The 70,738-nt window shown below is 45.3% G+C and overlaps 3 protein-coding genes across 6 annotated transcripts; all 3 read left to right on the plus strand.

Annotated features, from left to right (window-relative positions):
- Positions 1-312: 312 nt before the first annotated feature.
- Positions 313-46,805, plus strand: SMARCAL1 (SNF2 related chromatin remodeling annealing helicase 1). 4 transcript variants are annotated; one of them, XM_070422089.1, is made up of 18 exons: positions 313-534; positions 1,857-1,893; positions 2,292-3,163; positions 3,915-3,965; positions 7,077-7,283; positions 8,205-8,255; positions 12,742-12,928; positions 16,218-16,368; positions 17,906-18,064; positions 21,226-21,291; positions 27,868-28,008; positions 31,180-31,398; positions 37,916-37,986; positions 41,775-41,877; positions 42,663-42,845; positions 43,961-44,061; positions 45,029-45,125; positions 46,481-46,805. In XM_070422089.1, the coding sequence occupies exons 3-18, from the start codon at positions 2,350-2,352 to the stop codon at positions 46,739-46,741; spliced, it is 2,862 nt and encodes a 953-aa protein (XP_070278190.1). In that variant the 5' UTR covers positions 313-534; positions 1,857-1,893; positions 2,292-2,349; the 3' UTR covers positions 46,742-46,805. The 4 variants fall into 4 exon arrangements, with proteins under 4 accessions (XP_070278190.1, XP_070278188.1, XP_070278191.1 ...); XM_070422087.1 differs by lacking the exon at positions 313-534 and adding an exon at positions 572-748; XM_070422090.1 differs by lacking the exon at positions 313-534 and adding an exon at positions 760-811.
- A 5,491-nt stretch (positions 46,806-52,296) lies between these two features.
- Positions 52,297-54,879, plus strand: RPL37A (ribosomal protein L37a). Its single transcript, XM_070423307.1, has 4 exons — positions 52,297-52,372; positions 52,747-52,875; positions 53,406-53,488; positions 54,756-54,879. Exons 1-4 carry the CDS (start codon positions 52,370-52,372, stop codon positions 54,817-54,819), a joined length of 279 nt encoding a protein of 92 aa, XP_070279408.1. The 5' UTR covers positions 52,297-52,369; the 3' UTR covers positions 54,820-54,879.
- Positions 54,880-62,669: 7,790 nt separating this feature from the next.
- On the plus strand, positions 62,670-64,846 carry LOC139015541 (TOX high mobility group box family member 4-like). The gene is given in 2 exon segments (XM_070423308.1): positions 62,670-63,586; positions 63,589-64,846. Coding segments are annotated over 2 exon segments (1,851 nt in total). The 5' UTR covers positions 62,670-62,712; the 3' UTR covers positions 64,566-64,846.
- Positions 64,847-70,738: the final 5,892 nt, after the last annotated feature.

The raw sequence follows: 70,738 nt of genomic DNA on the forward strand, positions 1-70,738 counted from the left end.
GTTTTCCCATCTGTAAAATGGGAATACACATAATATAATGCTACATAAGGGTAGGATGAGGATTAAATAATTCACATTAAATTTTCAGCACAATGCCTCATGATGACGACAATGATGACGATGATGATAATGATGGTGATGCTAATTCTCCAGCGGAGATGGAATAGTGATTGGGGCTTAAGTTATAAGGTTATCAATGCCAGGAAGAATGCCCCCGGGGATACTTTTTATTAAGAGCTTCTGAACAGTTCCGACTGGGGTGCCCTCTGGAGACCACTCTGACAACCTTCAGGAGACCGTTCTCACAGCGAGACTCCAGATTTGTAAACCTCGACATCCCAGGTTTTCATGATCTAGTAGTGCTTGACTTAACCTTTGGGGGAAACCGAGGACTACAGTTCCCAGGGTGCACCACTTCAGCCCCGCTTCGTCCACGAGCTGGCGTCTCTCCAGATCCCCTGCCCAAACTACAAATCCCAGAAGACCCTGCATCACGGCTCCGGTCTCCGGGTTCGCCACGCCCACTTTTGAAGCGTAAGTGTGCCCGTGTTGCCCGCTGGGAAATGTGCCAAACACCCTTCCCTTTTCAGGCCCAGGCACGGCAATCTGGCGCGCGAACGGGCAGCGCTCGGATGCCGGCTCCTAATCGCCCGCTCGGAAGCGCAGTCTGGCTCGGGAGGACTCGAGGCGCGGCCCGGCTCGGTCCGCCGGGAAGGTGGCCGTGCTCCAGGCCTTGCCGGACTAGGAGGTAGACGGGGAGGCGGACGAGACCAAGTGCCAGCCTGGAGCGGGGAGGGGGCTGCGGGGCAGGGTGAGTCCAAGCGGAGATAGTAGGGGTGTAAATAGGGCGTGGCTCTTCACTAACCGGCCGGCATGAAGCGCACCCCTAAAATTAGAATTTTAGCTGTCCCATCAGGGAGAAGAGGAGGGGCGTCCATATAGTGCGATGGCTTATGATTTGGGGCTGATGAGTGGAGCTTCACCCCATGGCCTGGCCGTCCCCGGCCCGCGGAGGCAGTGGGCACCCCGGGCCGCGGGCGCGGAGAGCGCAGGTGCTGGCGGGCCCGGTTGGAAAGTTAGGCAGGAGTGTGGTTGGGACGTTACCCAGGGCACCTGAGGCTTCGGCTCTGTCCCCGGAAGAAAGCCGTTCCCAGCCCCTTCCTGACTCTTGGCGATTGAGGTGGAAGGTCTCTGGGGATGTTTGGGGATCTGAGCAAAGGGAATCCCAGCGGGAAGGAAACCTTTGAGCCTCGGAGGCCTGAGCAGTGCTGCCGGGGTGCCCCCTGAGTCATTAAACGCATTGCATCCCATTACATGGGGTGGGGGCTGTTGAGTCTGAACCGATCCGGAGAGAGCGGTGTCCAGCTCCCCGGTTGTAGAATATTGTAAAAGTGGCTCTGCTCATAGAAAAATGACTTGGGTAAATTAATTTTTAAAAAATGATGAAGGCACAAAACAATGTATATATTGTCCCTCTAAGAATATTTCCCAAATATGGGACATGTGTCTATGGCTATGGATAGAAAAAGAATCAGAACTATGCTGTACTTTAAACTCTGAAGAGTGGTTATTGATGGGTGGTGAAATTACAGACTAATTTTACCCTCTGCATCTTTATGTAGCATCTGGATCTGTACAATGAGCATGCGTTACTTTTTATTCCCCCTTATTTTTCCAAAAGAGTCACTGGACTGCTCTGAGGGGGTGCATGTTGGAAGGCAGGCACTGCTCTGGGGCTTGCATCTGTCAGGCCCCCTGCAGGCTGATTGGCCAAGAATGCTAAGAGGATTGAATTGGAGGGGTGAATTTAGTGTGCGGTCTATGTGAGGCTAACGCTTTTTTTTCTCTTCTTCTAGGTTGGAAAGAGTCTGTGTTAGCAAGTCTCACACCATGGTATGTGGTTGTTTTGATCTCTGTCTGTCTAATCCATTATCCTTTCTAGTTTGAAATGTTCTTCTCATTATCTGGTGGATTTGGTTTGCATTGTATAACTTCCATGGGATCTGATAACTCAGCTAGGGGATGAGAGGGAGAAAAATATTGTAGCTGGAATGCCTCTTCAGCTTTGGATTTGATCCTTCTTTTTCCTCTTTTGTCAGGGTGTCGTTCTAGCCTATGCTACCTAGTGTTCCTGTGGGGGGGGGGGGGGGGATGGGGGAGTGTTGATTATAAAAGAAACTTTAATATATCCACTGTTGTGCATTTCCTGGGACAAAAGTTTGTTAAAGTCAAGGTAGGCACATGATAAATACATACATCTCATGTTTATTTCAAACGTTTTTCTTTCCCAGCTTTTACCACGTTTCTGATTAAAGATCGACATTCCTGCATAAGCATTTTCCTGTTACAATGTCCTTGCCCCTTACAGAGGAGCAGAGGAAAAAGATTGAAGAGAATCGACAAAAGGCTCTGGCTCGTAGAGCCGAGAAACTAGCAGGACAGCATCAGAGTGCAGGATCGGGCTCCTCCATTGCTGCCCTTTCTTCCCAGTCCAAGCAGGGTCCTTCTCACAGTCTCCCCAAGGATTCTTCTAAGCCAGTGAGCCATGGTGTCGTTTTCAAGCAACAGAAAACCAGTGGTTCATCTCATGGTGACCAAAGACCTCACAACCCCCACAGTTTTCATCCCAGCACTCTGGAGCAGGCAACGGGGACCTGGAAGAGGCCAGAAGAGATGCCTACAGCCTGCCCACACCACAGCCCACCAAGTCAAGTGACTCTCGCTGGGATCTCCCCTCCCTTGGCACAAAGTCCTCCAGAGGTTTCCAGCCAGCAGCTCGTGGGTCAAGGTCATTCTCAGGTTTCCCACAGGGCCAAATCGACACCCTTTGCTAACTCAACTCATGAGCCTTTGGCCAAAGCAAAGAGTTCCCAGGATACACCAGCTTCCTCCTCGGGACAGCTCCCCAGGGAAGCTCAGTTAGAGGCCAAGGCAGCCAGACCCTCCACCTCGGGGCAGAACATTTCTGACGTCCATTGTGGCTCTGGGAGTGTGATGCCCAGGACCGAAGGCAGACTCCCACAGAAATTGGTGGCCTCACCTCGCAAAGCAGTAAGCTCCCAGGAGGGAACATGTGTAAGGGATGGAGACCGTTTCCAGGTGAAGATTGGGTACAACGCAGAGCTCATTGCCGTGTTCAAGAGTCTGCCCAGCAGAAATTTTGGTAATGCGTCTTCATTCAGTCTAATTTTTCAGATTTTTTTTTCCTATTTCTAGAATCCCTTTTAATCTACCAGTTTCTCATAAATATGAAGAGGGTGCATTGGCACATTCTGTCTAACCAGTTATTAAAATTTTTCTATTTTAGTCCATGTTTTCTTTTGTCATAGACGTTCCTTCAAACAGCTGCCAAAATTAGGGGCTGCCACACGGCCATATGGAGAATGGATGAGTTTTTACTGAGATGCCAGCTCCTCTGCCAGGTGCTTCATATGCCCTGTAGCACTTAAGCCTAACAATTTTTTGAGATAACAAGATGTTATTTTAAAGGCGATGGGACTGGCTCAGCCAGGTAAAGTTACATGCTCAGGTTGGTTTGTCTGAAGGGCAGAACTGGAATGTGGCTAGCTCTGCCTTGCCTCAGTGCACGTTCCTTCTCATACCTGAGCTTTGCCGGACTACACAGGGTCCCACCTCTGCCCTCAGCCCTCTGAGATGAGGCCCATAACATGTCAGAGCCTGACTTAAATTTCTTGATATGGAATAAAAAGCATTATTCTTATTTATATTTCCTATTTGTCCTGTACAAGGATTTTGTAAATCAGTGGGGGCTTGTTCAGCCAACTTTTTTGAATTTAGCATTCATTCATTCATTCATTCATTCATTAAACAAGCTTTTATTGAGTGTCCAAGTACAGATTACAACAGTCATCAACCTCATTGTGGACAGACCAAGTATTTGTGTTTCATTTTAGATCCTGACACCAAGATGTGGAACTTCAGCATGTCCGACTACAGTGCCCTGAGTAAGTAGGTGTGTCGTCACCCCTCATGCAGGAAACACTGGTATTGAGAAGTTTCTCTGGAGTAGCAGATGTGGTCTGGCTGGTGGTTCGGATGGCTTTCAGGCCACCGTCCCAGTGCTCTTCTTCCTTCTCACTATGGCCAATCTAGTGAGGCAGCTCATTGGGTGATAGTCACTGGTAATATTAACAAAAGCTGGCATTAAATGGAGCCTGGTATGTTCCAGGCTGTTCTAAGCCCTGTACATGTGCTATAACTCTTTTATTCCTTCTGACAACCATTTTACAGATGGGAAAACTGAGGCCCAGAGAGGGTATGTTACTAACATAGGGTCACACAGCCAATAAGTTGCGCAAATAGCATTCAAACCCTAACAGTCTGACTTCAGGGTGCATGTTCCCACTGGGTTGCTGGCTCCAGCCATGGCAGGCAGCTATGCCAGCCACTGATCTCAGGAAGGTTTACAGTTCATCAAACCACCCAAATCCTCACAGCACTCTTTATACAGCTAGTTAACTAGGGCTTGCAGGGAGGGGCATTGCCCAGGCAGGCTCCAGCCAACGCCAGGTCTGGGGAGTCCAGGTCAGGTTGTTGTCAGGGCCCGTGGGTGCATGCACCACTTCTGAGATTTTGTTGACTGTCCCTACTCCAAGGTGTTTGTCACCTCCTGGTGCCTGAAGTCTGCTCCTCTGCCCTGGGTGTTCTCACATCTCCCAGCAGCCATTTCTATCCCCTCTCTTCCCTCCCAGTTCAAAGAGGGAAAAGATGAGGATACATGGTGAGGTCACTCCCCCGATTTGGGGCACCAGTACAGTTTCTGGAGGGTGATGGTCAGCTCCCAGCAGAAGTTCCTGTTTCTCTCCTTCACCTCGCCATCTTGAAATGTGTGACACTTGGTGATATCCTTTTCTTTAGTAGCTGCCAGTGAACTTTTTTTGGGGGGTGAGGGGGATCATTTTTACTATTAATCCATTTGTTAGGTGTTGGGAAGGGGAGACCAGTGCCCTAAGTTAAGAATGCAGGTTTTGACACACTGTGTTCTCATGGTTCCTCAGATTAAACCATTGTTTTCCACTGTCATGATTTTGTTTGTTTTATTATCTTTTTACTCCTGTTCTCTGACCACACTGCATGGTGACCTAAATGACTTTTGTGTTTGCAGATTCATTTATGTTTTCTGTGTGATATGCTTGCCTTCAGTAATGCTTCACATATTTTTTTTGAAAACTATTTAACAGGCACAAAAGTCTGTTCATACCTTTTAGAAGAATTTTACTGATTATTTGTTTAGCTCCTCTGTGTCCTTACCAGTGTTTTGCACACTTAATCTGCTGTCTCCCAAGATATATTAACATTCTCACAATGATCATGGATTTGTGCATTTATCCTTCTTTTTAAATTTTCAGATAGGTTCATGATTGTTGTGTCTTCTTAGTAGATTATAGTTTTTCATCGCTCTAACATGTAAAGGCTGGGTCTACCAGTCTTTCTGTCATTTTGCTTCGGGTGTACCTCTGGATTTTGCCTTTTCAATCCTATCACACACTCATCTTATGGAAAGTATATCAAAGTGCAAAGAAGAAACACTATCCCCAAAAACTCCCCACTCAGTTAACCACTATTCACATTTTAGTTTTGTACCTTCCAGCCTTTTATCTGTGCATTAAAACATACAAATTTTTACATATGTAATGTAATTGTTATCTTGCATAATTCATTAGTGTTCCAGCATAGCATTTTTATTTTCATGCTGAATGTTAACAGTTAATGCTGAGTGATAAAAATGCCCATTATCAGACCACTTTGACTTCCAAAAAAATGATTTCATACTATTGAACTCAATTTTTTTGTGTATTTGTCTTTTCCAAAATTTCTTCCAAAAAATCATTATTGATTATATGATATTTCATTGTATAAATATGTCCTAGACTGCTTAAATCATTTTCTCTTTATCTGTTTTAATTTGCTCCCAGTTTATTTTTCAGTGTTAAATCTGTAAGGAATATCTTTATCCATAAATTTTTGTATTTTCAATTGTTAGTTGGGGGAGATTCCTAGAAGTTGGATCATTTGATCACTTTTTAGGGCTCTTGCTGTATATCACCGCATTATTTTTCAAAAGAATTTATTTCCAACTGGCAATGCAGATATCTATTTTTTATAAGTTAAAAAAGGGCTTTTTTTTCTCTGATTATTTGTGCAGTTGAACATTTTTTTCAAATGCTTATTAGTCATTTCCCCCCTCTTTTCAATTGGTTACATCTCTGTGTTTTGTGGTCTTGGGTTTTGTGTGTGTGTGTGTATGTGTGTGTGTGTGTGTGTTTTAATATATATTTATTGATTTCAGAGAGGAAGGGAGAGGGGGAGAGAGATAGAAACATCAATGATGAGGGAGAATCATTAATTGGCTGCCTCCTGCATGCCCCCACTGGGGCTCGAGCCCGCAACCCAGGTATGAGCCCTTGACTGGAATCGAACTCGGGACCCTTCAGTCCACAGGCTGACACTGTCCACTGAGCCAAACCAGCTAGGGCATGGTCTTGATTTTTTAAAAGTATGGGCTCTGCTTGCCTTTCTTACAAGTATCTTTACTCAGTAGTTTTGCCTTTTAATTTAGTTTGTGTCTTTTGACAATTTAGTTTTATGTAGTCAAATCTATTAACCTATAAAGTACATCAGTAATAGATGAAATAAGGTTCAAAACTGTGCTTCTGTGGCCTGGTGGGCCTTTGTCTCTCTCCCTTGTTCTCTAAGCAGAGTTAGGGGCCTGGAAGTAGGGTTAAGTGGGCGATTCTGGTCTGTTGACTTCAGCAACAGAAATGATCTAATAAACTTGTTCATTCTGGTGAAATCCTTCTTCCCCTTGTTATTTTTTGACTTCTAAGTGTTTTAATTTGAAAACTTAAGGAACAGAAGAGTAATGTTCAATAAATCGTGAATTTTCCAAAGCCTCAATGAAAGCATGCTTGCAAAGCTTCCCAGTCCAACAGTACCTGCCATGTGTAATTCCCTATGACCCTGTCCCTGCCCTCCTCCTTTGCCTGCCTGAGCATCCAAGGGCCATGTGAAAGTCATCCACCTTGTCACAGCTGTCCTCCTCTTCTCCTTCGCAGTGAAAGCAGCCCAGCGCCTCCGCACGGTCACCCTGCAGCCTTTGGAAGGGGCCAGCAGTGTGGCACAGACCAGCCTGCCTTCGGCTCCCTCTCTTACCTTTGTTAAAGGGCAGTGCATGCTCATCTCCCGGGCCCGCTTTGAGGCAGACATCGGCTATTCACAAGAGTTGATTGCACTGTTTAAACAGATGGATTCTAGAAATTACGGCAAGTAATTGGCCCCCGCCTGCTTCCCAGGGTGGGTAGTGGTCTGTGGTCTCAGAGTAGGTGTTTTTCTCTCGATTTGAACACTCAAAAATGGCTTTCTTGGTAGAGCCTTTCTGATCTGCTACTCTTGTAGAGAGGTGATGCCTAAATTGTTTAGATAGTGAACAATTGGCCTGTTTTGTCCTCAGAGGCCTCCCAAAGAGAAGGACCCTCCCTACACTAACAATTTTTCCCAGTCACCTGGTCAGTGTTTTCTTGGTAGAAGCAGATAAATTCCTGCTTTGGCCATTTAAACCTATCTGTTTAGATTTTGTAGCAGAGCTAGAAGAACAGATGGTTGTCATAAAAATAAATGCCTTTCTGTTGACTAAGACCATAATTCTCAAACTTGAGCATCATCAGAATCACCTGGAGGGCCTGGTAAACCCAGATTGCTGGGCCCGGTCAGTGTTGATGCCTCCTTCCCACCCAGAGATACTGAATTCATTGGTTTGAGGTGGAGAACTGGTAGTTTTAAAAATCTTCAGGGGAGTCTAATAATCAGCCAGGATTGACAACCACTGGCCAAAACCAACAATTTTGCTTTATTTTTTGTGAGGTTCTTCGAAAGCTGCCCCATCCAAATAAAGGGCAGAAATCAGCTTCAGAATTCTGAACTCCTGGAGTTCATTCTTAGCATGGGCCATGTTGTTTTACAAAATGCTGTGGCTTTTATGGGTTAATATTCACATTCTTGAAATGGTTTTAGCCTTTCCCTGGGCAGGTAGAAAGCAAGGTCTTAAAACCTCTTGCCTTTGAGACATCACAGTCACCACACCATGCGAGCTCCCTGGAGGTTTAGAAAACCAGGGACTGAGTAAGTGTGAGGACACAGCAGAGGCAGGCTGGCACGTTTGCTTATTTTGTTTCTTCTCATTGCAGATGTCAAGACCAGGAAGTGGAGTTTTCTCTTGGAAGAGCACAATAAACTAAGTGAGATGCCCACCTTGCTTGTTTTATATCATGCTGTTGTTAAGCTTTAATGATCTGCCTTAAATTCAGTGTTTTAAATGGTTTTCCTCCTCCTTCCCCCTCAATGACTGTGCATGCTGTGTACAGGACAAGGAAAGGCAGAGATGTTCTCAGGCAGCCCCGGCCCCATCCGCTGAGACGGTGGCTTTACAACAGCCCAACGAACCAGGGGCCTCTGCTTCCATCAGCGTGAGGCAGTACTGGTCAGATTCCAAGGCCGGGAAACCTCCCTCCCGCCCATCGTAGAAGTGTGGGGGTCAGAGGTGAGCGAGGATTGCCTCGCTTAGATGGAAGCTGCTTTGGACGCCCTCTGAGGACAGGCTCTCAGATTACTTCTGGAACCACATGATCGGTGAAGGTGGGAGGGTCTCAGCCATACTGAGCTCCAGGTGGGCTGAGGTCTGCCAGAGGCGCGGCCTAGGCCAGGACGCACAGCTTTAATGAGCACTTTGCAGATGGACCAAAGGAAGGGATGTGTGTACAGATGTAACTACAAGAAGGAGAAGCCAGTTTGGACTTAACATTTTTCTTCTCTGCCTGCTTGGGTGCGATATGCCTGAGAAAAGGGACATGGTTTTATCTCAGCCTGTCCTGAATGTCAGTCTAACACCCATCTTCCAAGCTGTCACAGCTCTACAGAGGGTTTGCTGCTGGCATCAGTGTTCCTCCTGTTTGACCCCGATGACTTGTTGGCCTCCCAGCCAGTGTTCACACTGGTCAGGCCAGGGGAGGCTGAAACATTGGCCCTCTTGCCTGCCCGCCTGGGGCTTTAACGAAGAGGAAAGCTGGGTTTCTTCCCTCTGTCTCCTCCTTATGTGACTTACTATAGGACCTCAGATGGATAATTCGACATTCTGGGTCCCAGTTGTCCTTTTAGTAAAAAGAAAGAAAGAAAAGAAAAAGAAAAAAAAGTGTGTATGTGTGGGGGTGGTCTTTAATCCATACCTGCTCTTCTGCCAAAAATTAAATATAAGGGAAGGGCTTTGATCCTTGAGGAAAGACTTGTGGCAAACTCAAGGCTAAGTTTGAATATGAGGAGATACTTAGTATCAGGGAACACTAGCTGAAGCAGAAAGGATCCCATGGCTGCTGCTGTTTGGAACTTGTAACTCAGAGCGAACTCTGGCCAGAGCCAAATTTTTGGTGAGCAATAGGAGTGAGTTTTTCCCTCTCATCCCTTTGTCTTTCAACCAAAGAAAGACATAAATGTGTTAGCTATAAAGACTTGACTTTCATGGAAGGATAAAAAGCAGGATACTTACAGCATTAGTAGGTGAATGTAACATTGAAAACCATGAGTCTCGACTCACATAGTATTATATAATGGTTCCACATCTTTAGTGGGCCACATACTCTTTGGAATATCTGATGAAACAACAATTCTTCATCCAGAAAAACACACACAATGGCCAGACATACAGTTTGTGTTTGTCATCAATAATCGTTTGGATCTGGAGTTTAGAATTCTAGATTTAGAGTTCAGATTACTTTTTTCCATGCTATCTGGTCATTCCAATGTCTTGTGGAAGCTAAGACTGATTCTCCCCATTTCACAGATTGGAAAAAAGCTTAGGCCCAGAGACAGGAAACGTTGTTTTCCTTATTGGGAGCATTGCGGGTCATGATACACTCAGACTCGGACTAAACATTGAGATCTTGAGTTTGTATCATGACTTGTATGGAAATTTAGGAGCCAGACCCGTGCGCTACGAGGCTGAGGAGACGGCCTGCAGAGTCGAAGGTCCCGGTGAGCTCTGGTTCCATCAGCATCAGACAGGGCCCTGGGGAATTTGCACCTCTCCTCACCCCTGGGGCTGGTTCCTCTGTGGAATTTAGATGACTGACCCTGAGCTCGTGAACATGTACATGGAAAACTAATTAAAAATGACAGACCTTCTGAGTAGATGAATGCTCGTTGATGACCTGGTGATAATTATTTTCTCCAGATTAGGTGACTAAGCTTTCCTCTCTCTTTTCTAAGTGACTTGAGGCCTTTGCCCACAGTGAGATTGGCTTAAGGCCCTTTGTTTTCCCAACTGTCACAGTCCAGAAGGACTCTGCATCCTCCTCAGCAATTCTGTCTTGTCAGCTGCTATTTGAAAACATTCCCATCTCTGCTGGGTGGCTTCGTGGTGGCTTTCACAGAAACGGCTTCTAGATGGCTCATGAGGCCAGAGCACACTCCTGCCACCTCCCAGCACAGGGATAGGACACGGCCACCGGCGACAGTGCACAGGGCTTTCTCAGAAACACACCCCGTTGGCCGGAGTAGCAGCACAGGGATTTGGAGACAGTAGTCGGTAGGAAGCAGAGTGGCAGTTTTTTCCTCTTGAGAGGCTGAAAGAACATAACACTTACAAAACACCGTAATTCACAGTGGCCGGATCATCAGCCGTGTCTCAGTTTTCGTCAGGTATTTGAGTTCTGAAAGTCACTAGGATTATAATGAAAATGGTTTCTGAAAGCACATGGAGTGCTCAATCTCCTGATGTGTGGAGAAATCAGCATGCTCAGATTTAATTTGGAGGCATAAAATGTACTTCTGCATCAGTATGGACAGTCTCTTTATGATGAAGCCGCCAACCTTACCTAATTTCCTATCCTGGTGATTCTGTTCTTGCCAACTGTTCCCAGAAATAACTGGTACATATATTTAGTGAAGGACGAAATGGATTTAAATGTATTGAAAATACAAAGCTATTTAAGGTAGTGGGTGGCTCAGTCCTCCAAATTCACATCAATATTTGCAATTGTAGCCAATTGGTTGTGTGGCAAAACACTTTGTAATATCTTGTGAAGATATTAAGGAAAAACATGATCATATGGAATAGAGAACTACAACCTTAGAATTTCAAATAATACTGGGTAGAAATGAAACATGCCCAGTTTCTCTTTACTGGATTCCTGAGGACAGTAAGCCCCTTGGTTTTACTATGACTCTCCCAAGGTGCCCTTGAAAAGGTAAAGGATAAAGAGCAATTGAGGATCTGTGAACAGTGGTCACTCTTCTAACTTGATTTTTCAAAGGAAAATGCTAAAAGGGAAGAACCTTAGAAAGCTACAGCCCCTAGGACAGCAGACTGTGGTTGGTAGGTTAATGATTCTGCTACCACCAGCGATCTCGAGGTCTATCGTCTGTTCTCTAACTTTGTGATTTTTTAACATCTTCCCCTGCCCGTTCCCCCAAATTGTATGTTTTTTGTGTATCCTGGTTTATTCTTTTTCCTTTTCTCTGTTGAAGAAGTTTTTTTCCTCTTAAATTTAAAATCAGGTGAGGCTTAAATTCTTTCAAAGAGTAAGATCAGTGAAATTAATTTGCTTTCATTTCCATGTAGATCTCAGGTAATTTATTTTTCCCACTTGGGTTAATGGCTTCTGACTAGAAGAAGAGATTTCCCCATCCACTGTATGGAGGTCTGGTACCGCACACTTGAAAGGAGAGTGGAGACCCCCAAAGATGAGCTGTAATGGAAAGTCAGACTGAACTTACCAGGGTTGGTAAACGTTTTTGTAAAGGGCCAGAGAGTAAATATTTTAGGCTTTGTGGGCTGTGCGGTATTTGTCCCAACTACACAACTCTGTCAGTGTAGCATGAGAGCAGCCATGATAATCCATATGGATGATAATCGATAAACAAGCTGGCACAACTGTGTCCAGTAAACCTTTATTTACAAAAACAGGCTGATTTGGCCCCTAGGCCTTTGCTTGCCAGCACCTGCTTTGGAGGCTGGGTAAGGAGCTAGCAGGCCACCTCAGGACTAATGGGTTTTCTGGCTGCCTCACCACTGAGATCACTACTGTGAAACTTACTCTCAAGGGGAGCTCATCATTCTCTTGCTGAAAGGGTTAAGAGTGTGCAGGGCCACATGCATTGTTACCAGTTGTGGACTTTGCCCTTTGTTGTTGTTTGTGAGTAAGTACCATCTTACTGATCTTTCTCAGAAATGCCTAGCATCTTCTCTGTATGGCGCTCCGTGCTTCCTCGCCCGTTGACAGCAGGTGATGTAGAGTTCTTTGACTTCTCAACATCGAAACCAAAATAAAACATGAGGAGAATGGAAAGGAGACAAGATTTTTCCATTTTAATTCTTGCTTTTTCTGGGCTGATTTTTTTCTTATTTGAATGGGAATACTAAGATAATTTTTTTACATTACTTTAGGTTAAAAAAAACGATCAGTCACAAAATCACTTTGTATTTCTTTCCAGTGTTTGTGTAGTATAGAAAATCAATTTGGCATGACCGATTGCCCTCATATTTGCAGAAATTAAGGAATAGAGAGGGAAGACTTGTTCTCTAGCATGCGTCTATCAGCCCTGATTTTTCTCTCCAGTTAGTTTCTTAAGATGGCATGCAGCAGCATTTCAGCCATTGAAATTTGTATTTCGTAACCCCTGGATCTCTTGGACATAACACCCCAATTCATATGCCTCTCTTCTTCCTTCTAGTTGAAAGGGTGCGCTGCCTCCCACAAGTGCAGCTGAGTCCTCTGCCCAAGACACTCACCCTGGCCTTTGCTTCTCAGCTGGAGAAGACGTCTCTTTGTCTCACGGCAGACGTCCCTGAGGCTGACCTCTCCAGAGTGGACCCCAAGCTCGTGTCCAGTCTGCTGCCCTTCCAGAGAGCTGGAGTCAAGTAGGTGCCTGATCTTCCTCTTGCTCCCTTTCCCTCGCATTTCATCCCTTCCCACCTGCTGTGTTCAGATGCCCCTTTTGTGAATGCTCATCTTTCACAGACGTCTGGAAGCAGTTAGGCATTGAACAGCCAGGTGTACTGTTACCAGAGCCTGAGTAACCATTGATTTCAAATTCTGTGCGTTAGCAGGGCTCTGTGTTGCAGGTGTGCAAAAACCTACTCAAACTAGTTGAAGAAAGAGATTTCTCAGTGCATGTAATAGAAAACCCAGGATCTAAAAGGATCTCATCAGACTCTGTCCCTCTCTCAGCTCTGCCTTCCTCTAGTTTGCTTTATTCTCAGCCTGATGCTACTCAGGTGTGGCAGCTGGGGCTGCCAGGGGCTTCCAGCTCACATCCATCAGCCCAGCATCCCAGCGGAAGCACCTTTTCTCGGAATCCCACACTGAAATGCATGGATCTGGAACCAGACAGTCATTGTGGCCCAGAACTTGAAGTCTTGTTGGTGAGGCTGGATGGTAGGCCTGCCCTACAAGAATTACTTGGACTGAGAGTGGGAGGTGGTAGTTTTCGAAAAGAAAGCTCAGTCCTTTTTTCCAGACTTCTTGGGAGAAGCAAAACGACAGGTTTGAACTTGCCTTCTAGTGAATATACGAGAGGTCAAAGAGAGGGAGGAGGTCTTGATAGTCCACCCAAAAATATGAGAGCTAGATGTGTTGGTAGGCGGTGTGGTTGGAGAAGAGCCCTGTGCAAGGGAAGGAACTGAACTGTCAATGGCACTGACAAGCAAAGTCAGCCTGCCTGTGTGCAACCCACTATGGTGTTTTGGTTAAAGCTCGGCTGCTATCTCAGACAGGATTCTGTCCTGGGTATGGTTTCGGCACAGCCATACCTTACTGCATTCCCAAGTCCCCAGCTCCGCCCACCCTCTCCTCCTCCTATCCATCAGCCTCTGTCCCTCTGAGGTAACACACTTTGCCATTTCGGTCCTGCATCTACTGTGATCTGTGATGTCCTTTGGGCCGCGTTTTACCTAAGCTCAAGGCAGTTTTTTTCCTTTGCTCTTTTCCTCTTCTGGCTCCTTAATGACAATGTTGCCCACTCTGACTTCAGCATCAAGTTCTTCCTGGCTCCAGTAGAGAGAGATCCATGGGCCCATGTGGTACCTGCTGGACTTGCCAGGTAACCTCCTCACCACTGGGGGCGCTGTGCGAGGCACCGGGCCAGTGTGCATGGAAACAAAGTGGGGCCAGCAGCTCCCATCTTTTTCTCTAGGGCTCCGAACGTGCAATGGTACTTACAGCCTTTCTTCAACACTTTCTAATTAAATCCAGATTTTAACTTTCATTCTCTGGTGTTGAGGGAAGAGGGCTATGAATTCCACATGTTTTTTTGTTCTGTTTTGTTTTTATATGTAAAAACTCAGTTGAAAACTCCCTTAAACTTATGGAGTAAAATCTCTTAGATACATATCAGCTTCCTCTAATGACTAAATGGTCTCTCAAGAAACCAGTGAATTGAGGCTCTGGCAGACAGCCACCTGCCTAAGGTCTCTCAGCTCCCACAAGTGAAACTGGGGCTTAAATCACATTTTCTGATGAGGACAGAGCTTCTCTTATGCAGCCTGCCCTGTAGAAGAGGCATCAGCTCTGTGATTGTTTCTCTGTTTACTCAGGTGTTTGCTTTGTTCTCATTTTTGGCTACTTGGTTCCTGAGCTGGGCTACCTCAGGGCAGGGAAAAAGGAAAGACTGAAATTCAGCGTCCATTCTGCTTTGAAAATGACCAGATAGACTAAAGTGCTTCGGTGCTCCCTGTCTGCCCTGTCTGCCAGTTTTGTAAACCAGAAAGTAAGAGAATAAATCTTTCCACACTTGCCCTCCCTCTGTCTGAGTTGTGGGTTCATCCTGAAAATGGTCCAGAGCTTTAACCCAGGTCTGAGGTAGGTGTGCCAAGAAGAGGCCTGTTCAGGGAGGTGAGGTCGCAGGCCGCTGGGCTCCCTGCCTTCCCACTGAAGGAACGTGGTGGCCACAACCTGGGGTGCTCCCTCTCATTGGGTGGGCGGTTGTGACTGCTGGGAGGACAAGGAGGTGCAACGATGTGACGCCCGTTGTCTCCGTGTGCTGCTGAGCCCAGGCGTGCTGGCCTCATGCCTCCCTCAGGTCTGCATGTCCATTCTCCACCTTCGTCAGACCCTGGCCTTTCCAGGCAATTCAGAAAGGCCACGTGCAGCCTAGAATTCTTGTCGGCCAAACCAGCTGCTAATTAAAAGAGATTACGGTCTCTGTCTTTACTGTCTGAGAGGGAAAGAAAAAGAGCTAGTCGTCTGGCCTATTACCAGGTTTCTGAGCAGATGATGAGTTTTCAGGAATCATCTGAACGGGGACGGGTGTGTGGAGCAGGAGACCAGGCAGCTGGCATTCGGGATCCCCTCAGCGTTTCACTGAGTCATCAGATGACTCAAGCAAGTCATTCTTACTGTTGTGCCTTTTGTCGAATAGTAGCTATAAGAGAACATTCCTCTGACCCTGTTTTAAGTGCGTTACTTATTAACTTCATTAATCCTGGAAACAGTCTCTGGGGTAGATCCTGTTGTTATTCCCATCTATGGCTGAGGCACGTGGAGGTTAGGTAACTTATCCCTGAGTGGTGGGATGGGGATTCCAGCCCAGCCAATTGGGCTCAAAAGAGTCGGCTACACCCTTATTCACAAACGATTAGCAAGGGTTGTTGCACTGGAAGGCTCAGGGCCCTGCAGACTGTGACTAGTGAGCACCTTAGCTGAGGTTCTTCTCCCTCTTAGATAAACACCCTGTTCCACCCTTCCCTCTGGCCTTTACACACAGCATCCTCTCTACTCTTCATCTCTAATTTCTCTCCTCTCCTCTAGGCAGATCGCTTGTGTGAACAAGAGTGCCCCCCACCACCAGCCCCTTATTAGAGACCGTTTCCCACTGTCCTTGCACACCCCCAGGCCTCGCCTACATTGGGCTGTGGGTGACTCGTGTTGCAGACTTTTATGACCTGATTATCTTACAGAGCTTCTCCCTACCTTTGACCACCATTTCACATCTTCCCGATTCTGACTCCTTTTTAAATTATAATTCTGCTCCCTGATTAGCTCCTGCTTTTCCCTCTTTGGGGAGCAGATCTCTTCTCATGAGCAGGGCCCATGCTGGCTGCCACACAGCCTACACCGAACCATGCGCATGTATCACTTTACGTGGTGGCAGGTAAACTTGTGCCCCTGGGGAATATGTTGTGTTACTGTCCTTACCTTGTCTGCTTCCAGTTTTGCCATCGCAAAAGGAGGCCGCCTGCTGCTTGCTGATGACATGGGCCTGGGGAAGACCATCCAGGCCATCTGCATCGCCGCCTTCTACCGGAAGGAGTGGCCGCTCCTGGTGGTGGTGCCCTCATCTGTGCGCTTCACCTGGGAGCAGGTCCGTGCTCTTTGTGTTCGGATTTTAACAACGACACTTTTCCTCAGGGTTAGAAGAATCAAGTAACAGCTTGGGGACAGGGCCTGGGATCTTTAAAGTCCTGCTTCAGCTGAAGGCAGAATGGAGAGGAGATGCCCCCTGAGCCTGGGCTCATGGGCTGTGCCAAAGTAGAGTCCCGTACTACCTTCAGGGAAGGAAGCCACGGAGCCACAGAGCTCAGACTCGCCTCGTTCTGTTGGCAGACACTTCCTGTTAGTAGCACCTTTCATCTGTACCGCACTTAATTTTTAAAATATGATTCCTCCTTTAGTTCCCATAATCCCATAATAGCCATGTGCAGCAGGCGCAAGAGATATTAGCCCATTTACAGATGAGAACATTGATCTCAGAGAGGGTAAGCTCCACACTTCCTGCTAACGTGGCGCAGCGCAGGGCCTAGAGGTCACGTGCCAGACTTCCTGGCTCAGGGCTTTTGCTCTCTGTGGAAAGGGGTGAGGGCAGGATGTTCCCTGTCTACCAGGTACCTTTATGGCTAAAAAATCTGACCTGAACTCAGCTTTATTATCAGTCAGCCTTGAGCTTTGTCTGCCATACGTCGAGGGATCAGAGTGGTTCTGTGACATGAACAAAAATCCAGATAAGCCATCTTGATGAAGAAGGAAGCCCCATGCCTTATGCTGCCTATGGCGGCTGTCGGCTTCATCACAACTTGGCTGCTTCCTAAGCCCCCAGGAGCTGCCATGGGGATGAGGCAGCTCCGCCTACAGCTGCTCAGCCTGGTGCCCAGAGGTGCCCGTCAAAACTTTAAAATGGTGCATTGAAACAGTACCACATTCTTTTCCTGTTCTGTGATCTGAATTCTGCCAGTACCTCCATAAACTTATGATTTAACACATGTATGTTGTGTGTTAGATTCCCACAGCACCCTCAGAAATTCTAGGGAAGGGTCAGATGGTCAGATGAGGCTGGAGAAAGAACCGGCACTCCCTATATCAGAATCGTGTCAACTCGGCATGACAGAGAGCATCCGACACCGCCACGGAGGCACAGGTGGCCCTCTGCTGACCCTAGGTACTGGCTTTGGCTAGAGATGGCAACATTTCTGGAGAGAGCAGGTGCTTTGTAGAAAATATCACCATTAGAGCCTTCAGTGTACCAAGCTTTGCTAAAAATTCCTCTTAAAAGAGTGACGTTCTTTCTCTGCAGAAACTTGCCATCTAGTTAGGGGTCACAGAAGTGAAGTCCACAGGCACCACAGAGTAGCTGCTTGACTACACTTGCTACGCAGGAAGGAAGTGTTCTGCTAGGGAAAGTGAGGGGAGCAAGTGGGTGAGAGGAAGATGGAGATGGTAGCTGTTTTGGGGACAGGGTTACAGCAACTGTGGGAGGACATGGAGGGGCAGAGGCCATGTTGGCTTTCCAGGGAGCCGTGACATTGGCCCACAGTGAGAGTGCAGTGGTGGGTCGGCTGTGGTCACAGCCGGTAGCTGCCGGGCTGGGTCATCATTTTGGGTTTGTTCTCTGCTGTCATCCCCAGGCCTTCCTTCAGTGGCTGCCGTCTCTGAACCCAGAGCACATCAATGTCGTGGTGACCGGCAAGGACCGCCTGACAACTGGTTTGGTCAACATTGTCAGTTTTGACCTCCTGAGCAAGTTGGAAAAGCAGCTAAAAACTCCTTTTAAAGTTGTCATCATTGTAAGTGACTTGGCAACGTCTTTAAGGAGTTGGTCTCGGTGGAAACTTTCTTCTGTACTCTCATGAGTCCCACTCAGTCTCTAGGAGAACAGAAATCATGGTCTCATTTTGTGGTGAACCAACATTTCATTTCTCTCAATTAGCAGTTCTCAGCCCTGACTACGTATTAGAATTTCAGGGGATCTTTTTGAAAAATTCGATTTACTAGGTCTGCACTGAGGTTTCAAGCCTTTCTCTCCCTGATGTGAGGTCGGCTGTGGAGGCCTGTGTGTGGACTCTGGACCTCCGGGGCTCTAGGAACTCCAGCCGTGGGCCTTCATCTGGTGCCCTCTTCAGAACAGCTCAGGCATACTGTTCCAACAGCTCATAAGTTTTCTTCCAGCCAATAGAAGGACACTCCCTCCCCTCCCAGAAAAGCACTCTTTACTCTAGTCCTTTTTTAAAAGATGACTTTACTTGAGTCCAGGTGTGACGGCACACCTCTCAGGGACTGGCTTTCCTTCTTTTGGTCTCTAGAGAGACTTGGTCTGTGCCCCCTGTCAGCACTCACTGGATGCCATGTTCTGGAGGGTGTGCAGCTTCTTGTGTCCCCGCCCCATCTGTCCAGTTCCCACTCCCAGTTCAGGAACCACTAACCGGCATTCAGAGGCAGAGCCTATGATGGATGATTTCCAATGGACGTTTACCCTCGGTGTTCCTTTTGGTAAAACAGAGAAACCCAATGCCTCCAGATGATATGCAAGTTTCTTTTTTACTCAAATGTGTGAATTTTAAAAGCCAGTGGTGTTTTCCTTCTCTTAAAAAAAGAATTCTCTCCTGATTGTGGCTTCTCAAATCTTGCACTCAAGATTAGAGTGCATGTGTCATGTAGAAGGAGAGAACGGAGAGAGCTTTAGGAGGCCCAGGGAAGTGGAGTCTGAGTTGCACAGGTCAACAAGGGACCTGTGCCTTGAGCAGTAGGAACTCCGTGCTTTGAGCACAGGGCTGGCTGTTGGGGGTTGGGAAGTACATTCATCCATGTGTTCATCTAACTAGCAGTTGTGCACCAGCTTCGAGCCCCACACAGCGCTGTGCACTAGGACAATCCAGTAGGACAGACGGACACATGCACAGGTCATTAGAATACATCTCAGTGCTTTCATAGACTTGCGAACCAAGTACTGTGGCAATCAGAGAGGGATCTGTGATTATGATTTGGACATGAGAATCATACTGTGTTCAGAGCATAAGCAAATTTATTTATTTTTTTAAAAATATATTTTATTGATTTTTTACAGAGAATAAGGGAGAGGGATAGAGAGTTAGAAACATCGATGAGAGAGATCCATCAGCTGCCTCCTGCACGCCCCCCACTGGGGATGTGCCCGAAACCAAGGCACATGCCCTTGACCGAAATCGAACCCGGGACCCCTCAGTCCCCAGGCCGACGCTCCATCCACTGAGCCAAACCGGTTCGGCATAAGCAAATTTAAATGTGTAAATTTTTTCTAAGCTAAAAAGATAACAAATCTTTGGGGGAGTCATTTCTGGTTTGGCACAAATTCAAGTGTGGCTTTGAATTAAAAACATTGAAAGAAGTACCCCAGGATGATGGTGACTCTTCTACAATGTGTAGGAAGACTAAAGCCTTCATTTCTCACGTGTGTTCCTCTATCAGGTACTTGATGTATAATCGCTGATCTTACAATGGCCCCTGGGCAGAGACTGTCCCATTTCTCAGCTGATGAAAACTGACAGTGAGAGAGGTTACATAATTTGCCCGTCGGCACGAAGCTGGCAAAGTGGAGTCACTGATCACAGCTGGATTGCGTCTGGCTGCAGAATTCCTGTGTTTCTGTTTCTGACTTAACACTTAATCAGCCATGTGATTTTTAGCAAATGACTTACCACCATGGATGGTTTGTTCTTCAGTTAATTAAGGTCCCTGTCCTCCCCCTACTCCAGAGGAATGTTGAAGGAGGGAATAAAGTGACGGTCCTGAGATGTCACTTTTATATATGAAGGAGAAGCTAATAATAGTGGTCCTTTGTTACCCATTGGTAAAAGGGTCCATTCCCTTCCATATCTCTGGACTTTGTGCTACTTTCTCTATAAACCCCTTTTTCTTGGCTGTCAATATGGGCTTATCCTCAGATAGGAATACAAATGTTATACCCCAGGTTTGTGGGAATACATGCAGTGACATTTCGAGATTCATCTCACATTCCTGAATATTGTGCTTTTTAGCTCATTTTTTTGGTTCATCTTAGCTGAAATGGAACTGAGGGATGGGTCTTATAGGTCATCTTTAGCATCTTGATCTTTAGAGCCAGGATCTTCCTGGTATCCGCTGAGGGCTTATTAAGTGGCAGGGCTGTTCTAAGGGCTCTATGTGCCTTAGCCTGTTTAAGACAACCCAACACTAGTACACTGGGTGCTGGTAGTGTACCCATTTTACAGATGGAGAAACTGGCACTGTAGAGAGGTCAAGTAGTTGCTCAGAGTCACATAGCAAGTAATTCGACTGTGACCAAAATAGAAAAAATTTCCCCAGATACTAAGAATGTATTAGTTCTTCATTGAGCTTTAGAAAACATGACATTTTCTAGTTTGCTTATGCACAGAATGCAGAGCTATAAATAACCAGGCTCCATATTCTAAGCATGGCAGGAATCATGTCTTCCTCCCTACTCTAAGTTCCCACAGTACTTTGTCACGCCTGACTCCGTGACACCACTCAAAATATCGTCTGATCAGTTGTTGGTGTAGCTGACATCCTGCCAGCCCTTAGGGGGCGAGGCCTGGGCCCCAATGTAGGGCACATAGTGGGTCTGCAGGACACACAGTGGGTCTTCAACACATTTTGCTTTAGTGCCGGGCAGATGTTAGGTCTGTCTTACAAAGAAGAAGACACCTTTCAGCAGTTTGTTCAATGCAGCCTGTTAGGTGGACAGGACAGAGGAGTCACTAACCCCACTGTATAGGTGGAAAACACTCAGAGAGAGAAAGCGACTTGCCCAGCATGTGGTGGAAAAACTTTCCCAGGCCCACAGCTGTCTGAATGAGAAAGGGCTGAGGGAAGACTCCTCAACATGATGCTTGCTAGGGTCAAGTTAACGTGGGCTCTGTTTCCTTCTACACAGGATGTGACCTTGTTCACCTATGTGACTGTTTCTTTTCAGGATGAGTCTCACTTCCTCAAAAACATTAAGACAGCCCGCTGTCGCGCAGCTATGCCCCTCCTCAAGGTGAGTCCTGCCGAGAGTGGAGTAGGAGTCTGAGTCCTCTTGGCCTGGAGATCCCGCTGTGGTTTGCTCTGGCTGGCAAGGGGTCCAAGGAGAGCAGGGGCTGCAGGGTGGGGACGGTGGGCCATTGATGTGACTTAGGGCATCTCTGCTCAAGGCTGTGGTGCTCGATTCCATTCCTTCCTACCATCTTGCTAAGGAACTTGTGGTCGATGCAGTGGTCTCTGCCTCTTAGAGATGAAGACCTGTTGATGGTCACATCAACAGGCCAGGACTCCACTCCAGAGCCTCCTGGGCAAGGCGGAGTGAGCACCCCCAGCAGCATGTCCTGGGCAGCTCAGCGGAAACTGCCTGTCTTCTAAGTGGCTGTGGGGCAGAGCTCTCAGTGCTTTGAACCGAGGGAGATGAGTTATGCAGACAGGTCAGTGGGTACCAGCAAGAAGCGCTGGCAAAGCTGAGACATGCCCTGTATGCCAATGCCCTTTTCTCAGGCTGCCCTAAGCCGTTTTGTTAACAAAGGAGGGTCAGCCATCCACATCCCTTTCTGGGGCGGTCTGAGCTTGCACCTGAGCACTTTGGCTGGTTGAGTCCTGGCTGCGAGCAGGCGTGTATGTATGTGTGTGCGTATGTGTGCTTCAGCGTAGCTTCAGATCTTCATGTGAAACTATTCTGATGAGCAATGTAAGCTCCCTGTCTCATCTCACACACTTCTGTGCCCAGGTTTTGTGTCCTGACAGAGGAAAGGCCCCCAAAATTTCCTTCCATCTTTTTGCAGTGAGCTTTTTCCTAATATTGGGGGCAAGTAGTGCAGGTGGAAAAGTAGCTTTCTTTCTCATAACAAGGCAGAGATCTCAGAGGTGATGTTGGGGAAATCTACTTCTGTTTGTATAGACTGAGAAAACAGGAGTGCATGTTTAACAGTCGGTGTTTCACCAGCTTTCATTGCTTAAAAGAAGCTTTGAGTTATACTGAAACTAGGGAAAGCTAGTTTGTCACATGTTGGAGGAACTTAGCATTTGAAAAATAACTTAATTTTTCCACCTTCCCACAAAACACACACAAGTGTCTACTCATTTCAAGTTAAGTTTTGTTTTGTTTTAGGAGTAGCAAGTTATATGATTGTGGAGAGCGGCTACAGTGTTTGGACAGGTTCAAGCCTCGGACTAATGAGAAGGCACAGTCCTCTCATGGCCACGTGCAAGTCCCAGCTTGGAGGGCAGAGCCCTCCCAGCACAAATATAGCCAAAAGCTATAGTTGTAAGCTTGAACCTATGTTCCGAACACATGGCCCCACGTGTCTGAGTGATGTGGGCTTGATAGAGTTCAGGTGCATGTAATTGAGTAGGATTGAAATCCACAAGAATGTTTTAAACATCTTGACCACGCCCTTCCTTTGTCTTGTGGAATCTGGCTATAAAATAAAGACATGGCTTGTAGTCTATGGCGCTGTTCCTAGCTCTCTGTCAGAGAGGCTCTCTATCAGAGAGGACAGCGTCCCACCCAGACCCAGCTTTTATTCTCTTGTCTGTCTATTCTCAATCCTTCACCGCCCCTTCTCAGGCTCACCGAACCTGGCTGAGCTGGCACGGCATATAAGGCGCCCTGGGGCTGAATATACCATGGCTGTGCCGGTTCGCCACATACAATAATAACAAATAATATGCTACATTTTCCAAAGGAGGATCATGTCATTTGCTCCAACTTTAAAAGTCCTTTACTTAAAAACCTTGATCTTATGCTCATATTACCCATAAATATGAGAGCCATTTGTGGACACACTTAAATGAAATGTTTTTCCCATACTGCTGACCCTTGTTTCCTTTTGAAAAATGTTAATAGACCTAAGTACTATGGTTCCAATATTACAGCCATAACTAAAATTAAATCTGTACCCCGGATTGTTTAGACAAAGAAACTGCACATGGATAGATTATATCATTAAAGGTATAATGGAAAAGCTTCTTAGCGACTGTCTTGTTAATATTTCATTGCCTGGTCAGGCACTCTTGGCCACACACTGGGCCCCATACTGGGTCTGAAATATGTGTTTCTGAGCCAGACCTCTTAAAGCGGCATTTAGATCTTTAAAGTGACATATTCAAAACAAATCTTTTAACTGTTAACTAGTATATATTACTCTGCATTTGCTGTAGAACTTGGATGAGTTAACGATAAAATAGGAGCCATGGGTCCAGTCTGCTGCTTATGAAGGTGTGTGAAAGCCACTCCCTTCCGTAACGTTGACTTCACACGATGCTGGCCTGCTGTCAGGATTGGGCGGAGCGGGAAGAGGCAGTTTGTGTTATTCTATTAACCAAACCTTTCACTCTCTGCTGTATTTTCATCTAGGTTGGAATTTCTCAATCTTGGCACTACTTACTCTTTGGGCTGGAAAATTCTTTGTTGTGCGGAGCTGTCCTGTGCATTGTGGGATGTGTAGCAGCATCCCTGGCCTTTACCACTGAAGGCCACTTGTGCCCCCGTGTTGTGACAACCAGAATTGTCTCCAGATGTTGCCAGACATCCCCTGGGTGGCAAATCACTTCTTCCCACTCTGTTGAGAATTTCTGATCTAGATACTCTAAGGAAGTGACTGAATATTTTTGGAACAAGAAGAAAGTTAGGAAGAAGTAAAATGTGCCTTGGAAAAGCCATATAGAAAGGGGTGAAGGCAGTCAGTTGTGTGGTGAAGGAGCAACTAGACTTTTAGGGATAATCTCTTTGTAGTGTATACAGATGTCAAATTATCAAGTTGTACACCTGAAACTTTATAAGGACCTAATTTATGAGGACCTAACTTAATACCACTTTACTGTCCCTCTAACTCATGCATATCTTAGCACTATATTCTGGTAACGTATTTCAAGACTTTTAATATTTCAAGATTTTTCAGCAAATGTGCATGAAGGGGTGATGAGTTTATATCATACAGTCTGTGAGGTAGCCGGGCCAGATGGTATCCAGAAAATAAATGTGGGGTTTGTAAATGACGACAGCAGGCTCAGGTTGTAAAAAACTGTGTCATTGTCCCCTAGGAAGTGTGACAGCTCTCTTTCTCCATGGCACTATTTGCCTGGGCTACTAAGAAAGGTTCTATTTTTATATATAAACTAGAGGCCCAGATCCCTTGACCTGGCCTGTGGGGATCGGGCCAAAACCAGATCTCCGACATCCCCTGAGGAGTCCCGGATTACGAGAGGGCGGTTCTTGGGTGATGCACCCTGGAATCGGGCTCCCTCCTCTCTGGTTCCGGGTGTGTCACCCAAGAACTGCAGCTGCCAAGTCACCGCAGCTCCTGCGTTGAGCATCTGCCCCCTGGTGGTCAGTGCGCATCATAGCTACCAGTCAAACAGTCGGCCAGTCGCTTAGGCATTATATATATAGATGTGGTAGGCAAGACAAAGCTATACAGAACATTTTAATAATCATCTTTAGACCCTCCAACAGTGAAAACCACTGTGAACAGTTTATTTTTCTAACTTGTAGGTCATAGGGCAAAATCATCATTTTTAGTGTCTCGTGAGCATTCAGTTCCATGGACACTCTTCATAATTTAACTGTTAGTGTTGGACATTGTGATGCTATTATAAATAGTTCTGCAAATGAACATCATCCGTATATTTGCAGCTTTATTACTTTAAGACGAATTCCCCTACACAGAATTGCTGGGTCATAATTTTACCTTTTGGTAGATGCCCCTGAGGTCCAGGCTGACCAGGCATAACCGTCTCCACTCCCACTCAGCCCGAATCACGGGGTCTTTTTCTCCACTGACTCCAGCACTGAAGGTGTCTTAGCAGTATCTTCTATTTTGAGCAGTGAGGTGTGTTTGGGTTTTCTTTAGCTGAGTGTTATGTACAGTGCTTTTTATTGTTACAACAGTATTATAACATGATTAACAGTACCCGATTGTTTTTTAGAGGGAAAAAGACCCTCAGAATCCCACCATCTTTCCTAATAAATAATTGTTTCTCTTTTTGTGTGAGTACAGTCTGCTTCTTGCATGAACTTAAAACAACTTCAGCTCTTTTCTCTACAATAGAACATTCTCTTTGCTCATTTAAAAAAAATCTGTGTGTAGGTTATCTACTTTGAATTACTTAATTGGATTCTCCTTGGTAAATTATATATTCCAATTTGTCCTGCTGTTCACCTGCAGGGCTGCACAAGGAAACTAAACCTGATCTTTAGGTCATCTGACCCAACAGTGTCTACTCATGTGAATCACATAATTTCTATTAGGCCAAATACAGATTATTTTTTATATTGTTCCTGTGTAGGTTTCTTGGGTGTTGCTTTCTTTCGTTAGAGGAGTTAATTATAAAGGGTTCAATTTAGTATTGATTTATGTAGTTTTGTGCATTTATATTTTCCTAGAATGGAAGTTCTCAGAGGTAGAGGGTGACATATGAATCATGGCAGCTGGGCACAATTGAAGGCACTATGGGTGACAGTGGTGACAATGCGGACATGTTGGGGCTGAGCAGGGAGCAGGCTAAGCCATTTCATAACAGATGCGACTCCGTTGTGGTTTCTATTCAAAGCGGGTTTCTATTTCCAAAATACTGCCTCTGCTTCCTAACACCCATAAACGTCCATTAGCAACGGTTCCATTGCCCCCTGGTCTGGGCAGTGGACGAGGGAACCAAGTCAGTGTTGGTCTATTCTGTAAATATCAGGTGAGGACCCTGGAGGCGATTTCCACCCCCTGAGCTGAGAGCTGCTGCCCAGGCTCCATCCCCGGCAGCAGTAGCAACGACCTGGGGAATAGGTTCGGGCTGATGGGCTGATTTTCTGTTATTGATAAGACTTTTCATTTTCCCGGTTTCATTAAAATGGTCTTGAGCTAAGGCAAGCAGTGGTACAGCCGCCATTCAAGAAGCTCATTGTTATTTTAATGAGTCTGCATTAAATGCGCAGGAAATTAGAGGTCCTGGGTAATTGAACTGTGGAAAATTATAGCTGGAGAGGCTCACAGCTCTCCTGTCATAATGGAATTCAGTAGAGGTGGCTGCTAAGAGGGCAAAAGTGCATCTTGAGAATTGTATATACTGTATATTTATAAGGAGCCATTTCTCTTCTCTCTGTTGCACCTTTATTTATTTATTTTTATGAGGCAAGTGTATTCATTTGAAAACCTAATTTCCGCCCTGGGTGATTTACTGCACGCAGTTGCCTTATACTCTTTACACTACTGTCATTAACTCAAGGTTACAGCGGTTAACAAGCTGTTCCTAAACAACTGAGTTCCACAGTAGGGTCCCTTCCCAGAGCTGAAATGAATTTTACCTCCCGTAATCTTTGGTGATTACTTGTTCTAATACAATGAGACGTGTCTTTTTTTTTTCCTCACCCTCTTTTTCATCTTAATAATAAGAGGTAAGATATTTGGGTCTAATCCCCTTGGACCATGTTGGTGTCAGGGTAATGAGAAACATCAAGTTCATCAACCAACTGTGTATTTCCACTCTGCCCACTGATGAGCTGTTGCAGACCCGGACTGAGGAAGGTAAATGGATCCGGGTCCCATCTTTAAAGTCCTTAGTACCTGCAGCTTCAGTCAGGGATCTCCAGCTCAGAGTATTGTGCTGCTGAGTTAGTGAGGGCCCTTTTTTCCCTCCAAAGAAAATCAAGTCATGGCTTACCCACTTCGTCCTGGGAGTGAGGTCGGGCTGGCCCTAGGTGTCATTATCTGCTCTTAGGTTCAACGTGGATGTCAGAACCCATGCTGCAGTGCAGGCCTGTGGCTGTGCCCCTGCTTCTGCTTCCTCTCCCAGTGCGGGGTTCTTTGGGTTTACTCCATGGTCCCCAGGACGCTAAATAGCTTCCTTCTGAATGGTTTTTAACATATGGTGAACATTTGTTAGTTACTTACTCTGCGCCAGGCACTGCTACAGAAATGGAGGAGCACCGCCTAGCCCAGCCGTGGCAAACTACGGCCCGCGGGCCGGATCCAGCCCGTTTGAAATGAATAAAACTAAAAAAAAAAAAGACCGTACCCTTTTATGGAATGATGTTTACTTTGAATTTATATTAGTTCACACAAACACTCCATCCATGCTTTTGTTCCGGGCCCTCCGGTCCAGTTTAAGAACCCATTGTGGCCCTCGAGTCAAAAAGTTTGCCCACCCCTGGCCTAGCCCTTGCTGTCAGAAAGCTTGAAGCCTAGTGAGGGAGACAGAAGATACAGAATTCGCTGTCACGTGCTAAGTGGCAACGTAGAGATGGCAGAGGGTGCTACGAAGGCTGCTTAGGAGATGACATCCAACTGCTTACACAGGCCAGGCCATGAGGCTCTTGGCACACATGTGCTGTTTCTCTCATCACAGTACCTTCACTTAGAGACCCCAGGTTGTGGGCCACACTGAGCTCCAGAGCAAGGCTGGTCTTTACAGTCTTTGGAATCGGACCCACCTTGGTTCTGCGATGATCAAACTTGAGAACTCCAGCGGTCAGGGGGCCCAGGAAGTGGAAGGCGTTTGTGTTGCTTTCTGGGCATTGTGCTGTCCCTGGGGCTCTTACCTCATCGGGGCATTTGGGAAATTATGTTCTCAGCTCCTTTGTCTGTTTGTTTCCTAGATGGCCAAGCGCGTGATCTTACTGTCGGGCACGCCAGCCATGTCTCGACCTGCAGAGCTGTACACGCAGATCATTGCCGTCAAGCCAACGTTCTTCCCTCAGTTTCATGCCTTCGGACTTCGCTACTGTGATGCCAAGCGGGTACTTATTCTCCCCTTTCTCACCAGGCCCCCATTTGTAACCTGATTTTGACCCCTACATTTCTGTTTCTTCTCTTTGGCCATTGTATGATCAGAAGAGCCCTGACAGGGAGCTGAATTAAGATTTTATCTCTGCCCTCCCCTAATTCTGACCCGGGAGTGTCCTTGGAGTAGGATGAGAACACTCCCTCCTAGTTTTAATGCTTATGGTGGTTCTAGCTTAGTGTTTTCCAACAGGGACCATGGCTAACGCGTAGGGCATGGAGCTCAGAATCAGCAGCTCTTGCCAGAGAGAATGGCTCAGAAGCGAGCTGGGGGTGGACCGAGGCGGAGACAGAGGGAAGAGAGTAGATGAAGCTGGTGAAGGTCACTTGGCATGGGGAGGAGTATGAAAAATCCTCTGAAAAGGTGAAAATATATGCAGTGAAGGCAAAAGAGCCCTTTGAGCAGGTGGCATGGGAGCAAGATCCTGAGCCTCAGGTGGGCTCTCAGTGGACCCTGAGTCTCCATGGGGAGCGCCGCCTCTGGCCTGCACCCTCAGGAGCTTGTCTGTGCAGCTCCGTCCTCCAGAAGTAGCAGAGGGAGCCTGTGACCACAAAGATCTTTGCAATGAAAATCTCGGTTTCTAGACCCTCAGTTTTTTGGTGTGGGTTTTTTGGGGGGGTTTTGTTGTTGTTGTTGTTTTTTAGTGATAAAAGAAATTATATTTAATAACATGGGTAAATACAGGAGTGAAAAAAAATAGGACGCAAAATGTCTCCTCCCTTCCATTCTACCTTCCTCCCTCCCTTCCTTCCTCTCTCCCCTTTATTCTCTCATATCTGACTGGAAGGTAATGTACACCAACATGATTACTTTTATAAGCAGAGAAAATCAACATTTTAAAAATGTTCAAATTACATTATTCACAAATCCCAGTTTCCTCCTGCTGGGCCATTGCGTCCTTTTGTGATCATTAATCTGATCAAGCAGCTGAGCGTGGGGCACTGTCCTCCTCACAGGTTCCTCTGCATCTCTCCAGAAGCCCCCAATTCAAAACGTTGGCTCCTTGTTCCCAGCCAGTCTGCTGTGACTTTGTAAACTTTGAGCCACACCCTGAGCTTCTGCCTCTTTATTGTGGGCACTGGCCCTGCTGTAGAGGACTGGCTGGACTCCAAAACCTCATTAATTCAGACCTTAAAGATTCCCACTTTGTGATCAAATCACAAATATACCCAGCTACTATTTGCATCAAAGACACTGACTTTGGAGAACTGGCTGGGACTCACTCGTTGCCCGTTGCCCATGCCATTCATGAGGGAAGAGCCTTGCTCTGCAAGTTCATGATGTAAATCAGACTGTCGGCCTTATTGTTAAATACTTTTTTAAAGAAAATAAAACTTTTCAAGTACTTTAAAAATATCCACTTACATTCAAACTAAGTATTTATAATGTAAATTGTAGTGCTTTGTAAAGTTAGTTGCAAACTATTTTTAGCCTGCTACTGAAACAGGAAGTTTCTCAGTTATTAAACATACTTCTTTAGCATTTTAATACATTTGTGATGCACTCTCCCCTGGGATCAATCCAGATTGTATATCCTTCTCATGTTTCCTCAAAGCCCTTCATGTGTGATTGGTACCTTTGTCCTCTTTGCAAATAATCCACTTTCGGAAAAGGATCTTCTCTTCCTTGACTGTCTGGGCCCATGGGATACTGTTCAGCCAGTGATTGCAGGGGTTGCAGATGGAATTCATTGCCGTTACTCCCCAAACTGTGCCCCCTTGTGTTCCTAGTGTCCTCCACCCTCTCCACCCTCAAATTCACCCTTTCCCTCCTCCTTGCTGCTGCTTCCTGACACCACCCACTCAGTCAGGGGCAGTGCCTTCCTCATCTTTGTGTTCTTCCTCCCACTTAGCCTGGTGCCTGGTAAGTTTTCAGTGACAGCTTGCTGGATTGTGATTATTCTGAAGTCCAATTTAAAATCTTTGGTATGGGTTTTTAAGCTGCAAGATGAAGAGCTGATAATGTTAGAACTTAGGAGCATGATATCCAGATTAAGTATATCCTCTTGTTCCCAGCATGATTTTTATTCTTTTATTCTGTGCAGCTGGTAGCCCAGGGCTCCCGTTTTGTGTGTGTGGTCAACTTAATAGAAGCCACTGAAGAGAGTGCCCCATGCCGAGCTCATTTTCAACCCCAGAGCGTGAAGGCATTGACTGAACTTCCAGTTGATTTCAGATTTTTTTTTTAAAGAAACAATTTTTAATTATTTTATTTCTCTATCTTTGACTTTCTCTTTGTATCCTCAATTCAGCAAAGGTTTCTTGGACACCTGCCATGTCTCCACAATTATACTAGGTCCTCTGGCCCTGGAAAATGAACTAGGTGCACCCTTACCCAGGTGGTGCACAGGGGAGGGGGGCCCAGAGGGGAGATGAGTGGCTAAAAATTAAGGAAGCAGACACCCTGGCTGCCTGACTGTAGAAGTCAGTCCTGTTTCCAGGAAGATTGTTAGTGAAAGATGGGGTTATTTTAACTGGTAACATCTCTAGCAGTGTAGACATTCTTGCTCACTGCCCGCCCCCCGCCTCCCCCCCACCCACCCACCGATCAAATGAGGGAGCCAGGCTTATACAGGACCTCCTCTGGTTTCAGCCAGACGGGCAAAAACCTGTGTTCCAGCTCCTCCCCTCAACCCACCACCACTAACACTGCCGTTGTGTTTATGATGTTGCTCTTGGATGTGTTGGTGTGACCATACTGAGAACAACAGGTGTTTACATCCCTGTAAACCTCATCAAATAAAGATCACTGACATTAGGTGTTACATTGTACAATGGACCCTGTAGGATGAGCCCTAGGAATGTTATTTCTGTACTTAGTATACATGAAAGTCTGACAAGGTCTTGTTTGTTTTTAATGTAATGGATACCAAACCACTGACATCTTGCATTTGCTGCTAGAAAGCAAATTAGTGCCAAATTGTAGCACGCCAAGATAGGTGAGTTTTGTCCGCCTCATTCCCGATTCTCTTTTCTTTTCCTTCCTGTTTCTCATATGGTGGTGTATTCATCCTTTAAAGCCGCTTGATGTTCTCTGCACAAAGCCGGGGAAGAGGAGGTTGTGAGAGGCGGTGACAGCCTGTTCCTGGGCCCTGGGGTCTCACGTTTGTCTTGGTTCTCCTCCACAGCACACCTGGGGATGGGATTATTCCGGCTCCTCCAACCTGGGGGAGCTGAAGCTGCTGCTGGAGGAGGCGGTCATGCTGCGGCGCCTCAAGTCCGACGTCCTCTCCCAGCTCCCGGCCAAGCAGCGCAAGATGGTGGTGGTGGCCCCAGGCCGCATCAGTGCCAAGGCCAGAGCGTCCCTGGATGCCGCGGCCAAGGAGATGACCACCAAGGACAACTCTGTGAGTCTGGGGCTGGATACCAGAATTTGAAAGTTGTGTTCACAGGTGTTTCTTCCCAGGAGGGGTTCAGTGGAGATTACCCACAGTTCTCTGAACCTGCCTCTCCATCACCTCGTCCCACCTCCCTGGGCAAGGACAGTGAGCCTGCTTCATGTCTCAGGCTGCCTCGTCTACTTCAAAAATCTTTCAATTTGCAGTTTTATGCTTGTGGAGATCACTGTTCATGTGTGGTCATCAGGGCTATCTGCAGGATGATGCTATATATTCTGAATATCTCAGAGAAAGTTGGAATTTATGCTAAGTGTATTTCGAGAATGCCTCAGTATAGGAACAACTGCTAGAAATTAGTTCTATGTGTATTTGATATATATATTAACCCTCTAACCATCCCATGTCATTTGCTTTAGTCGTGTAATTTTCTTTAACAAATTAACCATTATTTAACAAAATCGAGTTTTCAACCCTTCTTAATCCTTTGTTTCCTTATTACAGTCATTTATGGTTGGCAGGAACCCCATTTTACAAACAGGGAAACAGGTTCATAAAGGCTATGATTTGCCTAAGATCTCATGACTACTGTGAGGCAGAGCTGAGGCTATATCCAAGCCTGTTACCCCTATATTTTAGGGCTATTTCCAATATGGTGGTTTTATCATTTCAAATTTTCATTTCATACCTGTTGTTAGTGTCTTACTATGCTAAGTACCACAAGATAATCTACACCAGCTCCATTTCTGTCCTTGTGGGACGAAACCTAGCAATCTTCATTGCCAAGAAAATTACATTGACATTTTTGACATTATCTGGGCCTGGTATTACCCTGCATGAAGAGACTTAGATCTAAATGAGCTCTCAGCCTTCTGGAAGATTACAAAACAGATAAGAATGACAAGAGACAGAATGTGTGTTGTGTGTTTTTTTAATGTTATTTTACCTTGTGATTGAGCAGACTAACTGGTAACTTTTAAGAAACAGAGGGGGCCTGGTAGGTGTGACTCAGTTGGCTGAGCTTCGTCCCGTACACAGAGAGGTCACTGGTTTGATTCCTGGTCAGTGTACATGCCCCGGTTTTGGGCTCAATCTCCAGGAGGAGGCGTGCAGGAGGCAGCCAATCTATGTTTCTCTCCCTTTCCCTTCCTCTCTCCCTAAAATCAATAAAAACATATATTTTTTTAAAAACAGGTAATATTAAAAAAAAGAAACATAAGATAGGCTAGAGGATACATGGATCAATTATCAAGCTCTACTAATTTTTGCCATCTTACATATAATTATCTGGATGGCCTGCAGTTTCAGAGTTCACAAGTTGATGTAGACGTACAGACCGATGGTTATGAAATTGTATTTCAGTGGAACCACGAGAGGAACCAGAGCATTCTGTTGCTAAACTCAGTCCTGGTGATCTTTTCTGGTTTCTACAGATGAAAATTCAATGAATAGAAATTTTTTCTCAATTTTAAGTTTTTTCTTATAACTCTCTTAAACCATTAAGGTCTAACTTCTGTCTACTGTGAACTCTGCCAGATAAGAAAGTCAATGAATAAGTACAGCAAATAGCACATGAATGGAAAAAAATTCAGAAGTGTGATATTTTTAGATGCGAATTTGTCAAATGCTATGTTTTAGTTCCTTGTGTGTGTGATGGGAATATGTCTATCGGCATTTCGTGGGCTTCCCTGGAGAACACCCTTGCCTGCGCTTGGTCCACCTTCTGAACCAGGTTGAGAGCCAATGTAAACAACAGAAAAGGCAGTCAGTGGGCATTAGAATTGAGGATGAAAGTCCCATTAATTGGCCAAGAGGCAACTGTAAATTGTGCTGTGTGGCCAACAAGAAAGAGGTGTATGGAAATTCTGTACTTAGTGCAGCAAGGTTTGAAAGCATTTTTTTAAACTTTCCACCAACTTGCATCATTCCTCAGGTTAGGTGAGTGCTCTTCCAGTGGTTTCAGATGTAACCTGAGAGTTTGAGTTCCTGAGTTTACAGCTGTGCTGTGAAATTGATTAGGCTGAGCCATGGGATTCAAGAATGTTGGGTGATTTAAAACTCTGGTAGCTATGCAAGTCCTTTAAATTATTTGGCATATTTTGATGTTTTCTTACCTAAAAGAGGAAGCCATGGCCTGCCTCATGGGCTTGGTGCTGGAAAAATATATCAGGAGAATGCCGACTGCTCAGAATCCCACCTGTAGGGTGATTATCATCCCGCTTCTTCAGCATCCCAGAGTCTTAATGGTATTTTGCAGATTATGAAAATGAAGGCTAATTTGCAGTGTAATTCTTAAAGAATCCAGCAGAGAAAGAGCCTGGAGCTCTCCCCAGGCCCATGCTTGAGAGTTTCTGTGCTTCCATGGGGTCCTAGGAAAATGAAGAGTTTGTCCCTGAAAGAGAAATTGAGTTGATGCAGATTACCTTCATTGTGATGCTGAAGCCAGATACTACATTCTTTATGATAATAAGTCCTTGAAAATGTGGTTCTCCTTTGTGTTCTTGAATGTAAATTCATTTTTATAGTGGAAAATCCAAGTAGAAAATAAGTTTATGAGCGTTGCGGTTTGGACCATCAGAACCTTTCCTACTCTAAGGCAACCCATTCGGCACCACCCTAACTTCACTCAGAAGCGGAGCCAATGTCAGCTGGGAGTTAGACTAGATGGCCGTTGACACCCTTCCATCCTTGACCAGCCATGAAATCCTGAGCCAAAAGAGTAAATGGGGAATCATGGTTTCTTGGTTTTGATCAAGTAAGAGGCCCTGTGGGTCTATAGGAAGTTGCCCTTCCCCACCCCCCCATTTTTATAGTTACTCTTTAGGCACAGGTTTCCCTGCAGTTTTGTACAATTTCATGGCTCCAGCAAAGCACTGCTGACTGTCAAGAAGTGGGTTTTCCTTTGTTCCCTCACACCTTCCCATCTGGAGGAAGACATTTTTTAAAAAGCTTTAAGTCACGGAAGCCAAGGTGAAACAGACAATTTATAAAATGTAATGTGCGGCTAAAGCCTTTTTTCATTTTCAGCTGAAATAATAGGTACTCTTCACTGGCTAAGAAAAGCTGGCTCTAATCATCTTTTGTCTAAAGCCATTTTTGATCAGCAAGACCAAGAACAGAAAAGTGGAGCAAGTCCGTGCAGACTTCCTGGTGACAGTATCAGTTCACCCTTCCGCCGCTTGACAGTCCATTCAGATTTCCAACATAGAAAAAGAAATTGGAAACCCCAGTGGATCTAATTTAATAAAAGTCCAGGGGACAGGGACAAAAAATGCAGGTAATTTAAAATTTCCTGGCCCATGGCTAGCAAAAGAAATGAGATCATTAATGGACTAGTATTCTGTCTACCCAGTTTGGGAGAGTTCTTTTTTAAAGATGAAACTTGATTTCTCCCACAATAAAAATTTAATAGATGCCTATTGTATAAAATCTGAAAAATAAAGTACTTACAATAAGTAATATTTATTAAACATGCTTTATAATCCTGTCTAATAAAGGGAATATGCTAATTGACCCTCACACCATTGCAAATATAGCAGCGCCTACAGCCAATAAGGAGGGAATGTGCTAATTGACTGCCCCGTCCTCAAAGATGGCAGCACCCACAGCCAATAAGGAGGGAATATGCTAATTGACTGCCACGCCCTCAGAGATAGCGGTGCCCAGTCCCCTCAGCCCCCCAGCCACCCAGGGCCAGCCCAAGATGCAGACAAACCTCGGATGACAGCTGCCCAGCCGCCCAGGACTGCCCGAGGCTCAGGTAACCAGGGCCGGCCGAGGCTTGTGCTGCCAGCAGTGGCAGCAGCAGAGGTGTGATGGGGCATCACCTTCCCCTGATCACTGGGTTGCCTCCCGCCCCTGAGGGCTCCTGGACTGTGAGCTGAGGGACCCACCCTCCAGTGCATGAATTTTCATGCACTGGGCCTCTAGTTACACTATAAAATTGATTCACTCATCTCTTTTATCACCTAATTTGAGCATTAATTATTATTTGGATTTTTAAATGTATGTAGATTTTGCTTCAAAATACATATTATTTATATATACATCTATACTAATAAAAGGGTAATATGCTAATTAGATCGGATCGACCGGACGTCTTCTGGATGTCCGACGTCCTTCCAGACAAAGCCATGGTGGCGGGGGCTGAGGTAGAGGTGGTTAGGGGAGAGCAGTTAGGGGCAAGATCAGGCCGGTGTGGGGGAGCAAGCAGTTAGGGGCGAGATCAGGCCAGCAGGGGAGCAGTTAGGGTTGATCAGGTTGGCAGGGGAGCAGTTAGGGGCATCAGGCAGGCAGAGTGGTTATGGGTGATCAGGCAGGCAGGCAAGTGGTTAGGGGCCAGTGGTCCCAGATTGCAAGAGGGTGCAGGCCAGGCTGAGGGACCCGCCCGAATTTCGTGCACTGGACCTCTAGTTTATATATATTTAAAGCAGAATTGGAATCATGTAAACATACATTATGGTTACAAAACTGTATTCATGATTACAAAACTGTATTCATTCTTTTCCATATTGTTAAATGTCCTTTTAAAACAGGGGTGGGGAACATCTATCCCGAGGGCCGAATAAGGCCCGGGAAATCATTTGGTCTGGCCCTGCCAAAGCATTAGGAGTGAGTTAATTAAATGTTTGACCAAATATAGTAGGCTACTTTTTAAGTTGATAATTTTGTGTGGTCCACGGATGATGTTATAAATATCCAAATAGCCCTTGGCAGAAAAAAAGGTTCCCCACCACTGTTTTAAAACATAATATTTAAACATAATTTAGTATTTTCTACATGGTTATATTAAAATTTTGCCAACCATTTTTAGTTGTATATTTAAGTTAATTTAACTGTTCACTATACTAAGTATACTACACTGGAAAAGTAGCTTACATGTAAACTTATGCACATCATGAGAATAAATTTTAAGGAGTAAGTTGCTGGGTCATCAGGTTGGCATGTTTTTTTTAAATTGATTTTAGAGACAGGAAGGGAGAGAAACATTGGTGTGAGAGAGAAACATTGATTGGTTTGCCTCCTGCCTGTGTACCGACCAGGGATCGAACGCGCCACCTTTTGGTGTAAGGGACAATGCTCCAACTGAGCCTCACTGGCCAGGGCGGGTTGGTCATTTTTGGAGGCTTTGGTCCACGTCGACACATCATTCCCAAAAGGTCAGCCAGTGTGCCATCCCACCAATTGGGCATTGTATCTTGGATGTGCACCCACCTCGTGATAAATCTTAGGGCACAGTTTCTGAAAGTGCCCTTCGCCATTTGTTTTGCCCTCTCCCTTTCTTATTAGCAGGTGCCGAGTGGGTGTGGGTGGGAGGAGTTTTGACAGTCTCCAAAGGACACAGGAGAACTGCAGACTGAGGATGCCTGGGGTACAGTCTGCAGACAATGGGAGCCTGGCTCTGTCCCCCTACCAAGGACCACAGGAGGTTAGAGGGCCTGACTTGCTGCAAGGGACCCTTTTAGGGTATATGAATGGACTTCATGAGCTCATTGGCCACAAGCAAAGGTTGCACATGTGTCCAGAGCCTCCTTAGAGGTAAACTGGGCCTATAGCTGAGAAACAAGTTCAGATACACTGCCGTGGAGTCGCATCTTCAACACGAGTTCCCAGGACATTTCAGCTGTTTGATTGGACTATGGCCACCAATAGGAGGGATAGTGCCTCCACACATAAGTTAGATGGGTGCACTCTGCCAGTGTCCCCCCGAATTCCTGTGTTTCCTGGGTATCTTTCTCCTTGTCAAGACCTAGAGGAAAGTTACTGTTTAAAACAAGAAGCCCTTTTGACCTGGCAGCATTTTTGCTAGTGGAAGGAGACAGCTGTCCTGCGTCTCTGGGAGCCCAGAGTGATAGTAGATGTTACCTTATATTCCAATGAAACTATTTGAGCATCTCCTGTATTCACATTCCTTACTAGGATTTATTTAGGTGCAGAATGTAGAGAAAACATGTTTGTTTGTTTTTCTCCTGGGAAGTCATTTACCTTGTGTGGGAAACATACCAGATACATTTGACTAATGGTTTGAGATGATACAAGAATAAACTAGTCGCAGTTCATTGGAATTGATTTAGCAAGTCTTGGATGGAGGTGAGCTTATCAGTTGGGTATGGACACAGCTTGGCAGAAGAAAGGGAGCAAAGAACGTGGGCAGTGCCATGTCGTGTGTAAGCTGTCCCCAGGCCGTAGTGAATAGGTGTGCTAGCAAGGCTGCACGTCTGCCTTTCACTTGAGCATGCGTGCACGGTGCAGCTCCCCCTGAAATGCCTGTCCAAACAGCTTCCTCCTGCCTTGCCCCTTGGATTCTCACACCAGTTCCCGGAGGGTGACAGAGTGGCTACCATGTTTCCAATGACAGAACGGAGCTCAGGTAGTTCTGTGGCTGAATTGAGTGTAAGTCAGGGTCTCGGCTCTGGTAACTGGTGCTAGAGCGTTAGGATTTGTAAAGCTCATAGTAGCGATAAGCATGTCAGCTTAGCTCAGAGTCCTCAGAGTGGGAGACTTAAACCCTCTACTTTTCTTCCCACAGAAAGGACAGCAGAGAGAAGCCCTCATTCTCTTCTTCCACAGAACAGCTGAAGCCAAAATCCCGTGTGTCATGTAAGTGGTCACCGAGTGCGGACTTCTCTCTCATCTTTAAAAAGAAACACCTGTTGTCTTAGCTGGTTTGCTCAGTGGCTAGAGTGTTGGCCTGTGGACTAAAGGGTCCCAGGTTCGATTCTGGCCAAGGGCACATGCCCGGGTTGTGGGCTCGATCCCCCCCAAGTGGGGGGCATGCAGGAGGCAGCCAATCAATGATTCTCTCTCATCATTGATGTTTCTATCTCTCTATCTCTCTCCCTTCTTCTCTGAAATATATATATATTTTTTATTTCATTTTATTTTTTTTTTTAAGAAAAGAAACACCTGTTGTCTCAGTCTGCCAGAATGGTGGTGCTGCTCTGCGAGAAGGGGTCAGAGACTCCAATCACTGCCACCTTGAGTGTGAGGGTTCGGGCCCCACAGCCTCCTCACCCACAGGCATGGGCAGGTTTGCCTCGAGCGCTGCCCGCTGTGCGTGGGTCCCTGTGAGATCTTGTCTTAACCCAAGTAAGCTGGAGCTGCTGTCACTTATGAGGAGCGTGGGGGTGATCCAGACACTAAGGGAAGTTTCTCTCTTGCTAGGAGTACTGCTCACTAGCCCGTAGGAAAATATGCACGGTTTTGGGAAAGACAGAGAAGCTGCCTTATGTGATTCTCTGTTCTTCTCCAAAGACATGACATTTCAGTCATTCTTACCTACGTGAAAGGAGAATCTCAGAGTTTGTTCAAAAGATACAGGCAAGAGGCCTTTGCCACACTGAGTTCTCCTTCCACCTTATAACTAAGTCTGAAGTAATTTCTATTCTTAAAATTATCCACTGACTTAAAAAATCTCAATTGTCTCCCCTTCTTAAGAAACACCCACTCATATTCGATATCACCAGGGTGGAAACTTGAGGCACTTCTAATGATGTGCAGTTTGCCTCATTTTTCATTGTTTAACATTCATGTGAGACTCTGGCAGGATAATGGTCCAAGTGATTAAATTTCAATGAAAATGAATTTGGTGTGGGTTGAGCAGAGCCAGGTTGGCCGCGGGGACCAAGATCTGTGGGTGAATTGAGACCCACAGCCTCCCCTCTTCACTCAGCCACCAGCCCTCTGGCCTCACCAGCCTCTCCCTCGGCACCCAGTGCAGTGAGAGTGAGTTCACTGTGGTGTTCAGATCTAAGATTCTCCACAAAGCTGCGGAATGCTGGCCAGCTCTCTATCACCCTCTGGGCATGGCCTTTTCATTTACAACACTGTGGCAAACTCCAGACGTGTTTTTACGGCCTGCAAACATCTCACAGAAACAATCCGAATTGCCCCCACCCACCAGTCCATTTCTCACGTGCTGCCAAATAGCAGGTGGCAAGAGTGTCAGTCCCCTCCCTCAGCTCATGAACTGCAAAATCCAGGGTTGGTGGAGTGCTAGGCCTAGAAGCAACCATATTCCTTAGAAATTATAAATCTAATCATTTGCCACCTTATAAATAAACTTGGTAATACCTTGTCTTAGTCCATTCAGACTGCCATAAAAAAAATACTATAGACTAATAAACTATGGTGGCTTAAACAACAAATATTTCTCATAGCTCTAGAGGCTAGGAAATCCAAGTTCAAGGAGCCGGCAGATTCAGAGTCTGGCTTGCAGACAGCCATATCCTCATGTGTCCTCACATGGTGGAAGGGACCAGAGTGCCCTCTGGGATCTCTTTTATAAGAGCCCTAACTCCACCACCTCCCAGAGGCCCTACCTTTCAACACCATCACACTTACGAGTTTTGGGAGGGAACACAAACATTCAGTCCATAACATACCTTGTACATACTTTTTCAAAATTCCATTATAAATTATGTAGTGCTTTATCGTTTCCAACAATTTTGACATCTGTTAACTCATTTCACATTTACAGCCTCTTTGTGATACCAGTAGGATGAGTCATATTGACCCCATTTCTTAAATGCAGAAACTGAGTACATCTCATGGAAATCTCTGCACCTGAGAGTCACATAGCTAGTAAGTAGAAATTAGATTATAAATCTTAAAACTCAGCCCTGGCCAGATAGCTCAGTTGGTTAGAGCATTGTCCTGATACGTCCAGGTTGTGGTTCGATCCCTGGTCAGGGCACATACAAGAAGCAACCAATGAATGGCTGGAGCAGCAGGTTGATATTTCTCTCTCTCAAATCAATAGAGAGTTAAACAAGGAGAAATGGTTAAGATGGTAAATGTTTTAAAGATCTCAAAGCTTTAATTTTCTCTGCTAGTTGTTTGGGTTTTTAAATTGTTTGTTTGTTTTTGCTGTTGTCTGTTTTCATTTTAATGGGCATCTTTCAATATAGAAGCCAAGGTTATTGTGGTAGGTGAGCATTCCAGCCTGGTGACTTAGGGGTGTGGGGCGGGCAGAGCAGAAGCCGTGTCTGCGGTGTAGAGGGGACAGAGGCGCTAGGCATATTGGGGCCTGTGGTGATTATGAGCCAAGTTAATTTTATGGTTTTGTGACTTTTTAATACTGTAGCAATAAACATTTTTGCTTATATCAAGGCAAATTTTATGTCTCTCAAACTAATTAGATTCTATTTAGTACCAACGATCCACAAATTGAACTCAAATCCATACCCTGGCTGGCCATAGTGATGTTAGAAAATAAATCTTAGATGTTTAAAGAACAGTCCACTTTCTACCACCTGCTTATAACAGGAAACCTTAGATCTGTCCTGCTCTAGGGTGGACAGTGTCTGTTCTCTGTGCACACACACCTGCGTGTGAGCATGGCCTCAGGCAGAGGAGAGCCCCTTCTGTCCCGAAGCTCACCTCTCTGCTGCCCTGCAGGAGCCACTGTGAGCTGGACTGGAGTGTGAGTCCTCTCCAGGGTGTGCTGCCCGGCGACGCTCCCCTTCCTTTAAGGCCCCTGCTAAAGATAAGAGTGGGAAGTCAAGAAAAAACCCCGTGCACCCTGGCCCTTGTGGCTCAGGTGGTTGGAGTGTTGTCCCGTACACAAAACGGTGGCGGGTTCTATTCCTGGTCAGGACACATACCCAGGTTTCTCTCTCTCCCTCCCTCCCTCCCTTCCTTCCTTTCTTCTTCCCTCCCTCCCTCTACAACAAAAATTTAAGAAAATTACATGAAATGAGAGAGAAAAAAATACAGTGCACAGAGGAGAGAAGTAAATTAAAGGGAGAATAAAGACCAAGCAAATCAGGTCCTTCACCCTATATTGCTTTGCCTCAGGAAAGAATTCCCTTACTACTGACTGACCTGCTGGCCCTGCAGTGGGTGATCTAATGCAGAAGGGAGCTGAGAGCTCTCCCTGACCGTCTCTTCAGGATTATTACTTAGATCTCAATAGTACATTTCCAGAAATTTGGTTACTGACAATAATCCCCTAATCCCTTTTCAGATCTATAGACAACACTTTAATTTGTATTGAAAACACATTATAATGATGTTAGCAGCCAAGTGCAAACTGTTAATTATCTTCATGATCCCAGGTAATAAGAATGTTTCAGTAACATATCAGAGATACATAAAACATGAAGCTTCAATTTCTTTGTATATGGGAGATGACCAAAAAGTATGGAAGAGCTCACGTTGCACATGGCAGAAGATGGCTTGCTTCCCACAGCTCCTAATCTCTCTTGTATTCAAGTGACCTGGCATGAGGGAAAGGGGGAGAAGTGAGCCCTCGGGGAAGGGAGAGAATGGGCCAGGCAGGGCAGGTACCCCAAAGGTGTCTGATACAGGAACGAACAGTCATTTGTCAGTAATTAACCTCAGCGGGATAAGCAGATGTTTAATTTGTGTTGTCATTTCAAATGCAGTGAATATATCCTGGATCTGCTGGAAAGTGGAAGAGAGAAGTTTCTAGTGTTTGCACACCACAAGGTGGTTCTGGATGCAATTACTAAAGAGCTGGAGAGAAAGGTAAGCTTCCTTTGAAAGTCCACACCAGATGCTTTTATTGTTTGTGGCGGCTGCTAAGTTGTTCTGGGCAGGTGGAGGTCAGGTCAGCAAAGAAGTGAGAGGATGGTTTCTGGAAGCATTGCTAAATGTTTCTGAAGAATCATTCTTGCTTGTAAAACCACGGGGCGGGTCAGAATATTCCAGCAGTGCATTTAACTTCCTCCATACTCTGTACAGATAGCCCAAGAATCTTGCTTTGGGAACATCTCCCAGTGGGTCTTCCATCATTCTGTGTAAATAATTAGAAAATTGACAAGAGATGAGGTAGCAAAACGTCTTTCTATGTGGAGACAAGTATCTCTATCAGTGTCCACTTTCTTCCTTTTTTCTCCTTATCACTGTTGAGATGGCTTTGTTAACTGCACACGGCCGTGCATAGACTTCAGTACAGTTTTGTGGCCCTCAGTAAATCGGGTGAAAATCTTCCTAGAAGATTTCCTAGGAAAACTTAACACATATGTTCACCCCTTTTTCATTTTTTGTTAAATTTGAGATCATAGATTACCTTTTGTCTTCCTTCCTCTTTTACATTTACGTACTATTTTAAATATGCCAAAGAGTATAGAGAAATGTACAACAAACTCCTGTTTCCCCATCCACATTGAATAAATGGAAAATTTTGCTGTATGTATTTCAAAGTTTATAGTTCAAGTAATAAAATACCTCAGTAGCCCTCTGTTCCATTCCCCTTCCTCCCTCCCCACCTGTAACCTCCGTCATGACGCCTCCCCACGCTGCTCCCGCAGAAGGTGCAGCACATCCGCATCGATGGCACCACCTCCTCCGCAGACCGGGAGCAGCTGTGCCAGCAGTTCCAGCTGTCCGAGAGGCACGCCGTGGCCGTGCTGTCCATCACCGCCGCCAACATGGGCCTCACCTTCTCCTCGGCCGACCTGGTGGTGTTCGCCGAGTTGTTTTGGAACCCAGGGGTAAGGGGCGCAGAAGACGTGGAGCCCCTGGGCATGCTCATAGCTGCAGGGGGGAGGAGTTAGTGTTGGTGGGTAAGGCAAGGTGTCTGCAAGCTGTCCCTGGGGCCAGTGCATCTTCCATCCGGCTCCGTTAGCCCTCAATAGCGTTTACTTTCCACATGTCAGTCTTCACTTAAAGACTTATTTGGCTAGCTCTTAGATCTTCACAACCCCCTATGTAGTAGTATCGACACTATCTTATCAATGGGGAAGCAAGTTTTAGAAGGCTAGAAGGATGCATAGCTGTCACCAAAGAGGGTAGCTCATAACAGCACCAGGCCGCAGCCCAGGCCTCTGGCTTTCCACTGTGTCCCTTGTATTAGCCATTGCTGTAAGCTGCTCTCGCCAGTGTGGCCACAACAGGGCAATGGGTGTGGGTGTTCCCTGAACATGGTCACTGGCCCTGTCTGCTCAGCAAACGGCTGTGTCAGCAGATAGAAGCCATTTTTTTTGGACTCATAAAATTTTCTCCTGAGCTCCAGAAAGAGTTTGTTTCTCCTCGCACGTTCTCACATACTGTGGCTCTCACTGGCCACACATGGCGACCGCTCTAATGATGGATGGGCTTCAGGTGGAATGCACTTTGTAATGGAAACAGGCTCCTGGTTTTCATTATTCCTTCAGGGCCACCCCCATGTAAGTGCCACCCTGCCCCCCTCACAGCTGGCCTCTCCCTTTGGTGCAGTGTTGATTTAGCTAGGAGATGACTGTTCTTATTTCACGGAGAGAAGAATAGAATGTGCCAGTTTCCTTCGTTTGCCCTTCATCCCAGCCTGATGGAAGAACCGAGGCTTGCTCCCCCTTCACAGCACCGAGCTCCGGGCCCAACACGAGGCCATCACAGCTCTCCAGCTGCGGTTTAGTTCGCCAACCGGTGTTCTATTTGGTTCTGTCTTTTGTCAGATGACAGGTCATTTGTAGGTAGAGGCCGGCAGGTCCTCCGCCGTGAGGCACGGCAGTGAAATCCTTAGAGGAAGAAGGGTTGTGCTGGGACTTGGGGGCCAGGGGCTGCCTGCTGTGGTGGGCTGAGCCGCCTCAGGCCTTACCCTACATACCCTGACCCCCGGGCCTTGCAGGTGCTGATGCAGGCCGAGGACCGGGTGCACCGCATTGGACAGTCGAACTCCGTGGGCATCCACTACCTGGTGGCGAGAGGCACAGCTGACGACTACCTCTGGTACAGCTGGCCACCGGCCCGGCGGTTGGGCTTGAGCAAGGGTGGACACCAAGGATGTATTTCCTTTTCTCCCTAAGGGCTTCTGCTTTTGCTAAGGACTTCCTCCCACTTTCATCATGAGCACATCCAGCTTCCCAGCAGCATTCACTGGGGACCTGCGGGGTGCATGAGGAAATCATGCAGGAATAAGGGGGTGTGGCTCCTTCCCTACTGACCTGAGACGGGAGGAGACTGATGATGATGCAGCACTTGCTGAGACAGGGTGCAGACTCCTTCCCCCTTTATGACGAGGCTGGGACAGCTGCTGGGCCATATGTCTGGTATCTAAGCAAAAATCCCAACATGCCCTTCCCATTTCTCCCTTCCTGATAGTAAGTTTCCTGATTCTCTCAGTTACCACCGCTCATCTGTTTCCAACCTCATGACTGAGGGGTCTTAATTCTACAGCACGTGTAGCTCATCCCTACTTCCTTCTCTTGGTTTAGTGCAGCGGTTCTCAATCTGTGGGTCGCGACCCGTTTGGCGGTTGAACGACCCTTTCACAGGGGTCGCCTAAGACCATCCTGCATATCAGATATTTACATTACGATTCATAACAGTAGCAACGAAAATAATTTTATGGTTGGGTCACAACATGAGAAACTGTATTTAAAGGGCCAGAAGGTTGAGAACCACTGGTTTAGTGGGCAACTCATAACAGCACCAGGTTCAGAATATTGCAGGGAGGGAGCATCTATTTCCTACACATCTTCTAGCAGAAAGAATTTTGAGCCTGATGATACGAGTACGACATTGGTTGGTTCACAGTTGAGAGGAGGCAGATACTTCAGGTGGACGTTTGTGCCTTGAGAGATGCAACAATGTGAAGCAGCAAGCATATCACTGCCCCTAAGAACAAGGAGGGTGGTCCGCTTTCATCTGCATTCTGTGCCGGTTGGATTCACTGTGGCTCGTTTCTTCCCAACAGGCCCTTGATCCAAGAGAAGATTAAAGTTCTGGGTGAAGCCGGGGTTTCCGAGGCCAATTTTTCAGAAATGACAGAAGCCACTGATTATATCTACAAGGTAACAGCAGCACATGGCTCCTCACCACTGGGCCGAAGGAGGCCTTAAGCGGCCTGCCAGCCCTTGGGGCCTGAGCGGGAAGGCATGAATCACTCCTGGGACCGCCCCGCCCAGGAGCTGGAAATGATGGTCTGCAGTCACTCTCAGGCCAGTCCACATGTGCTTCCTTATGGACAAGTGATGGCACTGACTCCTGCGTTGGACCTTCCCTCGGAGGTTCTCATAACACCAGGGCTTCCACACACTGCCCCTTCCATGAGATCATCTCAAACTGGCAGAAAACTCCCTGTGCAGCTGTTGAGTTACTGTGAAAAGTACATAGCAACACCTAGCAGGGCTGCCCCCAGAACATGTCCTCAGCGCAGAATGAGGCATGTCCAAAACCAGGTACTGCTTTTATACCACTTATTTCTGCTCGGACATTGCATTTTGTTCTCAGTGTCTCCCATTTTATAGAGGGGTAAACTGAGTCATACAGGACAATGAGATTTGCCCACAGTCACAGGCCTTGTTTTGCTAGCCCCTCTTATGACCTAGGAGAGAAAGAGGCCAGTGCCTCCTTCCATGGCCAGGGTTGTCAGAGGTGCTGAGAGGAGGCTTGTTGGCCTCTGGAGAGGACAGCTGGGGCCCAGCAAGCCTGCCCTGGCCTAGCGCTCCAGCCCAAAGGCTGTCACAGTCTCTCCCTCCTCCGTTTCAGCGAAATTCAATGGAGAGGAGCAAGAAGCCCTTCCAAAGGCTTGCGTTTCCACTCGGGTGGTTGACATGGAAGTGAGGACCCAGGCAGTACTGCCTGCTGGAGGGCCACTCCCGAGAGAATTGTTTGTAACTAGAGCTTAGTGGTCGAGCCTAACGCAGGGAGATAGCTTCACAGTTTCTGGTCAGGAACGGAAGTGCTGTCTTTTTCTTGTGGAAATACCAATCCTGACCTTGGAATTTGCCTGCTCCAAGTTAGCAAATACTGTTACCATCACCATAGTCGAATGCATGTTAACGGTTATTTCTCCCTGGAACAAGTTGCCTGCGGGGCATTTCCTTGGCCTTGCTGTTCAGATGGAGGGTGATGAGAGCCCAGCACAGCGAGGGGCTGGCCTTAGTGGCCTTTGATTTCACTCCCCATCTGGAAGGACAACCATTTCTCTTTTTTTTCTTTATCTAATGAGCAGGAGAGAAGATGTCTGTCAGACACTAGGCAGCAAGGCTGTGTTAGTGATGTGCGGCCTGCGCTCACCCTGGCATAGTGCCCACCCGACACCAGGAGATGTAGGGCCCCTCCCTGTGTTCTCCCACCAGCCACATGGCAGGGAGTCAGGGTGGAGCTGGATCCTTTCATCTTTCCTTTTCTTTCTCTGATGAAGGACCCAAAGCAGCTGAAGATCTACGACCTATTCCAGAAGTCCTTTGAGGAGGAAGGAAGCGATAAGGACCTCCTGGAGGCGGTGGAGGCCTTTGACCCGGGAAGTGCTTCAGGAACATCCGGAAGTGCTTCAGGAACGTCGGGAAGTGGCTCCCAGGACCTGGGAGACTGGCTGGATGGAGACACAGCGACGGGCAGTCCAGAGAAGAAAAGGAGATTTGAATTTTTTGATAGCTGGGACAGCTTTACCTCTCCCCTATAAGAAGGGCAAAAAAAGCATTTAAAAATCATGGAATTCATTAATAAAATATCACTTTTGTTTTTAACACCTGTGCTCCTTTTATCATCATCTGGGTGCTGGTGCTGGTCTCTAGTCACAGCGAGTTTCCAGGTCAAGGGTCAGCGTTTCCTTTCCAACCTCACAATGTATGGGTTTATTTGGGTCTTAATTAACCTCAGCTTTCCTGGTTGAGAAATAGAGACCGTAGGTTGTAGTAGTGGTTATTTGTGTTGTTTAAATAATGAGGTGCTTCCTCCACATCCCCCAAAATGTGAAATTTTAAAATTGATTGACCCAAAAAATATTTATAAAGCACCTACTATGTGCCAGGCACTGTTCTGGGTGCTGGCAGTAATTCACCAAACACATGAGAAAGTGTACACCTTTGCAGAGGCTATCATATCAAGGGAGAGGCAATAGTTACACATCCCAGGAAGAGAAAGAAGGAACTAGGCGTAGAGCAGGAATTGATAAGTTTTTTCTGTACATAACCAGATAGTATTTTTGGCTTAATGGGCCAGGACATTTATGTGGGCCAGGGCATTTCTGCTGTAAGAGTGCGAAAATAACCATACATAATCTGAAACAAATGACTACGGCTCTTTTCCAATAAAACTCTGGTATGGACACTGAAATCTGAATTTCATATAGTTTTCATGGGTCACAAATGGTTACTCTTGATTTATTTTTAATCACTTAAAAATGTAAAAACCACACATAGGGCATGCAAAAGCAGGCAGTGGACAGGGTTTGGCTTGCAGACCATAGTTTGCTAACCCCTGGTTTAGAGCAGCACTGTCCAGTATAATGTAAGCCATGTGTGATTTTAATATTCTAAGCGTGTTTCAGAAAATAAAGAGGGACCAAATCATTACTTGATTTAACCCAATATTGACATTTCAACATATAATCACTGAAATTACCTCTCTCTCCCTCCCCCGCCCCCCTGTCTCATTCCCAAGGTCCTCCAAAGCAAGTTTTATTTATACCATGTAGCCTATATATTTTCAGGTAAACCATCTGAAATGTACTTCTGAAATGTATTGAGAGCCATTGGCCATTTTGGTGTGATTTAGTAAAGGACACTTGGATTTAGTTATATGGAGACTGAATACCTTTGGGTTAGGAAGGATTTCCACACTAACTCCTTTCCCTTCTGTACTTTGCAGCTCAGCCCAGACACATACACCCCAATAGCCGCTGTGTTTTCTGGAAATGTCAATTGAATGAAGAAAATTTGGGCTCATCTCATCCCACTCCTGTCCCTGCCATCCATTGTCCCCTGAAAGGCTTTTACTAGAGCCCCCAAACTCCCTCTCCCCTCCGCCACAATCCACTGGCAACATCTCTGCCTCCCTCACCAGGGTCATTAAGTGGAGTCTTGTTCCCTGAGTGACCGTGGTTAATTTCTGCCTTGAGGGCCTGGCGTCAAGAAGATCCTGTTAGCCTTGATCCACTTGTGCTTGAATTTATCATGTCTTGTCCTTCTTGGCTCCACACAGCCTTTTTCTAGGTCAGAAGGAGAGCTGGAATCAGAGCTGGAGGTGCTGTTCCCTCGCTGCTGGCTCTTGGGTTTTGCCTTATCTGTGCATTCTTGACTGTTGGAGCCTTGATGCTTTATGAAGCTCTTTTTAGGTGAAGTTAAACTGAAAAGAAGATAAAAAGAAGTCTAACCATATTTTTTTACTCCATCCTCTTGCTTTTTATCAAGTTCAGGATGACAAGGTAAAAAAATGGCTTGGAAGCTTAAAGGGTTTCATGGGAGCAGTCTCTCATACTTACGTTTTACTTTGGTTTTGCGTTTTCCTCTGGGGTCTCAGTGAAGGAAATGGATTCCTAATCGTAGCAGAAAGCATTGAGAAGCCTGGGAGTCAGTCTTTTGGGTCTTATGACAGCCAACAGTTACTTGATTTTGCAACACCTTGCTCACATTCATCCCCCTAACCCATTAAACAGGTTTTATTGAGTACCAGGTACTTTTCCTCTGTTTCTATTCCCCCTTTTGAGGGATAAAATATAATACAGAAAAGTTTACAAAACACCTTTGCAATCATGACCTCAAGCTTATGAATATAACAGTACTATAAACTGTATTGTTTGGCTGTTAATGTTTAGATTTACAATCCACTTCAAGTTTTGTACATGGGGTGAGGTAAGATCAAGGTTAAGTGCTTTCCATATGAATATTTAGTTATCTCAGCACTACTTATTAAAAAGACTTTCCCTTCTTATACTGTTCCACGGTGGTTTCTTTTTCACTGTTACAGATTTGATGTGAAAATTAATCTAGAAATGTATAAGTTAAGAAATGTCAAAGTCCTACATTCTCATTCCTTCTACTCTTATCCCTAGTTCCTAGGGGTAATAACTAATATAAACAGGGATGGAGCCATCGGTAGCATATTCCCAATGCATACGATTATATAGAAATATACAACAGCTCCTCGAATTACATCGTTTTGTTCAACGTCTTTTCATTATAATTCTTGTTTATGTTCATTAGTCTATGGTAAAATTGGTTTTCTTATACGTTGTTTCACTTAAGGTCACAGAACCTATTGCCATTAAGTGAGGATGTACTGTATGTAGAATTTGTTCTTACAAAAACTGTATCAAACTGTTTTTATTGAAAATGGCTCATTTCACATAAAGTATTTGGCTATATATATATATATATATATATATATTTGTGACCGGATGACCGGCCAGTAGTTATGACGCACACTGACCACCAAGGGGTAGACGCTCAACACAGGAGCTGCCCCCTGGTGGTCAGTGCACTCCTACAGCAGGAGCGCACTTCAGTGGTGCGAGCCTCACCCATGGACACTCCCCCTGCACCCCTAAGCAGTGGTGGTGGCAGGCACAGCGGGCCAGATAAGTGCCCAGCCTGGGCTCGGGCTCCTTCCCGGCTGCCTGCCACTTTGTGCACTACTTTGTGCTGTGCAGGATTGACACGGACAGCAGGCTGGAGCCTGACAAGCTGGCGGGTAAGGCCGGGCTGTGGCGGCATGGAGGTCCACTGATCCCCACAGGCCAGGCCGAGGGACCCCACCAGTGCACACATCTGTGCATCCGGCCTCTAGTTGTTTCATATTGATCTATCTGACCTCTTTTAAGGGTTGCAGATTAACTCCATTCCTGATGGATGTGTTGCCTGTGTCAGTGCTCTGTGAAACCTCCATTAAAACAACAACAACTAGAATACATTTATAGTGAAACTGTGGAGAGATAAAAGAACCGATGCACTGAATGCATTTCAGACACTGGATCCTTTCTCAGTGTCTCGGCCTTGGAAAACTTTGGCCCCTTCTTTCTGAGTCGGCCCTTCCCTGCAGAGCTTGGACCACAGGTTCTTAACGATTATGTACAGACTCTGCTCATGTCAGTGGCCACCAGACACTTCACTGAAGGGCAAGCAAGAGTTCTTCAGGCAGGAAGGGAAGGAACAACACGGAGACTGGGTCTGCAGAGAAACCATTTCTGAATCCAGCATGAGATGAGTTTGGGATGACACTTGATCCTCAGATTTCTCTGAAGGATAAAATGTTCCATATGTCCCCAAGAGAACTGGTTGACTCGACAGCTTAAAGAATTGTTCTCTGGAAGTGTCTTTTATTTATTTTTCTAAAGGTGAAAGTGAATTTTGAGTGCTTCTGGGGAGCAGGGTGATTCACCAGAGATTTTTACTGAGACTTTTATGGATATGCATTACAGTTAACAATCTGTACACCTGATGGTCCCCTGATGGGGACGGAGATTTATTAGCCAACAGATAAGACAAATTGAGATTTTATGAGAGGCACAATTCTCTGAAGCCACTGAGAACTGATTTCATGAGAGTGCTATTTGTACATCCTCAGGCTTGCTATTTTAAAAAAAATTGTTCAGTTTTGACAAAATTGCTCTGAACATGAACAATTTCCTCCTATTATGGAGTGTCTCGTTTATAGCCATTCTATTGCATTCTTACTCATGCAAGGGACGGCGGTGAGGCGATGGTAAATGTTCTACATGATGATCTTAACTAGACTCTAGAGCCAGCCCAGGAGAGCGTGTGAGGCTGGCCTTGCTCACCCCCTCACCCAGGGCAGGTGAGCTCACTGCTTGGACTGGAGGCACAGACTGAATATTAGAGTGCTCATGTTTTAATACTCCTGCTATGAGTCCGGTTTTGCACTGATGTGAATACATTTTTTTAAATTTATAGTTTTCTGAGAGCAGGGCATCGTTTTGGTGGAGAGGTTTCCAGAAATCATCACCCAATTGCAGTGTGTTCTCTACTGGGGAGGGAGGGACTTACTCCTGGGCCCCTTGCTATTCTTCACCCTAAAGAGGAAAAGGGGATGTGAGGCCTGTGATGGCACTGAGAGAACTTGGGCACATCCTGCTCCCTTGGGGGACATCAGGTAGCTGTGACTAGTAGGTTTATTTTGTTAAAGGTAAAGAAATTAAGGAGAGAAGTAATGGGTATATTTTTAAGGGAAAGTAGAAAGCAGATCTGTTGTAATCTCCTGAATATGGTAGAAGAGGAAATAGCATTGAATAAGCATCAGGAGATATTGAAATCGAATTTTATCATCACCTTAACAATAATAACCATCATTTAGAAATGCCCACTAGGCACTTCATAAAAGTTATTTCATCCTCCAAAGAACCTTACGAGGGGTATGGAATACTCACTTTGCAGCTGAGGAAAAGCTTGAATCATGTGACCTAGCAGAAGAGGACTGGTCTGTGTGACCAGTGTGACCTTGGGCAAGTCATTTTATTAGCTGTGTGACCTTGGGCAAGTCATTTTGACCCCCATGGGCCTCAATTTCCAGTATGGGTTAATTATCTCTAAAGCCTTTTTCAGTTCTGATGTAAATGGGTTGACCCGGACAAATTAAACCCTTATAAACCTCACCATCATACCATGCAAGACACCATTTCCCCATTCAGCAGGTATCCGTTACAGAGACAGGCCAGGCTCCCTGCTCAGTCCCGGGATGCAGAGGTGGACACATAGGCCCTGCCGCCGTGGAACTGACTTGCAGCAACCTGGGGTGGTGGTGTTTTTGTTTTGTTTTGTTTTATAAATAGATTTTATGCTTCAGAAGAGTTTTTGACTTATAGAAAATTTGAGGAGATACTCCAGCCCGTTCTCGTGTTATTAACATCTTACATTAGTATGGTGCATTGGAGTGGAGCCTTGGTTTATAGTCATCACTGTGCCAGCCTCCTGCAGGGCCTGCTGCTTTTAGGCGATAGGATGTAGAAAAAAATGCGATTTGGAGTCATAAGATTTACGCACTTCTCTAATCCAAGAGCCAGTGAGCAAATCGCTTAAAACTTTCCTTGTCCATAAAATGGAGGAAATGGCTCTGCATTGCGGGATTGGCGAGGCATAAGATAGTGTGGATATGCGCCACAGTTTGCGAATCATCGAAAACGGGCTGAAAGACTTCTTGCCACACTTCCCAGGAGGCCGCGCGTTCGAGGAGTCCTCCGAACCATAGAGCTCACGTCCTAGCTGGGCCTCACACGCACCACTTCCGTTCGTCTGCCTAAAACCGCGCCTGCGCACTACGCTCCTTCCTCTCGGCGTCCGACCTAGTTCGCGGCGACATGGTGAGTGTCGGTCCCGGTGAGGCCTCGGTGTCTATCCACCCGCATCTGTTCCTCTGTCGGTTTCTTCGCCCTAACCCACCTCTGCTCGCTTGCCCTGCCCTGTGTCCTCGGCCGCTGTGCCCTCGCCGCTCTTCTGGGACGCCAGCTGCGGCGGAGGGGCGGGGCGGCTGGTCCGGGCCGGGTTCGGGGGGAACCCTCGCAGCGCCGGGCTCACCCTGGGCCCCGGCTGTCCCGGGGTGGAGCAGGGGGAGCCAGGTCACAGGCAGGGGCTGACTGGGTGGAGGAACGGTTTCGGAGGGACAGGGACCTGGGGGAGGAAGGGCAGGCTTTCCGTTCCTGGGTCTTAATATCGCAGGTTTCTTAACTCTCAACAGGCTAAACGCACCAAGAAGGTCGGAATCGTTGGTAAATACGGGACCCGTTATGGCGCCTCCCTCAGGAAAATGGTGAAGAAAATTGAAATCAGCCAGCACGCCAAGTACACCTGCTCCTTCTGTGGCAAAGTACGATGTTCCCCGGCGGGGGGAGGGAGCGAAGGCGGCCTTCCCAGTGAGGCCCGAGGTTGATACACCCTGGTTCCCGGTTGTTGAACAAGGAGAGCTGTGCACACTATGGGTGACCAGTCACAAGATGGTCGAGTATTGTTGCTAATACACAATTTGTAACACGTTTTTCACTTAGAGTAAACCACTTGGGGACTAAAGGGTAAAAGATTGTGACAGTCCCAGCCTAAGCCAAACCTGCTTTGTGGAAGTGGTTCCGTTGGTCTCGTCACCTGCAGTTGTAGAGGTTTTCACTTAATGTTTTCATGTCTGCAAAAGTACTTGGTGACAGCAGCTCTTGTTGGGGGTGGTTCGCATCTGGCAGTGTCACCGCGGTGGATGCACATTTTGCATGAGAGAACTTACAGGTATTGGAAACGTTTATCCCCCTAAACACACAACTTCCGTTTTCCAGTGTAAGTTAGGCCCCTGGGTGTTGGTAAGAGAAACGTTTTATTTGGCTCACAGGGAAAATTGGTTGTCTGTTGCAGACCAAGATGAAGAGGCGAGCCGTGGGGATCTGGCACTGTGGTTCCTGCATGAAAACCGTCGCTGGTGGTGCCTGGACCTACAAGTGAGTCCATTTCCTTGTGGTCTTTGCAAGTGTGGGCCAGTGGTAGTCCCAGCTGAACGCTGTGGGCTGGTTTTGACTCTTGGCAAGACTGAGAGTGAGAAAGTAAGGATGCTTTTGTGTGTTTTCCCAGGACTCTTTTGAGTTGTGGTTTGCTTTGAGTTATTTAAAGAATAGAAAGAAAACTGGAGAAAAGAATCCAGTCTGGCTCATTTGATTTTAAAGCCCTAAGGGTGGTTGTTATGAGCACTATCATATTGTACCAGGTCCATTAGTGGGACTCCTAAGGGGTCACTTACCTCATTACTGTGTATGGGAACTTGAGGGCGTCTGGACCGCCATCCCTTTGTGTCGGTTGGCCTTGTGATCCTGACAAGGGCCAGGTGATACTGCTGAGATGAACTGTTTGATTGTGTGGGCTCTTAAGTTGATTCATTTCTTGGCTGACTCTGAAGGGGTCTAAACTTGGAATTTTTTGATGACCCTGAAGGCTGAGGTGTTCTTTAGCCACTGTCTTCACTTGTGCTGTCCAATATACTAGCCGCCTCTATATAAAATAATTTGGCTAGTGTGGTTGAAAATTGAATTTTTAAGTTTAAAACCGAAGCGCCGTAAAATTGGGAAATGTTGAGATAATTATAATGGATATACCCATAAGCGCCTTGTGGGGTTTTATGAGGGCTGAAGGGGAAGGGGTGTGCTTTTGGTTGTGTTAGTGAAGTGAATTAGCATTCATGTACCTGTGATACGGGGTGGGGTATGTGTTTTTAACAGCTGTCTTTCTAAAATGTAAATTTAGCTTGCTCTAAATTTAGTTTGTTTTCTTTCTTGTTTGTTTTGTTTGTAATCCTCACCTGAAGATATTTCTCCGCTAATTTTCAGAGAGAGAGAAACATATCGTGAGAGAGACACAGCAATTGGTTGCCTCCTGCACGGGCCTTGACCAAAATTGAAACTGCCACCCTTCAGTCCACTGGCTGAAGCTCTAACCACTGGGAAAACCAGTTAGGGCAAACATTTTCTTGATACCTCTTATTTATTGTGCCATTTTAATAAGTTTAGGTCAGTCTCTTGCAATCATTCTTCTGTGTTAATCTTTTTATGCTCCGTTGCCTGTCTCATTCTACAAGAGCCTGGAGACATGACTCTTAAAGGATGCCATCAAGATTGTACTGTAAAAATGAGGCAGTTTTCATGAACATGTCTCATTTGCCATTTCACATGTTAACATAGCTCATTAAGGTGGTACCAAATTTGTTTTTCTTTCTAGCACCACTTCTGCCGTCACAGTAAAGTCAGCCATCAGAAGACTGAAGGAATTGAAAGACCAGTAGAAGCTCCACAGTTTGAAACATTGCGAGCCTATAATAAATGTGCTAATTTATATAACAAAATTACGTTGGTTGTTCATTTTATTAATTCGACATTCTGGTTTACATTGTATTAATTTTGCTTTCTCAAAAAAAAAAAAAAGACTTGGAAATTAAAACCCATCTAATTTTTCAGCAGTCAGTGATATATAACATAATTTTAAATCTTTTTAAAGGTATGATGGACACATACTTCCTCTTTTGGTGTTTTGTCTGACCATTGTATCAGCATCTTCAGAAAACAGGGAAACAGTTTGAATTTCACAACAAATTTTGCAAATCACACATATTCTCCATTTTTCAGTTTGCACACAAGGATTCCCAGGAATGAGTTATTCAATTTGCTGTAGATGGTCACACTAGTAAAGAAAAATTTGCTTGTAGGTTTTTCAAAGTTGTGAATAGTTAGGTTTATGATTAACCTTTCTTCATCACCTTTATTCCACCTCCTAAATGCTCTGTAAGGCCTATGCACAGATTTATCCCTTCATTCAGCACAGACTGTGGGCATAGACGATCAAAGTAACACCCTGTGCTGTGCCAAGCTTATTAGACCATGAAGAGAGAGAAGGTTTGATGGATTGATTGATTTGATCATTTGTGGGCAATGGTTAATGGGTTAGCCAACTAGTGGAAAGAACAATAAAAATTTTGACAAGGATGTTGCAGAAATAGGTGGGTCGAATTCTTTGAGTACAGAATTGATGTCCCCCAGAAAGCATATGTTGGATATTGCTGTCCCTAACCAGATAAGGTAACCCATTCGGTGGGTGTCAGCTATCTTACCAAGCCACTATAATAGGCCCATGAATAAAACTATTCACAACTGCAGAGATTGAGCCTGTGCATGAGATTAAAAGTGGACCTCCTCATATTCAGGATGACCTGGCTCTTGCCTCTGCAGAGTGGCAAACTGCAAAGAGGCCAGTGGTAAGCTCTGATATGACACCATTTCCTATAGGTACCATTTAGCCAAGAGATTACATCAGATTCCTTCCATCATGCAAAGGAAAGCAGTTTATCTTAAGGATAGCCATGTCTTGTGGGTGTGGACTGGCTTGCCTAGAGGATGTCTGCCAATATTGTCACTCAGGGACTTAAAACATATCTTGCCCAATCCTGTGATATCACAGTATAGACTGACAGAAGTGAAGGAATTGCAGCAATTGGCTCACACTCAGAAATTTTTTTACCATGTGTGCTCCCATCTAGCCATAGCTTGCTTACTAGACTTAATATTTGCTAAAAGTTGGATCAGCTGGGAGCTGTTAACTCATTATGAGGTTATGCACTATCCTACAAGATACATTATATGCCTTAATCCTATCAGTACTTGGTGCTTTCTTCATCGTAGCCAGGATTCATGGGTTAACCAATTGAGATGAAAGTGGACTCACCACAGAATTATCCCAATTGACTCATTGAAGGCATTCTTGCTTCCCTTGCATGTGACCTTGAGTCAGGTGAGTTTGGAGAAGGATGCAGTGTTTCTTCAGGGAACACAACCTTGGTTATATTTAAATTGAAACCTTGAGGTCATTTTAGGCTCTTTTTTAAAATATTATTTTATTGATTTGAGAGAGATACATTGACCTGCTGCTCCACCCACCCATGAGCATTTATTGATTAACCCCTGCATGTGTCCTGACTAGGGACCAAACTCAAAACCTTGGGGCACTGGGATGACCCTCCAAACAACTGAGCTACCTGGACAGGGCCATTTGGGTTCTTTTATGCCACTGAACCAATATGCAGAAAAGGGAGTCTCCAGGCACATCACCTTTGGCATCCAGCGTTGTGCTCCAGGAGATTCCCTGCCCTATATGGGCTGTAGCAATGGTTCTCTTGTTCTCTGGCTTCCAGTTAGGTTCTGTAATTGGAAGGCACCAGTAGAAGACTTGGCAGATGGGAAGAAAGTGGAATTGTGATGTTTATTTCCCCTGCTTATCCTTGCAGCCTTGCTGCAGGTAGACTATTCTACGAAAGAATAGAACTGTGAGGCAGCTCTTTCCTGTATCTATAGCTACTCTGAGATTTAGTAACTACTCCCTCCTTTTACTCCTGTAGGCCTAGGATGGTAATGGCTTCCCGCTGTTACTAATCCTGTCAGACTTCATCTGATATTGATTACCCTTAACTTGATGACACTTGACCTTAGTCCCTTAATTCAGCGTCCTTAATTACCCCATTTGAGTGTCCTGTTTTCTGCCAGGACCCTGAACAAACCAGATGTTTCATAGTAACCTGTTTTGACATTGCTAAAGCAGAAATCATATTCTGCATATTTTTTTCCTATTCTATCTCATCTATTATTCCTTCCTTGTGTCCTGTAGTAAAACATTTTTGTCTCTCCAGTTCTCTGCGCAACTTCTGTCCATTCTATTTGGTTATAGTGGGGTTACCAATAACAGGATCCCTTCCTTTCGCTTGGCCACAAAAGGATGGTCACGTGATTCAACTACTGTAACTGGTCAAGCAAATTATTCTAGGAATTTATAAATTGGGCTGAGTCAAACACAGAGGTGGCTAGTTGAGTCTTAGTGGGAGTACCCTGAGAGTCCATGAATGTTTGCCTCTATATGCAGTTACCCTGGTTCCTGCTTAGATGCAGATTAAGAGAGTATCAGTGACTAGAAAAATAAAAAAAATTCAGAAGCACAGTAAATAATGGGAAGGAATGAATTAAGTATAAGAGACAGGGTAGATTCAATGAAGAGTTCTAATAATGTGTAAGTGGAGTTCCAGAGGAAAGAGGAGGGGTGATAATGGCTCAGAATTTTCCAAAGCCAATAAAAAATACCAAGCCACAGAATCAAGAATCCCTGTAAGCCTAAGAATATCATAGTATGAAGACCAAACACAAAAGGAGTATCTGAAAAGCAACTGGTAGAAAAAAAAATGAGCAGCACTAAGACAGTCGACTTGTTAAGAATAGATTCTACAAAACAATAGGTTTATATCTTCAAAGTCAAAGTTCTTAAAATTCTGTACATGGACATTCCACCAATATGAAGGTTAAATAAAGAATTAAAACAAGATTTATCACCGTAGACCCACCCATTGGACAGAAAGTAAATAACCTGAGGAGGAGATGCAGAGATGCAGGGAAGGGAGGAAAGTCAACAACAAGGGGAAATATGGAAATACATACAAGTGAATGTAGACTATAAATAATGGCAATAAGTTTTGCGGTAATATTAAAATGTATTACGCCCTAGCTGGTTCGGCTCAGTGGATAGAGTGTCAGCCTGTGGACTGAATGGTCCCGGGTTTGATTCCAGTCAAGGGCACATGCCAGGGTTGTGGACTCAGTGCCCAGTAGGGGGTGTGCAGGAGGCAGCAGGTCAATGATTCTAATCATTGATGTTTCTATCTCTCCCCTTCCTCTCTGAAATTAATTTTAAAAATATTAAAAATGTATCAACAGCATATACAGAGGTGGGCAAAAGTAGGCTTACAGTTGTAATATAAATATGCAATAGTAATAATATAAGAATAAACACTTTTGTGTACTCACAACTGTAAACCTACTTTTGCCCACCCCTGTTTGTCAATAAAGATGGTAAATAGTGTTAAAATGTTCTAAGATTCTTGAATTGTTCAAGAAGAGGTAAAACTAATCAAATATATATTATATTCTCTGATAGTCATTAAAAGAATAGAAAATAATGTATTAATGGAGTGGAAATAGAATTGAAAAGCACTCAATCAGAAGGGATGGAAAAAGAACTAGTAGAACAAATAGTACATAGTAACAGTAGATTAGGCATACACATGTATATACCTATACATGTATGTATGTATCATTATTAACATACTAGAGGCCCGGTACACGAATACATGCACGGTTGGGGTCCCTCAACCTGGCCGGCGATTGGAGCCAAGGGGTCAATTGGGGCACGTCAGCTGGAGGAAGGGACTGTGAGAGGTTGACTGTGGGAGCACACTGACTACCAGGGGGAAGCTCCTGCGTTGAGCGTCTGCCCCCTGGTGGTCAGTGCATGTCATAGCTACCAACTGGTCATCTGGTCGTAACATTCGCTTAGGCTTCTCTCTCTCTCTCTCTCTCTCTCTCTCTCTCTCTCTATATATATATATATATATACACACACACACATATACACACATACATACACACACACACACACTAGAGGCCCGGTGCATGAAAATTCATGCACTGGGGGTCCCTCAGCCCGGCCTGCGCCCTCTTGCAGTCTGGGAGCCCTCAGGGGATGTCCGACTGCCATGGAGGCGGGAGAGGCTCCCGCCACCTCCACTGTGTTCACCAGCTGTGAGCCAGCTTCTGACTGAGTGGCGCTCCCCCTGTGGGAGCACACTGGACCACCAGGGGGCAGTTCTTGTATTGAACGTCTACCCCTTGGTGGTGGTCAGTGTGCATCATAGCAACCGGTCGTTCCTCTGTTTGGTCGATTTGCATATTAGCCTTTTATTATATTGGATATGGGTAGATAGAGATATAGTTAAGTATATGTTTTAATTAAAATGTAAAGATAGTCAAATTGGATTACAGACAAAAAATTTAAAGAGTAAAGAAAAACCTGAAGAGTAAGGAATCAGATATATATCTATATAAATAAAAGCCTAAGTGACCGTTCCACTGGTCAACTGTTTCACCGGTTGCTATGACACACACTGACCACCACGGGGCAGACGCTCAATGCAGGAGCTGTCCCTTGGTGGTCACTGAATTCCCACAGCAGGAGTGCCACTCAGCTGACCAACAGGCACCAGATGAGAGGCAGTGAGCCTATCAAGCGGCAGCAGCGGCAGGCACAGCGGGCTGGGATGAGCAGGAGCAGCAGGCGGTGTTGGACTGCTGGTTTCAGCCCAATCCCCACAGGCCATGCGGAGGGACCCCACTGGTGCACGAATCCATGCACCGGGCCTCTAGTCCTATATAATAAAAGGCTAATATGCAAATCGAACGGCGGAACAACCCATCTCTATGACGCACACTGACCACCAGGGAGCAGACGCTCAACACAGGAGATTCCCCCTGGTGGTCAGTGCGCTCCTACAGGGGGAGTGCCGCTCAGCCGGAAGCTGGGCTCATGGCTGGTGAGCACAGCAGCGGTGGCGGGAGCCTCTCCTGCCTCCACAGCAGCGCTAAGGATGTCCGACTGATGGCTTAGGCCCACTCCCCTCGGAGAGCAAATCTAAGCTTGAGTTGGACATCCCCCAAGGGCTCAAAGACTGTGAGAGGGCTCAGGCGGGGCTGGGGGACCCCCCCCCCCCCCCAGTGCACGAATTTCATGCACCAGGCCTCTAGTATATATATAAAGGGCTAAGTGACCGACCGTACGTCCTATTCACCAACTGGCCAGTACATATGATGTGCACTGGCAATTTAAAAATAAACGTTGACTCGTGCATGCATGATACATAAAAGCTCTTGCTGGCGCCAATCGCACATGACACCAGAATGTATCTGAAGACCAACTATTGGCACAACGTATCTCTGAAGCTGAAAGAAAGTAGCGTCAACAGAATATGCCTGAAGACCAACTATTGGCACAATGTACCTCTGAAACCGAAAGAAAGCGATGTTGACAAAATATTTTTTATTTATTAATCAATTTATATATTATTTTTATATACATTTTACTAATTTTTTTCATCTCTGACACTTCTATTATAAAGGGCGAATAGCGATATTAAAATATTTTGTATTTTAATTTTATAATACTATATTACATATATGCTATTTTGACATGTACTTTTTTGCAGTAATGTAATTACCTCATGAAACTTCTACTTGATTTCCTTTCAATGTGCATGAATCTGTGCACTGGGCCACTAGCAAATAATAAAACATAGGATGCAGACACATTAAAAACAAAGACAGGAAGATTTAAAGTAAAAGGCTGAAAACCTGCAAACTAATCCATGGAACAAGAGCTCTACTAATATTTGACAAGTGGACTTTAAGACAGAAAGCACTGTTAGAGACAAAGAGGGAGAGGACATTTACATTGTTAAACATATAGGGAAAATGTGTACATGGATTTTCAGCATTTATGAGCCATTGAAGATATGAAGCACTAAATAAGTAGGCGGTGATGGCTCTGAAGATGTTCTTGAGGAGCAAATTGAAAAGTTATTTGAAAAACTTCCAGAAACACTGATTAGAGAAAATCAAGGAGAACCGATAAATTCTACAAAGTCAGTGTGATGTCCAAGAAGACCCAGCCAGCTAGAATGATAAGCTGGAAAATGTGAATTCGTTAATTTTTAAAATAATAGATACTTCTGTGAAGCAAAAATTTTAAAGAAATGTTTTAGCAGCTCAAGATATAATAGTAATGCTAATCATTTTTTTAAAAACTAACCTTTCTTTTTTTTTTAATTTTTTTTAAAATATATTTTATTGATTTTCTACAGAGAGGAAGGGAGAGAGAGAGAGAGTTAGAAACATAAATGAGAGAGAAACATCGATCAGCTGCCTCCTGCACATCTCCCACTAGGGATGTGCCCGCAACCCAGGTACATGCCCTTAACCGGAATCGAACCTGGGACCTTTCAGTCCGCAGGCCAACACTCTATCCACTGAGCCAAACCGGTTTCGGCTAAAAACTAACCTTTCAAGCTGAACTGGAGCCACCTTCTTGTCTGTGGTTTGCTCTCTATACTGAAACCTGCCATACTGTTTTGGATTGACATTAAACATGAATGTATCCTGCCCTAGGCAGTTTAGCTCAGTGGATAGAATGACGGCCTGCAGACAAAAGGGTCCTGGTTCAATTCCAATCAAGGGCACGTATCTTGGTTGCAGGCTTCTCCTTGGCTGGGGCCTGGTCAGGGCTCATATAGGAGGCAACCAATTGATGTGTTTCTCTCATATTTATGTTTCTGTCTTTCCCCTCTCTCTTCCACTCTCCCTGAAAATCAATGGAAAAATATCCTTGGGTGAGGATTAACAACAACAAAAACCAACAGGGGAAAATAATAATCCTTGTGTATGTCACTATAGAGTATTCATTACTAATTTTGTGTACTGACTTTGGAGACAATCTTCATAGGATGCCACAATATAGTCACGAGTTCTCTAGATATTTTTGAAGGTTTATATAGTGCAGTTTGGCCTTGGAACCCAATGGATTTACATATATATTTTTTGGAAACTAGTCTGTAAATCAGGAAAGTACTTACCATTTCTTCAACAAAGCAGAGAAATTGGTCAACATGTACTGGCTGCAAGCATCATTTATAACACTAGGGGGTGATACAATATAACTAGAAAAAAGGAGCATAGCCTAACAATTAAGTGTAAGGTAAAGTTTCTATGTCATAATGTGACCAAGCAGATTAAGGTAAAGAAAAAAAGAAGGCCAAAATGAGTTCAGTTTAGGACAAACAACCTACTAATATGTAATTAAGATGAACTTGGGTGTATTTTCTAGGGTCTGCTAGTTTGAAGAGAAAACTTGAATTTATTATTTTCATTTTTAATAATATTAAGAACTATTTTACCAGTTGTAAAAAGAAAACTCTTCAGCAGTGGTAATACATTATTAAAATATAGGGTATCCCCCCGCAAATGTATCAATATTTTGATAGTTATTAATTCCAATGGGTTAAACCTGAAAAGAAAGAAACATCACTTGAGCTATCAACTGTTAAGTGTGTATACATTTTTGGGAGGGGGCACCCCATACATTTAATTGAGTAAAATTTTATTGATCAAGAACTTTTCAAATTAGGGTTTACAGGTCTCTGGTCACATATTCAGAGACTAAAGGAATTTTTTTTTCTCTTTAAAAACATCAGTACAGGGGTCCTGCGGGGGCGGCGGGGACGATGTGAGGGGACCGAGACGGTGGTAACCGTTGTGTGAAGATGGAGTTTCCCGGAGGAAATGACAATTACCTGACCATCACAGGGCCCTCGCACCCCTTCCTGTCAGGGGCCGAGACATTCCATACACCAAGCCTGGGTGATGAGGAATTTGAAATCCCACCTATCTCCTTGGATTCTGATCCGTCACTGGCTGTCTCAGATGTGGTTGGCCACTTTGATGACCTGGCAGACCCATCCTCCTCTCAGGATGGCAGCTTTTCAGCCCAATATGGGGTCCAGACATTGGACATGCCTGTGGGCATGACCCATGGCTTGATGGAGCAGGGCGGGGGGCTCCTGAATGGGGGCTTGACTATGTACTTGGACCATTCTATAGGAACTCAGTATAGCGCCAACCCACCTGTTACAATTGATGTACCAATGACAGACATGACGTCTGGCTTGATGGGGCATAACCAGTTGACCACCATTGATCAGTCAGAACTGAGTTCTCAGCTTGGTTTGAGCTTAGGGGGTGGTACCATTCTGCCACCTGCCCAGTCACCTGAGGATCGTCTTTCAACCACCCCTTCACCTACTAATTCACTTCATGAGGATGGTGTTGAGGATTTCCGGAGGCAACTTCCCAGCCAGAAGACAGTTGTTGTGGAAGCAGGAAAAAAGCAGAAGACCCCAAAGAAGAGAAAAAAGAAAGATCCTAATGAACCTCAGAAACCAGTTTTAGCATATACCTTATTCTTTCGTGATACACAGGCTGCCATCAAGGGACAGAATCCCAATGCTACTTTTGGAGAAGTTTCAAAAATTGTGGCCTCCATGTGGGACAGTCTTGGAGAGGAGCAAAAACAGGTATATAAGAGGAAAACTGAGGCTGCCAAGAAAGAGTATCTGAAAGCTCTGGCTGCTTATAAAGACAAGAGTGTCAGGCCACTGTGGAAACAGTGGAGCTGGATCCAGTGCCACCATCACAGACTCCTTCTCCACCTCCTGTTGCTACTGTTGACCCAGCATCTCCAGCACCAGCCTCAACAGAGCCCCCTGCTCTGTCTCCTTCCATTGTTGTTAACTCCACTCTTTCATCCTATGTGGCCAATCAGGCATCTTCTGGGGCTGGGGGTCAGCCTAATATCACCAAGTTGATTATTACCAAACAGATGTTGTCCTCATCTATTACCATGTCTCAAGGAGGGATGGTTACTGTTATCCCAGCCACAGTGGTGACCTCCCGGGGGATCCAACTAGGCCAGACCAGCACAGCTACTATACAGCCCAGTCAACAAGCCCAGATTGTTACTCGGTCAGTGTTGCAGGCAGCAGCAGCAGCTGCTGCTTCTATGCAACTGCCTCCACCCCGACTACAACCTCCTCCATTGCAACAGATGCCTCAGCCCCCCACTCAGCAAGTGACCATTCTGCAGCAGCCTCCCCCACTCCAGGCCATGCAACAGCCTCCACCTCAGAAAGCTCGAATCAATTTACAGCAACAGCCACCTCCTCTGCAGATCAAGATTGTGCCTGGACCCACTCTGAAAATGCAGACCACCTTAGTCCCACCAGCTGTGGAAAGTAGTCCTGAGCGGCCTATGAACACCAGCCCTGAGGCCCATACAGTGGAGAAGACCTCTACTGATACAATCTGTGAGATGATCACAGGTGTAGTTCCTGAGGTTGAGTCTCCTTCTCAAATGGATGTTGAATTGGTGAGTGGGTCTCCAGTGACAATCTCACCCCAGCCTCGCTGTGTGAGGTCTGGTTGTGAGAACCCTCCCGTTGCGAGTAAGGACTGGGACAATGAATACTGCAGCAATGAATGTGTGGTGAAGCACTACAGGGATGTCTTCTTGGCCTGGTTAGCCTCTAGAAATTCGAACACAGTGGTGTTTGTAAAATAGTCCTTCCTGTTCTCCAAGCCAGTGAAGATTTATCTGCCAGGAACATGTCCAAGACCCTGCTTTGAAAACTCAAACTGGGCTACTGATAGTACCTGAACTGAGCCCATGATGGTCCCTTCATGCTTCTCCCCCTTCCTCTCTTCAGCAAGGGGCCAGGCTATGGAGCAGGGTCATTGAGTTTGCTGTAATCTGGGTTTGCTCTTTACTTTCAAGTACAAGCAGAGATGCCAGTGATAATAGCAGAGGAAAGGGTGAAGGGGATATAGACAAGCAGAACATAGGGGTGGTGGGAAGGGGGGTGGTTTGAAGAAACTTGTTAGTATAATTGTCATAGGACTTGCCTAAAAGAGTAAAATTATGAGTACATATCAGCTTTGAGCCTACCACTGTGTGCACCATTTTAAAAGGAATTAAAGGTTGAATTAAAGGATACCTTTTAAACAGAGAGCTAGTAATATCACATCTATACATTGCTTTGAGAACAAAGGTTTTTCAATACAGTAGGCACACTGGGCTATAGGGAAAATAACATCATTTAGGATTTTCTTATTTATTCTTCTTTACAAATATTATTTTTGTAGTCATTGTCTTTCCTTACCTCAGCTATCACAGTTTCTGAGTGTGAAAGGTAGAATTCTACATGTTTAACAAGAGGTTTCACCGAAGTCTACAGTTGTACTCAGTTGTGTTTGATAAACTATCTTTTAAAAAATATGCCAGAAGTGGTTTCACTTACATAATTTATATAAGCCTATTCTCTGCACACCCTAAGCATTTAAATTTAAAATGCACTTATTTCACTTTTCTTGAAAATTTAAGTGAAAGAATAGACTACCAAGCCACATAGTTGTAACAGAATCAGCAAATATTTAGAGCATATAGCCCTAGTGATAACCTTAAGGGAAACTCAAATCTTACCTTGAGAAATGCTGTCCCAGAGAGCTCCTTCTTTATTATCCTGTTCATGTAGTACTAATTACTAATCACTTCCATCCTATACTGTATAATCAACATTTTAATGCTTTCCATGCATTCATTTAGTTTGAACCCTTACCACAACCCAATGAAGTAGGTAATATTTCCTGTTCACATGATCAGGAATCATACTGAGGGATGAGTTATATGAGTTCACACACTGTTAAGTGGCAAAGCCAAAATTTGACCTCAAAATCCCTACTGAGATACAAACTTTTATTTAAATAAGAAAGAGTTATGGTACAAATATTACTCTTTAGATGCAGCCTGCAGAGCCATATCTATGGATGCTTAGTTCTGTGAGGAAGTGCTTCTATAGATTTTTAGGTTTAGAGATGATACCATCTGGATACCTTTGCTTGAACCGGGCAACCACATCTGGATCTAGTAGGTGGATCCCATCCAGCTGGTTTCCAAGGGTGATCCTGAAGCAAGGGGAAAGATGGGGCAAACCAAAATTCCTGGAATTAAAAGGCTTAATGTTGTTAAAATACTAATACCTTTTATTAAGACTGCCAATCATCTCATCAAATACTCTTTTTAAAAGACCTTAATAGAATAGTATGTGGTAGCATGACTGGTTAGGAATGGGCAGAATCTGGTGGTAAAATATGCAGGATCTGTGTTACTTAAGGGTTAATAACTGATGGCTAACCAGGCCTACTTTTCAAAGCTGTTGCTGCCAGTGAGTATTCCTTGGATAAGTAAAATGCTAGCAGCATGTCTCTTATTTACTTTTTTAAAATTTATTTTTTTAATTGAATTTACTTAAAACCTGTATGGTTTTGTGAACCAATGTCACCCAAATAAATTCAATTTTAAAAAATTAAAAAACAAACAAAAAAAAAGTCAGTACAGGAAGAAAGTATTAAATACACTGTCAAAACACTTGGCTTTGTAATTGAGTAACTAGAACAATGAAGACATGAACCAATGAGGGGTGTTAAGTGAGAGTGTGACCCCCCCCCCCAAAATGAGTCAAAAATTTACTTTCATGCAGGGAGATACCCTAATGGTGCTACCCCTGGGCAGAGCCAATGGGATGCTCAGTGGAAGTATAACTTGGAAGGCAGCCAGTAGGAGAGGGCTCCTTTCTGTCGAAGTGGTTCTCAACCTTCCTAATGCCTCCACCCTTTAATACAGTTCCTCATGTTGTGGTGACCCCCAATTTCATTGTTACAAATTGAACATAATTAAAGCATAGTGATTAATCACAAAAACAATATGTAATTATATATGTGTTTTCCGATGGTCTTAGGCGACCCCTGTGAAAGGGTCTCGACCCACAGGTTGAGAACTGCTGGTTTAGAGGGAGCTGTCTGTGTGTGTTGTGTGTGTGTGGACGTATGCACATGAAATGGTGCAAAAGATGCAAAGGCCAATATTACAGGGGTGAAATGTGGATCTTCTCTTTCCTAATGTTCTTCTAATCTTTTTTTCCCTCCCAAGCAACTATGTAACTGATAAAAGTAAGGCTTTTCTGCTCATAAATTTCCCTGCATTAATTTCTAAGTCGTGATTAGCATTTGGAGGTTTCATTGGGAAACCTAACACATGCACCTTGCTATGAGCCTGGCTTGACCTGAATAAACTCATTTAATCCCAATGACAGCCCTGCACTGGCTACCTGTGGAAACATGTTTTGTTATTTTTTTTACAAGGCTTTTCATGACTTTGCTCCTGCTTCCCTTTCCAACCTTCTCTAGTGCCATGTCCTGTTTCCATGCTGAACTTTCTGTTACTTGAATACACCATGCTTTAAGGTCAGAGCTAGTATTGGTGGTAAAGAAGTTACATGTTATGTATTGGTTTTAAAGAAGTTAAATGGCATGTGTACAGTCACACGCTTCAGAGAGGAATAATAATGTGGGCAAAGGATGAGTTTTGGAGGCATAATCATATTACCCAGCTTCCACTCTGTCATTTACTGACTTCAGAGAATGTTCATTCACTTTTTACAGATAGAGACGGAGGTTCTCTGAGAGGCATATTGTGAAGGGTTTTGATGGTGAGAGTGCCATCCTAGTCAAGATACAAAGACAAAAAAATAGAGTAAAAAAACAGAATGGGAAGGAAAGAATATTTTTAAGGGATCATGGTAACAGGTACAAACAGGACCCCACTGATTAAATTAGGGCAAGTGTACAATCTGACTAAGGAATCTGGATATATTTTCTATAGGACAGATGAGTGCAGAAAATGGACAGCAGAGGGAGCCCTTGATAAGTTTTGCTTCTCAAGTCTGGACTCAAAAGAATGAGAAAGTGTCCCTTTCCTCATGCTCCCCAAAACCAGCTCATTTCCCTCTCTACTAGTATTCTCATCTTTATTCATCTCATTTATGATTATGTCACTTCCCTAAAGAAGTGCCTATGATGTGCTAGCAGCTGTGCCTCTTCTTACAAGGCCCTGTGAGGCTGTTGCTTTACTCTTCAGTAGATCAGGAAACCACCCCTGAGAAGAATTCAGTAACTGTCCCCGTTTAGTTACACAACTGATAAGCAGCTGATTCAGGATTCCAGATCTTAGGGCTCTGGGATTCTAAAGGGCAGCCCCCTCAATCCAAAGTCACTTGTCTGCGTCCCTGGACCTGTATTCCTCCTCTGCAAATGCAATCCTGGGGAAAATGGAGTTAAAAAGAATCTCTCAGAGTGGCATAGTTGGTTCATTTTAGGAGGGGCAATTTAAAAACAATGCTTTAACTCAAAGGAGGTGCCTACACCTAGCAAGCCAATAGGAAATAAATGTAGGAGCTGGTGGCAATGGTAGTACCAGGGGCGTGGATTTAAGTTTTAAAATCCCCCCATAATTTCCATTTCCCTCCTCTCTCTCTTTCTTATAACAATTGACATTATCTTAGGTTTATGTCCAAAGCTTTGCAAATATAGCTTCAAAATCCTTCCCTGGCTGCCCCCGTCCCACCTTCCCTGAACTCCATTGTGGCAGCCACTTGTGGCAGTACTCAAATTCCCTCCTAAGAGTGAGGCTGGGTCAGCACATTTGGGGACTCCCCACACACACCAAAGAGCTCTGACTTCACATCATTAGTTGCTACAAAATAAAGACTCCTATCTTCTCCTCTGGGAATCCACCATGCAGCTCAGCCTGGGACCAAGTCCTCAGGGGGCTGGCTCAGCAAAGACTTGGTGACAGGCTGACTGATGGGCTCCCACCTCTGCCTGCCTGATGGTCCACTCTTGCAGGCTCTGGCCAAGGTCCACTGTTAGCCTGCCTGAGGGTCTGCTTTTTTTGTTGAGTTAGCACCAATGAGTTTGGTCCAAGATCAGCTGGCGGTAGGTGTAGTACTGCAGGACATTGGGAAGGGAGGAAGAATTTCATGGCCCAAAGGAAGACATGGTGAGGAACATGAATGGACTGGGGTTGTGGTCAGAGGAGCCTGAGCTGGGAGCTGACCTATTGATGTCACTGACCATTGGTATTGGTGGAACACTATATTGTAGAAAAAGATAAGGGGCTGCTCACATCATATTGCTTATGAGCCTAAAAAATCCAATCTCGTCCCTCTCATGCTTCAACTCTACTCCTCTCAGACATGCCAAAATGGAACCAAATCTCCATGAAGTCTATGAATTTAAGTTGAGGAGAAGGCAGATAAGTGAAATTCTCAGATACACTCCAGCAACACTTCAGCCATCCTTTTGCCAGAGCTGCTGAGGATCAAAACAAAGTGGCTGATGACATTTGGTAGGTAGGTAGAGTGACAGAAGTTTAGAGAAACAGGGAGGAGGGAGTAGATGGGAAGAGGAAACCAATAATGCTGTTCTTGCTAACGGTCAGACAAGGCAGTTATGCCAGTGTTGTCCCCAGAATCACAAACCTCATGGCATCATGGAAGTCATATTATCACTGGAGAAATACTTAGAGGTTATCTCATCCAACCTCATTGTTGTAAAGAGAAGGAGGTGAAGATCCAGACAATGAAGTGACCTGCCCACAGTCCTACTAGATGGCTGCAGAGCCAGAGCCTCATTCAGGGCTCTTTCCATGACAACGCAGGCTCACATCTGCAAGCTGCATTGGGAGGAGGTGGAGCTTGTTTTGACACTGGCTTGTGGATGAGAGATTCCTTCCTGCCAGGGCCTGAGAAACTCCAGAAGCCCTTGGTGATATCTCTGTTCCTCTGGAGGAACCAGCGTCTTTTCAGGACAGTTGGATTCTTGAGCTTTTTTTTTTTTTTCTTTAATATGTTTTTATTGATTTCAGAGAGGAAGGGAGAGGGAGATAGAAATAGAAACATCAATGATGAGAGAGAATTATTGATCAGTTGACTCCTGCCATCCCCTACTGGGTATCAAGCCCGCAACTTGGGCATGTGCCTGACCAGAATCAAACCTGAGACCCTTCAGTCTGCAGGCCGACACACTATCCACTGAGCCAAACTGGCTAGGGCATGAACTTTTAAAATTTTCAACAGCAAGGTCATTAACAGATAGGGCCATATAGAGAGAAAATGTCCTTTTAAGAAAGCCTTGGGTTTTTGCCTAACAGAAGGAAGATGGATGCATAGGGTCCGTTCATTGTAGGGTCTGACTAACTTGGCACGAGGCATAGAAAGTCTGTGTGTTCTGCCGATGTTCTTCTGTGAAAGGAGCAGGGCTTCCATTCTTGGGGAAATTCCTATGCCTTGCTTCTCTCTGATCACTTCTGTGAGGATTAGTAGGATAGAATGAACAAAATTCCCTAGGACCTGGGGCTGCAAACCTGAGTCCAGAGCCACATAGGAGGCCACACCTCCTCACCCGGGCCTCACTTCTTCTGTAAGCCATTTCCATCCATATGTAAAAATCTGGCAAGGGCAGGAAGGCTTTCTGCTTTGGCAGCACATTTCTCACACAGAAAGACAGCGACTTTAGAGAGCGACGTGCTGAAGGGACGTTCTAAACCTGGGGGAGGCATGTCCTCCTCTATATGGAGTGGACTGGGGCATCGACTCCATTTCTCCAGCGCCCTCCTCCAAGACGACCAGAACCCAGTACAAATGATTTCCTTAATCCCAAAACTGTAGGGCAGTGGTGAAAATGGGTCTTGGTTTCAGAATAGAAGACCTAGGGTAGCTGTTACAATATGGTAATGTCACAGAATCTTAGGGTCCAGAAGGACAGGACCTTAGAGATGACCACACAGATGTAGCACCAATGTCAAGAGACTAGTCTCTGGTGTCAGACTGTTTGTATCCC

The sequence above is a fragment of the Myotis yumanensis genome, unplaced genomic scaffold (genome assembly GCF_028538775.1).
Source record: "Myotis yumanensis isolate MYYU_CA2020_CCGP unplaced genomic scaffold, mMyoYum1.0.hap1 SCAF_8, whole genome shotgun sequence".
NCBI classification, from domain to species: domain Eukaryota; kingdom Metazoa; phylum Chordata; class Mammalia; order Chiroptera; family Vespertilionidae; genus Myotis; species Myotis yumanensis.

Coding starts and splice junctions, on each gene's coding strand:
- SMARCAL1 (XM_070422089.1), top strand. CDS start 2,350: ATGTCCTTGCCCCTTACAGAGGAGCAGAGGAAAAAGATTGAAGAGAAT. Junction 3,164..3,914: donor TCTGCCCAGCAGAAATTTTG/GTAATGCGTCTT, acceptor GTTTCATTTTAG/ATCCTGACACCAAGATGTGG. Junction 28,009..31,179: donor GCTACTGTGATGCCAAGCGG/GTACTTATTCTC, acceptor TCTCCTCCACAG/CACACCTGGGGATGGGATTA.
- RPL37A (XM_070423307.1), top strand. Junction 52,876..53,405: donor CCTGCTCCTTCTGTGGCAAA/GTACGATGTTCC, acceptor TGTCTGTTGCAG/ACCAAGATGAAGAGGCGAGC. Junction 53,489..54,755: donor GGTGGTGCCTGGACCTACAA/GTGAGTCCATTT, acceptor TTTTCTTTCTAG/CACCACTTCTGCCGTCACAG.